The 72089-nt window shown below is 35.0% G+C and overlaps 2 protein-coding genes across 5 annotated transcripts; one reads left to right on the top strand and one right to left on the bottom strand.

The window, feature by feature from the left end:
• The first annotated feature begins 35933 nt into the window (after positions 1 to 35933).
• Positions 35934 to 44305, top strand: LOC131157094 (phosphatidylglycerophosphate phosphatase PTPMT2-like). 2 transcript variants are annotated; one of them, XM_058110977.1, is made up of 7 exons: positions 35934 to 36241; positions 36332 to 36595; positions 42279 to 42401; positions 43142 to 43235; positions 43354 to 43436; positions 43580 to 43669; positions 43834 to 44305. In XM_058110977.1, the coding sequence occupies exons 2-7, from the start codon at positions 36401 to 36403 to the stop codon at positions 44089 to 44091; spliced, it is 843 nt and encodes a 280-aa protein (XP_057966960.1). In that variant the 5' UTR covers positions 35934 to 36241; positions 36332 to 36400; the 3' UTR covers positions 44092 to 44305. The 2 variants fall into 2 exon arrangements, with proteins under 2 accessions (XP_057966960.1, XP_057966961.1); XM_058110978.1 differs by having other exon boundaries at positions 35934 to 36595.
• A 5889-nt stretch (positions 44306 to 50194) lies between these two features.
• On the bottom strand, positions 50195 to 56854 carry LOC131157619 (NAC domain-containing protein 75-like). Of its 3 annotated transcripts, XM_058111906.1 has the most exons (7): positions 56593 to 56854; positions 55407 to 55791; positions 54949 to 55126; positions 54094 to 54659; positions 53063 to 53368; positions 52537 to 52656; positions 50195 to 51070 (listed from the first exon to the last, which is right to left on the bottom strand). In XM_058111906.1, exons 2-7 carry the CDS (start codon positions 55527 to 55529, stop codon positions 50969 to 50971), a joined length of 1395 nt encoding a protein of 464 aa, XP_057967889.1. In that variant the 5' UTR covers positions 55530 to 55791; positions 56593 to 56854; the 3' UTR covers positions 50195 to 50968. The 3 variants fall into 3 exon arrangements, with proteins under 3 accessions (XP_057967889.1, XP_057967891.1, XP_057967890.1); XM_058111908.1 differs by having other exon boundaries at positions 52537 to 52653; positions 55407 to 56760; XM_058111907.1 differs by lacking the exon at positions 56593 to 56854 and having other exon boundaries at positions 55407 to 55822.
• Positions 56855 to 72089: the final 15235 nt, after the last annotated feature.

The raw sequence follows: 72089 nt of genomic DNA, 5'->3' as shown, positions 1-72089 counted from the left end.
AATCTTTCCTCAGGGATCTGATACTATATATATACATACATATATATATATATATATATATATATATATATATATATATATATTATTTTATTGTTTTCATCATTTTTCCAAAATTACCATAACGTTTTCTTTCTGTACCGTAAATACTGTAATCTCTATATACTGAATCTGTAGCATCTTGATGCTATTTCTGTATATCTATTTGTATTCTCTGTTTATATATTCTGTCTATATACTCTATATCTTATGGTAATAGGAAACATGACATACTATAAACACTATATATACTGTTCTGTATAAAGTTGTAACATATATACTGATCTGAGTAAAATTGTATAGATGTATATATGTGTGTGTGTGTGTGTGTATATATATATATATATATATCTATTTTATGAAACTATTCGTATAAAAGTTGTATATGCATGCATATCTTTCTGTATAATTTTTGTGAATATATAACTATATCTATATATTCTGCATAATTCCATATACTGGAAAAACTATATAAACTATATATACTGTCTATATCTGTGTATTCAGTATAGTATGATGCACTGTAAAAACTATGTAAGTTCTTCATCACATAAATATCCACTTAGGCCACACAAACAATTAAAACTCATATTCTGTAAAACTAAGTAATAAGCTGGTATATACATATATGTAAAATCTCTGTTAACATTATAATAATTCCTAGCATAGCATATTTTCCTTACCTTAACTCTGAAAAACCCCTACTAAATTTTGGCCCTATACCCATAGAGTTCTCAACTCAACACCCTGAAAATCAATTCCCCCATAACAAAACATCAGTATTTTCTTACCTACAACATTTCTTATCACTACGAGAAATGCATAATTTGAATAAAATGCCTTACCCTGAATTTGGGATGATTTTCAACCGACTTCCCCCATGATCAGCTCTGGCAGATTTGCAGAGAACTCGTCACGAGCGTCGTAGTGGCCTCAGATCTTCAATTTGGCGAGAAACAAAGCCGGAATCGAAGAGAGAAGGGGAGAGGGGCATAGAGAGAGAAAATGGAGGTTTCTTGCGCCAAAATTTTGCTAAAAATTAAGTTTTTGGCAATTTATAGCCTTGGGTTCGTCGACGAGACACGTCATCTTGTCAACGAGTCTTTAAGGAATTTCGTCAACGAACTTCTTCCCTCGTCGACGAATTTCAGGCTGCCCTAAAACCTCTCTTGGTATTTTCTCGTCGACGAGGCGTAGCTTCGTCAATGAGGTCCCCTTATGCTCTCGTCGATGAAGCCTGTTGCCTCCTTCCATTTCTGCTTCAATTTCCCTCTCTCTTAAATATTTAAATATCATTATTTTTCAGGTCATTACACGTGTACTCAAACTAAAAGACATATCATGATGGCGTGCGGTGATCAAGTAGAAGAACAGAGAAGTTTGTGTTGTATTTGTAATTATTATTCATTTTCTTAATTCTGGGATGTAATTTTATTATGGACTGTACACTCCTATGACTTGTAATAATTTGCATCATGCATGATAGGTAGGTATGCTCAGAAATGCCGTAGATTGACCATTGGGACCGAATGACTTTAGGGCACCCAAGTTTTTTGGCGTACTTGAAAAGACCTTAGGTCCCAAGACATATGCACTAATTAGTCCCCAACATCACTCTTCATATTAGGGGAATTAAAATTGGCTAAAAATAAACTTAGTTGAAAATATTGAGAGGGTTCGGTCAAGCCGTGTAAAATGGCTCGGGTGACCGAACAAGTCAATATGTCAACTTGGTGTTCGGGCACCCGAACCTCTTTTGACCTAATCTGCCTTAGGCACCCAAACTTGTGTCAGGTTCCTTTTCAACAACCCAGGCGCCCGAACGATTATGTTCAAAATGGGCTCGAGCGACCGAATTGATCAATTCGGTTAACCAAACTTTGAGTCGGGCACCTTAACTAACAGATAAATGCTACTGACTTTTGTTTGGCCGACCGACTCACTCTTCGGGCACCCGAACAGCTAAAAATTGGATTTTTGACTATGTCTATTCGGGCACCTGAACCTCAAACCGGGCACCCAAACTTTGAGGGTTAAAATATTTTTTACTAATTTTAAAATTGGGTAAACTGGGTTAATTTTATTAAGAGGTTTTAAAACAAAGTTAATTATACCCATTGTGTCCCCAACGGTCAAAAAATCTCCCTTGCCTATAAATACTTATTCATTTGTCATAATTAGTAAGGATTAGCATTTTGATTAAGACAAAATTTCTCTCGACTTCCAAAACCCTAGTTTAGCCTATACTACTCCCAAACACTCCATATTTCATGATCTTTCAAGTGTTGTGAGTATTTCTAAACTGATTGTGCTTAATCTTACTTGCTAATACTCTCATTTGGTATAGTGTTTGATTGATTTTATTTGAGAGTATAGCCTTAAGTTCTTCCACCGATTTTACTTGATAAATCTTGTGTGGGAAGACTTAGAAGGTTGTGGTTCTTGCATTGTCATTGCAAGACACCTAAACCTATATTTTTGTGTGCAAAAATCCTTTTCAAAAGCTAGTTACTCAAACAATTCCATTGTGCTTTATATATTGAAATATCTTATTGAGTTTGTTTGAATCAACTTGCTTAGCATATTTGAAACCATGATATGATTTTGTATCATTCACATATTGTGTTTCAAATCTTGCTTGGATATACACTCTAGATCTGGACTAATAATCTATACTTGATTGAGTGTTTAGCATACATTAGAGCACTGAGCATATTTACATGTCATTCGTGCTTGCAATATTGATTAAGCTGTATTGGTGCACATATCTACTTGTGTAGAAGCGTATTACTGTGTACAAACTTTATACACATTGGTTGTATTCCAGGCGCGGGCTTGAAAAGGGAGACTAGCCTCATGGAATAGTCCTGGACTGGCTTAGACCCGGTTAGGGAAGTTAGGTGCGCCATCCTATTAAGGCGTGTTGGTTGAGGTCAACCCCTTGAATTGACCTGATTGTAACTGGTGCTGCTCCACCCGTTAAGTGAGCTTTAGTGGAATCCTTGTGCTAGTGTTGCTAAGGCAGGGACATAGGCAATTTGGACGAACATGGTTAACATATCGCATGTACTGTTTATCTTTCCGCACTTTTCTATTACTGCATGTGTATTCTTATTTATTGATTGCATAGATTGACCCTAGCTCGTATAACACTGTTGATAAAACCAGTTAACCTATCCGATAAATTTTAAATACCAATTCACCCCCATTCTTGGGATTGCACCAAAGCTAACAGTTATACCAAACAAAAACTCAAACTCTTCACTAATGATCTCTTTGTTTGCATGCATGTATATAATTTTATTTAGTTTGTGTGTTCGATTTTGATAAACCATTAAAATAGTAGAGCTTTCATGAGGTTAAAGCCTTTGCATAAGTCCTAAAAAAGCCTTTTAAAAAGAGATAAGAGTGGGGCATTTTCTGTAATGAACAACACCAAAGAAATGTAAAAATGCAAATGGTGGTTGACCTTGCAGGCAGTTGGTCGCCTGGTGTTCAAATTTTGGTTCCTTCCTTTTCTATAATTCAAATGTAAGTTTTAGAAAAATCTTTCAAAATGAAATGTGCACATACACACATGGTAGGTACGGTAACCATTCCAAAGAATGATATTTTAACGTGCTAATACTTTGAATTCAAATTGGAATGAATTTAAAGTGTTACCTTCCCTACTTACTCCCTAACCTAATCACTTTAAAGCTTTTCCTTTATGTTTGACTTTTCAAAATTAAAATAATGTGACAACTTTATTTACGAAGACAAAAAGGGCAAATTAGATTTATCAATGGTTTGACAATTTACATTTGTTTGATTTCAAAAGGGTCACTCAATGTTAGCAACCTAAATGGGTACTCGAAACCGGTATCAACAACTTCGAACATCCAATTATCTTTATTTGCACTTGATTTTGAATACACCCCAACCTAGACTACCATCTTAATAGTTAAACTATGACATTTTTATGTTTAAAGTTGGTTTTTATTGTAAAAAAAGGTAAAATCGAAAACAAGCAACCTATTTGGTTAATATTTCGAAAATTAAAACTTGATTCAACAAATGTTCATTTTTGTCTTTGAATCAAATGAAAATTATAAAATATGATTAAAATAATAAAAGTACAAAATAATATAGATTAAAAACACTATAATAAAAATAAAAATTATTATTATTTTACTTAGTTACTATATTTCAAAATTCACCTTTCGAGAACAATCTTATTGTATATGACAATTTAAATATAGCAAAAACTTCTTCTTCTTTTTTTTTTTAAATTTTATGGGCATTTTTTATTTAGTTATATTTTAAATTCATTCTACCATTTTTATTGTATTTTAATTAAAAACTATGGATATAATGAATGATTTAATTCAAAAAAAAAAGTTAATTCTAGATGCTAAAATATTATGACAATAGGTTACCAAAACAACTGAAAAGTATACATCTAGTTTTCAATTTTTTTCAATCTGTTGAAAATTGTCAATAGAAACGAAAAACTAACAATGTAAACAAATGCGATTTCATTAAATATGCTTCTTCCTTGTACACAAACGGAAAGAGAAAACCAAAAGCATAATTGATACTTAATAGGCCCCCAGAAGTCAAATATCAAAATGATTTTTTGACAAAGTTGTGACTAAAATATTTCCATGCGGTAAAATGAAAATTGCATCTCACTGTTTTTATAACTAGTAAAGACATGTGTGATATGCATGCTTGTCACTTTTGGGTGGTAATTGTTTATAAAAAGACATTAGAAGAAATAAAATATTGAATTTTAAAAGTAAGAATTGAAAACCCACTTTGTAAAATTGTACTTCAATTAAATATTTTATTTGAACTTATAGAATGAAACAAATGCAACTATCAAATGAAGAGAATAAAAAATGACAATAGTAATAGTTTATCTAAGATTTACATATCAAAATTTCTATAAAAATAATATTTTTGATTGATAGCACATTAGTAATATTGTGGTAATGAATATTTTTCAACAAATGTATTTGTTCATTTTTAATGTTGGTACTTCTACGTATGAGTCATTTACATTTGTTATTGAAGGTTGAGAAAGAGTGAGTTAGTTACTGCGGGAGTTGTAGAACGGGTAAGGGTAGATTTAAAATAACTCGAGAGGAGATAGTGCGTATGAATTTAATATCCCTGAATCTGTCAAAAGAAATGATTCATGATTATATAAATTGGCAGAAAATGATTCATATAATCTATTCCATCTAGGTAATATATTGAAGATTGAAATCATAAAACAATTTCTTTAAAGTGCAGTTGAAATTTTTGCAAATATTTGGTGGTGTCGATGTTTTTCTTCTTTCACATATATATAGTTACTTGCATAGTAGAGAACAAATGAAGGTGGTTGAATTTCCAAATTGGATTCTTCAATGGGTCAAAGAATTCTTTCTTGACTCACCAGCAACACCTCCCCTTCGCCCATTATTCCTTCACATGAAAGTAGTTGGATTGTACTATTTAAATACCATAGGAAGATTAGATGGACAATGACACACACATGATGATGAAAGAAAATGTTGAAGGTGCACATGCATTGGCTTGACCTAATTTGATAACTTTGACCTTATACTTAAACCATTTGTCCTAGCTTATAAAGTCAAACATACTTCCAATATTTGCCATTATTTTAAGTTAAAAAAATGTTTACATTAAACTATTGCAAGAACTTTCATAATGTTTCTCGAGACAAAATATTGTTGACTTTCGTTTGCAATATTAATAATAGAAAGAATTTTGACCTTCTACATGATGCATGTGTTTACTTTTGTAATTTAATGGCCAAAATACAATAATTTTGTCCTTGAGGCTTTTGAATTTGCACTTAGCCTCCTAAATTTTTTGAATTTACAAAATTATCTCTTTAAGTTTAACTCTTTTATACTTTGCTCCCTTATTCTTATTTATTTATTCATAATGTTTACTTTTATCCTTAAAATGACAATTTTATACTCAATTAGATTTTTTCTAAAAAAAATTATAATTAATAATGCTTATTTCAATTTGAGAATTCCCAAAAACATCTCAAACGATAATTTTTCCCACTTTATTTAAATTGTAATTTTAAAATTTTTAAAACTTTTTAAAATGTTTTTCATATTAAAAGTATAAAAGTTTCTTAATATATAATGGAAAAATTATCAATTAAAAAATTTTAAAATTTTCAAAAATGTATTTTGTAAAGTTTGAACTAAAAATATTTATATGGACAAAAGTATATTCATTTTAATGATTGTAAATGTGAAAATAATCATCATGCATTAATTGTCAATTACTGTGATTGAAATTACTGCAAAAAATATTTTTTTTTTCTTTTTTTGGCTTGACTCTCATTAAAAGAATTTAACGTGAAAGAAGGATGTTACAATGTCAAAAACCATAAAAAGGTAAGGGAAAAATAAGACCCAAGAATTGACTGTGAAGGAAGGATGTCATAATGTCAAAACCCTTAAGAAGGAAGATAAAATCGTTAAAATGACTAAGTTTTGTTATTTTAAGAACATTATAAAAGGATTATAGAAATCATATGTTAAGTTGTGGCTCATTTTCAGAGGGTATACATTTGAAGGCTGTTACAAATGGTGTGCAGGGGGTGGGGTAGGGTGAAGCGATACAGTACAATATGTTTGAGTCAAGGTGCAATGTAATTGTGTATCGTATGAAGGTATTTTAGAGTTTTCATATAGGGCTATATACACATTATAGCCAAGAGTTGAAATCCTAAGGTAGTCTTTCATTTGATAATGAAAATTGCGTAAGAGCTCCATGGACGTAGGCACATTACTGAACCTCGTAAATTCGTATTCTTCTTTTCCCTTTTGATTTTCTCTAATTTTATATTCATTGTATCTGTGGTACATAATCTCAGAACATAATTTCACAACAATTTGTAACAAAGCACCAAGTTCGTGCAAGATTTTCTAGGGTTTGTGTCTGGATCACAGCAAGGATGAGTAGGCCAGTGAAGATCATATTTGAAAAGTTCGAGGGTAAAGGAAACTTCGACTTATGGCAGATATGGTTAACTGATATGTTGGCTCAACAAAAGGTTTACAAGGCTCTAACAGGAGAGAAATTGGAGAAGGTGGCTGAAGATGATTAGATGAAACTTGAACACATCGCCTTTAGTACTATCCGATCTTGTTTGGCAGAATCTATTGTATTCAATGTGATGGAGGAGAAAATTGCCAAAGGTTTGCAGACGAAACTGGAGAGTTTGTATATGTTGAAGAGCAATACTAACAAATTGCTCTTGAAGAAGTTATTGTTGTTTCTTCGTATGCCTGAGGGTGGAGATCTGAATTAGCATATAAATTAGTTCAATCAGATTCTCAGCGATTTGTTCAAAGTGGATGTGAGGATTGAAAATGAAAATAAAGCATTGATGTTGTTATCTTCTATTCCTTCTTAATTTGAACACTTGGTTACAATACTACTCTACGGAAATCCACTCTAAGTTATGAAGAGGTTTTTGGGGTTGTTAAGTCAAATAAGGCTAGAAGAAGACTCAACAAAGAGGACTATAAAACTTCACATCATTATTAGGTGCAAAAAAATTATTTTTGTATGTGCGTGTGTGTGTTGTGTATTTAGTTTCCTCAATTAGAAAAAAAGTAAAAAAGGTGGGATGCAGTTGTGGTAGGGATGGGGTTGGGGAAAGGGGTACTAATCAACATTTGTTAGATAGATAAGTTAAAACATTGCAACTCCTTTGTTGTGTATTTACTTACCTAACATGAAAATAAAGTAAATTCATATATATTATACATTAAGGGTGCATTTAGTATCATTGTGCCTATTCATTTTCTATCTTTGTTGTCTAATTGCGAGAAAATCATGCTCGAAAATAGTTGTTTGGGTTTTAACCCTACAAAAAGTGGAACAACTTTGTCTACATGCAAAAATGATAACCACAAAAATAATTTTCACTTATTGGTGCAACCTATTACGGTTGTAATTTTGTTTTCCTTTTTCTCCTACAAAAATAGTAAAGGATTAATTAGCGCATATTTTGAGAGTAGAAAAACCCTTATTTTTCTTTTTTAGTTATCATCTTCAAGCTATCATTGGGGTACTATCTCTCTCTCTCTCTCTCCCTCTCTCAAGTCAATATTTTTCAAGTTTAAGGCTTCTTCATTTTCCTTAAAGTCATTTTTATGTGCGATTCAAAATTAAGGTACCTAAGTTCACTTTTTAGGGGATTTATTGGCTCTAATTGAATTATTTATGAGGTTATCTTCATTTGAATTAAGTTTTCTTTCTTCTGATGAAAGAAAACTTGTTGTCAAATGCCTTTATAGGACAAGGAAAGATGTTCCTTATTTTAAAAAGACATTTTTAGAAAATAGGATATTAGGGCAATCCTTATTCTCTTATTTCTCTCTATAAAAGAATGCTAAAATCATAGAAGAGGGAGGGGGGGAGATACGTTTTATTGAAAGATACACAAATTAAATCTAGAACCCTTACGTTCACTTAAGGGAGAGATGTGCCCATTGAAGGGTAAAAAGAAGGAACCATACTCAAAATATTGTGGTAAACTCCATTAAATGAGTCAAGACCAAAAAGGAAGCTTGAAGAGCAAGACATGCTTCTAAACTCCCTCTCTCATGCATCTTGTATGTCTTTTACGAATCTTTGGTGGAAAATTTGAAATATGCACTTAAAGATGATCATATGAAACTTCTTGGATTTTAAATTAATGTTGAGATTTAACCTCGATGTTGTTTAAAACTTTGATTTTTTGTGACAAAATTTGAATCTTTATTGCGTTAGTGCGTGTAAATAGTGATCATTATGCTGTAATTGAGCTTTCTAGGACCACTGTAGAAGGGGAATTGAATTCGTGAGAGAAAATAGAAGGGAGGAGGATTTTAGGCTTGTTTGGCTTGTATAGCTAGCCTAGGTCGATTTGGCAAGCTTAGTTAAGGTCAAAGGAACTAAATGGTGAGTTAGAAGACTAGAATAGTCACTTGAAGGACATGCACAACCATCACTATTATTGTGGTGACAACAAACCTAGTTTGAGGAGAGTAACTTCACGAATTGTTAAGACAGGTCTAAGGAGTTAAATAGAGGCAAGAGGGGATTGTTACGACGTTAGAGATTGTAATACCCCAAACCCCGAAGGATTTGGGATATTTACCTTTTATCATTAATTTACAGCGGAAGTAAATAAACTCGATTATTATTAAACCAAAGTGCTAACTAACTGCATTACAATCATTTATTCCAAAAGAAGAAAAATTATACAAACATAATCATCTGGCATCATACTAATATTACTAATCAAGTTTTTTTTTTTTTTTTCTCATTCCCACCTGCATGCTTGCTATGCTTAATTTCCGATATGTCCTTCAGAGTTATCTGAAATGTAAAATATGATTGGGGTGAGACAACGTTTAGTAAGTAAATAAGATTATTATTAGTGTGTGGCCAAAATGAGCTTTTATAATTTTGTAGAACAATATTTAATACTATAACTTCAAAATTGCTTTTAAAACAAATGTAAATTTAAAAAGTTCTGCATAAAACTTTTACCATCAACTATAATAGTAAAATTTAATAACCATATACTGTGATTGTTAAATTAAATTTTTAACTTTAAAACTGTAACAAAAATATTTAATTATATACATATTTATACTTTTCCTTATACGTTTCCTTTAGATCATCATTCAAGCACAAGAATGATCATATTCATATAAACATATACTTTTCTTTCAAATCATCAATAACTTTGTACACGTAATTAAATATGTATAAACATATATTGTAAAAATCACACTTAATCTTGTTAGCCATGAGTCATGTTTACCCCCATGACTAGGTTGTGCAGTCCAAAAACTTAACTTAACTGGTTAGCTGGCCAAACTAAATCAACGTACATCATCATTAAGTGAAAATTTCCTTATTAAGTCGTGGTCCAGAACCAGGTGTGCATTCAAGAGAAATCCACTATCATACATAACCACTCTGTAAACAGTGTGGATGCACTCTGATCTATTTAAACTTTAAGCTACAGTACTGAGCAATCGTAATTTTTGTATCATTTGAGTCATAAGGGGTTTTGAAAAATATTTTATTATATAATTTATACAATTAAAATAATACCATGAAAATCTCATTTTTATTCATATTTTCATGAAATACACAACGTAAAAATAAACTCATGTCATCTTTACACATATTTTCATAAAATATGCAACATAAAAATAAACTCATGCCACACGATTTTCATGTTAAAAATATTTTTTTAATTAATGCTATAAAATACCCGAGAGGTTTAGAACATTTCTTAACTCAAAAATAAGTACAAGTATATTAAAGATAAATTTGGTATAATTAAATATGCGTCAAAATAAACTCAAGAGAATTTTATGAAACTAACATAATTGTTAGTTTTGGTGCAATCCCAAGAGAGGGGTGAATTAGGTATTTAACAGTTATCGCTTAGGTCAATCGATTTAACAGCAGTATTACACAACCTAGGGTCAGTTTATGCGATCAATAAATAAACATATATGTGCAGTAAAAGTAAAGTATGGAAAAGTAAACAATACACACAATATGTTATCGAGATTCAACCAAATTGCCTACATCCCCGACTTGGCCACATGAGCACAAGGATTCCACTACTGCTCACTTAATAGGTGGAGCAGCACTGATTATAACTAGGTCAATTTAATGGGCTGACCTTAACCAACATGCCTTACCAAGATGGCGTACCTAACTTTCCTAACCGGGTCTAAGCCAGTCCGGGACTATTCAACAGGACTAGTCTCCCTTTTCAGGCCCATGCCTGGAATACAACAATGTGTATAAATTTCGTACACGAAAATACGCTTCTTACATAAGCAAATATGTGCACCAATATAGCTCAATCAATATTGCAAGCACGAATGATATGTAAATATGCTCAGTGCTTTAATGTGTGCTAAACACTCAATCAAGTATAGATTATCGGTCCAAATCTAGAGTATATATCAAAGCAAGATTTGAAACACAATACGAGAATAATATAAAATCATATCAGGGTTTCAAATATGCTAAGCAAGTTTATTCAAACAATCTCAACAAGATATTTCAAAATACAAAGTACAATGGAGTGTTTGAAAAACTAGCTTTTGAAAAGGATTTTGTACACAAAAATATAGGTTTAGGTTTCTTGCAATGATAATGCAAGAACCACAACCTTCTAAGTCTTCCCACACAAGATTTATCCAGTAAAATCGGTGGAAGAACTTAAGGCTATACTTTCAAATAAAATTAATCAAACAATATACCAAATGAGAGTATTAGCTAGTAAGACTAAGCATAATCAGTTTAGAAATACTCACAACACTTGAAAGATCAAGAAATATAGAGTGTATGAGTGCTTTGGAGTAGTATAGGCTAAAATAGGGTTTTGAAAGTTAAGAGAATTTTGGCCTTAATCAAAATGTTAATTCTTGCTAATTCTAACAAATGAACAGGTATTTATAGGCAAGGAGGATTTTTTGACCGTTAGGGACTCAATGAGAATAATTAAATTTGTTTTAAAAGTCATTAAGAAAATTAACCCAGTTTACCCTATTAAAAAATCGATAAAAAATATTTTAATCCGCGAGGTTCGGGTGCCCGGCCTGAGGCTCGAGTGCCCGAATAAACTCACTTAGAAAATCTATTTTTAATGGTTCGAGTGCCCGAAAAAACGGTCGGTCGGCTAAACAAAAGTCAATAGCATTTTGTTCATAAATTCGGGTGCCCAGTTCCAAGTTCGGTTAACCGAACTATCCAATTCAGTCGCCCGAGTCCAATTTGAACGAAATCAATCGGTCACCTGAGTAGTTGAAAAGTGCTCTGACATAGGTTCGGGTGCTCGAGGAAGATACGCTCAAATCAGGTTCGGGTGCCCGAACACAAAGTCAATATTTTGACTTGTTTAGTCGCCCAAGCCGTTTTACATGGCTTAGGTTCGGTCGCCCGAACCCTTTTAACGTTTTCAATTAAGTTCATTTTTAGCCAATTTATTTCCCTTGATATGAAGAGTGATGTTGGGACTTTGTGTACTAAAAGTAGGTACCTAAGGTCTAACTGGGGTCTGTTATGAGCATATCTACCTACCATGCATGATGCAAATTATTACAAGTGGCAGGGTCTATAATCTATAATAAATATTATATCCCAGAATGAAGAAATGAAATAATAAATACAAATAGAACCCAAAATTCTTCACTCTTTGGCACGAACACTACATGCCATCATGGTATGTCTTTTAGTCCAAATATAAGTGGATAGTGAACCTGCATGCAAGACTTAGTACAACCATCAGTACCAAGAGTATTTGTCATGATCAAAACTAGGTGTGACCTATCATGTTAAAAATAATCGAAATTTACTTACAAATAAACTCAGGTATAAATTTTAAATAAAAATCTAACATAATCAAATTTACTTACAAATAAATTCGGGTATAAATTTTAAATAAAAATATAACATAATAAAATTTACTTACAAATAAACTCGGGTATGAATTTTAATAAAAGTCTAACATAATTAAATTTACTTACTTCTTCATTTACCTTGTGTTACAAACACAACGAATATCTTTAAAAAATGAAATCAGAAAGAGTGGGTGAGTGAGAATTAATTATAACAAAAATTCTCCCTCCACCACTAATTCTTTCTCTCACTAATTCTTCTTTTTCTTTGAAATTTTTTGTGAAAAATGAAGGTTGAGAGCTTCCTATTTATTGAAAAATTTAGGGAAGAAAATAAAATTTGTAAAAGTATGGGGAGAGGGGTGAAATTATAATTTTTTTTTTTAAAATTAAGGAATGGGCATGGGATGAGTTAGGTATAGGCTAAGTATGAGATAGAGATGGGGATCATGTGGGAGAAATGGGAGTGCTTGCCGACACTCTCATTTAATTAATTAATTAATTATTTTATTTTTTAAAAATTATTATTATTATCATTGTTATTATTTTTAAGCTATGTTTTAGTTTTTTTTTTTTTTTATAAAGAATTAAGTTTGAATTTCGAAAACTCAAATGAACCCCACATGATCTTGTGGGCCCTACATAACTTTGAGACCCATACGATTTTTTGAGTCCTATACAGTTTCGAAACTCATGTGGACCCCCACACGGTTTTGGGACTCATGTGGGCCCCACACGGTCTTGTGGGCCCTGTATAAGATATCTATATTATTATTATTTTATCATATATTTCTACAAATTATGTCAGTCAAAACATTATTTTATATATATGCACTTATTTACGTATATAAACAGTGTCTACCCTATTTATCTTTATGAAATTCCATTTTTACCAAGCCGACCTCCAGGGAGCGACTGAGCTACAATGGTCTCTGAGCACTTGCTTAGATAAGGTCTTTCTTAAGCATCAAATATGGAATCAAAGATCCTAATAGAGAAATACTTTCGTTTTGATACCAACTAAATGACCATTATCATTATTATATATATATATATATTTGGTTATTACATCCTCCCCTCTTTATTAAAATTTCATCCTCGAAATTTACTAAAATTAAAATGAGTACCTTGTATAATGTTGTGCTTTTATCCGATCCTACTATCATCGAAAAGATGTGGGTATTTTTGACATATTTCTACTTCTAGTTCCCATGATGCTTCCTCAATGTCATGGTTGTGCCAGAGCACTTTTACCAATGAAATCTTCTTTGTGCATAACTCTTGATCCTTCTTATCTAAAATTTGGATTGGTATTTCTTCATATGATAGAGTGTCAATAACTTTTAACGACTCATAACTTATTACATGAGAAGGGTCTGGAATATACTTCTTTAACATTGAGACATGTAATACATCATGAATTCTCGATAGTGCATAAGGTAGGGCAATTCTGTAAGCGATTGGACCAATCTTCTCCAATACCTCAAATGGTTCAATATACTTGGGGTTTAGTTTGCCTTTTTCCCCAAACCTCATGATTCTTTTCATTGGAGTGACTTTTAAAAATGTATTATCCCCCACTTCAAACTCCAACTCACGACGACGGGTATTCACATAGCTCTTTGCCTACTTTGAGCAGTTTTTATTTTGTCCCAGATGAGCTTAATTTTCTCATAGGTCCTTTGTATAATCTCCAGACCTAAAAGTCCTCGTTCGCCAACCTCATCCCAATATAATAGGGATCGACACTTTTGACTATATAACGCTTCATACGGTGCCATCTCTATGCTGGACTGATAACTGTTGTTATAAGCGAACTCAACTAACAGCAAATACTGAATCCAACTTCCTTTGAAATCTAATACACAATCTCTCAACATATCCTCCAACATCTGAATGATTCTCTCCGATTGTCCATCAGTTTGAGGATGAAATGTCGTGCTGAAAGTAAGTCGGGATCCTAAGGCTCTTTGTAAACTCTTCTAGAATTATGATGTGAATCGTGGATTTCGATCTGATACAATAGACACGAGCAAGCCATGTAGTCTAACTATCTCTTGAACATACAACTCTGCAAGCTTGGTCATAGAGTAGTTAACTTTGATCAGAATAAAGTGAGCGGTCTTCGTTAGACGATTAACAACCACCCAGATGACGTTCTGTCCATGGAGTGCTAGAGGTAGCCTAATTAAAAAAAATCCATGGAGATGTGCTCCCATTTCCACTTGGGAATGTGGAGTGGTTGTAGTGGTTCTGCTGGTCTCTGATGTTCAGTCTTTACTTGCTGACAAGTAAGACACTGTTCCACAAATTGTGTAATCTCCCTTTTCATGTTATTCCACCAAAAAGACTCTCTCAAGTCTTGATGCATCTTTGTGCTTCCCGGATGCACTGTATAAAGAGATCAATGAGTTTCTTCCAAGATTGTTCTTTTGATATGTTTGTCATTGGGCACACACAGTCTAGTTTGGAATCTCAAAACTCTATCATCAGAGATGTTAAAGTCTCCCTTCAGTCCACTCTATACCTTACCTATAATCTTCACTAGCTCTGTATCTTCCATCTGTGCAGCCTTAATCTTTTCCAGCAAGGTCTGTTGGATTACCAGATTAGCAATGAGAGCTTGATGATTTCCTTCCACTATTTCCACACCAAATATTTCTAGGTCCATTATAATTTGATGTTGGGTCACCATTGCTGAGACTAACGCATTCATTGACTTTTGACTTAATGCATCTGCTACCACGTTGGCTTTTCCCGGGTGATAGTTGATGGTGCAATCATAATCTTTGATTAATTCTAACCATCTTCTCTGTCTTATGTTTAATTCCTTTTGCATGAAGAAGTATTTAAGACTTTTATGGTCTGTGAAAATCTCACACCTTTCACCATACAGATAGTATCTCCAAATCTTTAGTGCGAATACCACAACTATCAGTTCCAAATCGTGTATTGGACAATTCTTCTCGTACTCCTTGAGTTGTCGAGAAGCATATGCAATGACCTTCCCTTGCTGCATTAATATACACCTGAGCCATTTCCGAGATGCATCATTGTAAATCACAAAACCATCTTCTCCTGATGGAATTGTCAGCACCGGGGTAATGATGAGTCGTTGCTTTAATTCTTGAAAGCTTTGCTTACATTCATCAGCCCACTCATACTTCACATTCTTTCTTGTCAACCTCGTTAGAGGACTAGATATTTTAGAAAACTCTTCCACAAATCGGTGATAATATCCTGCCAGACCTAAGAAACTCCTGATCTTATGAATATTCTTCGGTCTCGCCCAATCCACTACTGCCTCTATTTTACTTGGGTCCACAGAAATATCATCCTTATATATCACATGCCCTAAGAATGCAACTCTTTCTAACCAGAACTCACATTTCTTAAGTTTGGCATAGAGTTTTTTTTCTCTTAGTACTTAAGTACTAGCCTCAAATGGTTCTCATGCATGTTCGTGGGGGCTTTTTGAATAAATCAAAATATCATCAATGAAGACCACCACAAATTGATCTAGATATTCATGAAAGACCCTATTCATAAGGTCCATAAACACATCAGGAGCATTGGTTAGTTCGAATGGCATGACTAAGAATTCATAGTGACCATATCTCGTTCGGAATGCAGTCTTTGGAACATCTTCTGACTTGGATTTCACTTGATGGTACCCTAATCGAAGGTCAGTTTTAGAGTAGACTTGTGTTCCTTGGAGTTGATCAAACAAGTCATCTATGCGAGGTATTGGGTACTTGTTCTTAATTGTTACTTTATTTATTTCCCGATAATCAATATACATTCTCATCGATCCGTATTTTTTTTTAACGAATAGTACCAGTGCTCCCCATGGTGACACGCTGGGTTTGATGAATTTTTTTTTTCCAGCAACTCTTGTAATTGTTCCTTCAGTTCTTTCAATTCTGCAGGTGCCATTCTGTATGGAGTTTTGGATATCGGTGTCATCCCTCGTAGTAGGTAGATAACAAACTCAATTTCACGGTCAAGAGGTAGCCTAGGTAAATCCTCAGGGAATACATCTAACAATTCCCTTACTACTGGGATATCCTTAAACTTTAATTCTTCCCTTGGTGCCTCCACCTCGCAAGCTAGGTACCCTTGACATCCATTCAAGAGAAATCTCTTTTCCTGGATAGCTGACAATATTTATGGTGAATGGCATACACGAGTTCCATTGAACTTGTATTCTTGCTCTCCAGGAGGTCTAAACATCACCTCCTTATTATAACAATTTATATTAGCATAGCTAGAAGTTAGTCAGTCCATCCCAAGAATTATGTCAACCCGTGCATACTAAATACTACCAAGTTAGGCGGTAGTATTCTTTCCTCAACAGAAATTGGGTAACCTTTAAGTATTTTTCTACATACTATTGAGGTTCCCGTTGGTGTAACCATAGATAACTCAATTTCTAATGGTCGAGTCTTTACCCCACATATTTTAACATAAGTTGTAGATATAAAGGAGTGTGTGGCTCCAGAATAAAATAATACTACTATTTTCTTGGAGAATATGGGAATAATACCTGTCACCACATCATTAGTATTTTCTGCATCTCCTGGAGTGAGGGCATAGACACGCGTCTGAGTGGTGTTCTCAATTTTAATATTTCGAGGTGCTTGGTTGCCTCCTCTTTGTTGATTTGGGTTGTATGAGTTGTTTTGTGGGCATTCTCGTTGCAAGCGACCAGGTTTACCACATCGATAATAGACCCCTAATCCAGCCCGACACTCACTCCTATGTATTTTTTTGCATTTTGGACAAGGGTTGCTTTGTGCATTATTTGGATTTCTCGTTGTTTGCCCTTACCCCATTTTATTGTTTTTGTTGTTGTTGTTGTTGTTGCTCCTTTTCCAAGGTCCCTGATTTCTATCAAAGTGAAACCCTTGTAACATGGGCCTGTTTCTCTGGTCGGAAATTTCCGCACTCTTCTGTAGACTTTCTTCTACCTTCGTTACTTTGTTTACCAATTTGGAGAAATCTTCGACCTCGAATACTGCTACTAGTTCATAAATCCTTGAGTTCAAGCCTTCTTGAAATTGGCTTTCTTTGATTTGTCTAGAACCAAGTATGATGCAAATCAGGATAATTCAACGAATTTTGTTGCATATTGTTGTACGTTCATATTTGCCTGTTTTAGCTCTAAAAACTCCTTGGCCTTAGCATCTCTGGTGGTTTTGGGGAAAAATCGTTCAAAGAAGACTTCCTTAAAATGCTCCCATGTAAGGATTGTTGGATTTGGTCCTTCCTCCAGGAGTAACTTTTTTGAGTTCCACCAGCATTTGGCCTCACCTTTCATTTTATAGGCAGAATATAGCACATTTTGTTCGTCCGTGTAATGAAGGACTCGTAGTATTTCTTCCATTGCTTGCATCCAATCTTCTGCAGCAATTGGATAAGCTTTTCCCTCAAAATTCGGAGGGTCCATTCGATTGAACTGTTCAACCGTACAACCTTCATGGGTTGGTGGACCATTCCATTCCTTGGAGTTTCGTAGAAATTTTGCTATGACTTGTGCCATATCATGCAACACCGTAGTAGCATTAATGTCTTCTCCATTGCAAGTCCTCATATTATTCTCGTTTCCTTCAACACTCACGTTGTTGTTCCTCGGTTCCATTCTGAGGGAAAGGACTAGAGTTATTTTAAAATCATAACCTTATCTTTAAAATTTTATCAAAGTTATAGGCAAAAGAAAAACATCCTAGGTTACTTGATCTTACCCACATCATGGTTTATGCCTATGTTCGGGTAAAATTATTTCCTAAAGTCTACAGAACCTATAATCTATTGTTCTGATGCCAAATGTAATACCCCAAACCCTGAAGGATCTGGGATGTTTACTTTTTACCATTAATTTACAGTAGAAGTAAATAAACTCGATTATTATTAAACCAGAGTGCTAATTAACCGCGTTATAATCGTTTATTCCAAAAGAAGAAAAAATACACAAATATAATCATCTGGCATCATACTAATATTACTAATCAAGCGCTTTTCTTTTTCCCTATTCCCACCCGCATGTTTGCTATGCCTGATTTTCGATATGTCGTTTAGAGTTATTTGAAATGTAAAATATGATTGGGCTGAGACAACGCTGGGTAAGTAAATAAGATTATTATTAATGTGTGGCCAAAATAAGCTTTTATAATTTCGTAGAACAATATTTAATACTATAACTTCAAAATTGCTTTTAAAATAAATGTAAATTTAAAAATTTATGCATAAAACTTTTATCATCGACTATAATAGTAAACTTTAATAATCATATACTGTAACAATTAAATTAAACGTTTAACTTTAAAATTGTAACAGAAATATTTAATTATATACATATATATACTTTTTCTTATACGTTTCCTTTATATCATCATTTAGGCATAAGAATGACCCTATTCATATAAACATATACTTTTCCTTCAAATCATCAATAATTTTGCATACGTAATTAAATATGTATAAATATATATTGTAAAAATCACCCTTAGGCCTTTAGCCGCAAGTCATGTTTACCCCCATGACTAGGTTGTGCGGTCCGAATATTGAACTTAACTGGTTGGCCGGTCAAAGTAAATCAACGTACATCATCATTAAGTGAGATTTTTCTTATTAAGTATAGTCCAGAATCAGGTGTACACTCAAGAGAAATCCACTATCATATATAACCACTCTGTAAATAGTGTAGGTGCACTTTGATCCGTTTAAACTTTAAGCTATGATACCGAGAATTTGTAATTTCTGTATCGCCTGAGTCATAAGGGGTTTTGAAAAACATCTTATTATGTAATTTATACAATTAAAATAATATCGTGAAAATTTCATTTTTATTCATATTTTCGTGAAATACGCAATGTAAAAATAAACTTATGTCATCTTTACTCATATTTTCATAAAATATGTAACGTAAAAATAAACTCATGACACACGATTTTCGTGTTAAAAATATTTTCTTAAATAGAAATTAATGCTATAAAATGCTCGAGGGGTTTAGAATATTTCTTAACTCAAAAATAAGTGCAAGTATATTAAAGATAAAATTGGTATAATTAAATATGTGTAAAAATAAACTCAAGAGAATTTTATGAAACTAACTAACATAATTGAAATTTACTTATAAATAAACTTGGGTATAAATTTTAAATAAAAATCAAACATAATCATATTTACTTACAAATAAATTCAGGTATAAATTTTAAATAAAAGTATAACATAATCAAATTTATTTACAAATAAATTCAGGTATGAATTTTAATAAAAGTCTAACATAATTAAATTTACTTACCACTTTCTTTAACTTGTGCTACAAATACAACGAATATCTCTAAAAAATGATATCAGAAAGAGTGGGTGAGTGAGAATTTAATTATAATAAAAATTCTCACTCCACCACTAATTCTTTCACTCACTAATTCTTCTCTTTTTTGAAATTTTTTTTTTTTTTTTTTTGTGAAAAAAGAACATTGAAAGCTTCCTATTTACAAGAAAATTTTGAGAAAGAAAATAGAATTTATAAAAGTGTGGGGATATGGGTGAAATTATAATTTTTTAAAAAAATTAAGGAATAAGTATGGGATGGGCTACGAATGGGCTAAGTATGGGATGAGAATGGGGATCATGTGGGGGAAATGAAAGTGCTTGCCGATACTCCTATTTAATTAATTTTTAATTTAATTAATTAGTTATTTATTTATTTTATTTTTTATTTTTTTAAATCATTATTATTATTATCATTGTTATTATTTTTTGAACTATATTTTAGTATTTTTTTTTTTAAAAGAATTAAGTTCGAATTTTGAAACTCATGTGAGTCCCACACGATCTTGTGGGGCCCACACAACTTTGAGACCTAAGTAGATTTTACGTAACTCCAATAGTTCTCATATGGTTTTATGAACTTTACACAGTTTCAAAACTTATGTGGACCCCTACAAGACTTCGAGACTCATGTGGGCCCCACACGGTCTTGTAGGTCCCGCATAGAATACCTATATTATTATTATTTTATCAGATAATTATTTTATGTATATGTATTTATTTACGTATACAAATAATGTCTACCCTGTTTGTCCTATGAAATTCAATTTTGACCAAATCGACCTCTAGGGAGCGACTAAGCTTCAATGGTTTCTGAGCACTTACTTAGACAAGATCTTTCTTAGACATCAAATATGGAATCAAAGATTCTAACAAAGAAACACTTTCATTTTGATACTAACTAAATGACCATTATTATTATTCTATATTTTTTTGGGGGGGTTATTACAGAGATGGTTGAATAGTGACCTGAGTAGTCTAATGTTTTGGTTTCTTCTTTGACAAGATATCGGAGAAGACAACTAGAGTTAGTTTTTTAAATGGCATCCGAGAATGTGCAAGGCATGTGTTTCACTTAAAGTGGTTTAGTAGACTAATTTACTCATCTACATAGACCAGTCAATTAGTCCTCCTTTTTTTTATTTAATTTTTTAAATTTTATTTTCTCTAATCTATTTTATTGTTAAAAAAGAAGAAGAAGAAGGTTTCCATTGCCAAAAATTCTGAAAAATAGGGAAAAATAGAAAAAAATTATTTTTATTTTAGGAGGAGCTTGGTTTTTTCATATTTATTTGCTATTTATTTTATATTTTCTTTAATTTAGGCTTCTTTGATTAGGAAGTTATTATTTTATATGATTTTTAATTTGATTGCCTTAAAAAACTTTTATTAGTGTCCCTTCTATGGTTTGGAGTTAAGTATAGTTTTCTGGTTAATTTTTAGTTGATTTAATTTATTTATTTGCCTTTTATTATATTTTAGTGATTGTTAATTGGTTAAAAAATCTTTAAAAAATTGCCATAATTTATATAAAAATACCAAAAAATTTCAATATGTTTTTCGCAAAAATTCAAATTCAAGCCCTAAAATCCATAATTTCAAATACCACCATATAAAATTTTTGAAGAATTGAAAACAAGTTGTCTTTTTTTTTTTTATTTGTTTTAAAATATAGAAATAAAAACATAAAAAAATATTTCTCTTATTAAATAAATTCTTTATTTTCTACCTAATAAGGATCCTTAACAATAATTGTTCTTATAGTGAAAATTCTTTTGGTGGAAATGTTAGCATGAGAGTGCACATATATGTTATTGACCATTTAGTTATTAATCGTGTATTTATTTTATAGGTAAAATTAGTAAACACCCCTTGAGTTTTTAAAAAATGACACTCGATCTATCTTATGTTTTCAAAAACTATCAAAGAATCTTTTAAAAAAAAAAGAGGGTGGCACCTCCATTTATTTATTAATATACCCTCACTTTTAGCAGATGAATACCGTGGTTACAAGATAAAACCAAAGGGAGAGTACAGAAAAACCTTCCCAAAACTAGCAATCAACCAAACTAGGACATCAAAACTAAACATAACTAACATAGAAGATAAATACATAGACACAACTAAAATCAAAACAAAATACACCAAACGAAACTCTAGAGTTGAATTAACGATTAGGGGTGGCAAAACGGGTCATAACCCGTTGGGTCACCCGGACCCGTCCATTTTAAAAGGGCTCGGTTTTAAGAAAGTCAACCCGTTTAATAAACGGGCGGGTCACGGGTTGACCCGTTTATAAACAGGTCAACCGGGTTTGGGTGATGGGTGACCCATTTATTTTGCTCATATTCCTATATATATTACACATTAACTTTACTCCATGAAACCCTAAATTTCCTTGTGGCCGCAGCCACCTCCCGTTGGCTTTCACTACCTTCATTCCTTCTGCTTCGTAGCGTGGGAGATTGGCGGCCATCTTCATCAATCATCCCGGTTGCAGAGTTGCAGTATCCTTCCCTCTCCCACAAAATCCCAACCTTGACTCCACGGCTCCGCCTCTCTCTCGCAGATAACCTCCTCTCCTGCGGCATATCCTCTCGCCTCTTAAGCCCTCGACTCTTGCTCTTTACTCTCGCAATCGCAACCTCGCAAGTCAGTTTGAACTTTGACTTCGCAGTTCTCCACTCATGTTTGGTCTGATCTGCCAGAACAAATCTGGTCATTCTTAGGGCTCGCCGCCGTCTTCGTCCCAGTTTCCGTCTCCGTCTCCAGCTGACTCGTGGTCATTCAGGCTTACTGGCTTGATGGTATACTGATTTTGTTTGAATCTAATAAGTGAGGAAGCCGAGAGAGAGAGAGAGAGAGAGAGAGAGAGAGAGAGAGAGAGAGAGATGCGACAAGTGAGGAAGCTTAATTCCCCTTCAACCGTGAGAGAGAGAGAGAGAGAGAGATGTGCTATAATTTGGGGTTTTAAAATTTTAAAACGATATATTTTTTTAAATGGGTAACCCGTGACCCGCCCGTTTATTAAATGAGCGGGTTAGGGTTTATATGATTGGCACCCGTTTAACCTCGACCCGTTAAAGATCCGATCCGTTTACAACCTGGCCCCTTGGCGACCCGCCCAAACCCGGCCCGCCCGCCCGTTTTGCCACCCCTATTAACGACGAACGGAAAGGAGACCCCACCTATCCATCCGAAGAATACCTTTCAAATAATATGGTAAAATGTGTTATTTTTCATAGATTACATAGTTTCTCATTTCTCTTTTTTTAACAAAAAAATCAGCCGCACTATTGCCTTCCATATATTGATGCATCACCATGACGTTCACTCTTTCAAGCTCCACCACGAGCTCTTCCCAAAATTCTCAAAGATACCACAAAGTACATTTACCTTTCCGAAGCCAATCAACTACAATTCGCGAGTTACTTTCAATAATCACATTAAAATAATGCAAACGTTTGCAAACAAGAATTCTTTCCCTAATTGCTTTTAATTCCGCACTATTATTCGTACCATTGCCCAAATAACTTGAAAAAACCACTTTTACCATGACATGGAAATCTCGAATAATTCCTCTACCTCCTAAAGTACCCAAATTGTCTCTACAACTCCCATCACAATTAAGTTTTATCTACCCTACTGGAAGTTTAATCCACGAAATAATTTTTTTAGGTCTGTCGCAAACTCCCTAATACTCAAAGAACCCCTTGAGTTTTAATTACATTGACAAAATAACTCTTCCATTAGTTGACCATTAGTCATCCATTATGTGTACATGAAAAAAAAATTAAATTGAAAAAAATTGATCAACATAATGTATTGAAAACTAATTAAGCGGTTCAAAAACCTAATTGATTCTAAAATTAATTAGTTTATCCAGTCTAATAACTTTAGATAAGCCAATTATCATTAGCACAACCAAAAAAAATCTATTATTATTTTAAAATTTTAAAAAAATATATGAAAAATATAAATTAATAATAAATTGTAAAAAAAAAAAAGATAGTAATAATAAAACTTCAAAATATTTGTTAGATGTAATTTTCGTAGAAATTTAATGACTAAACACATCATAAGAAAATAAAACATAATTCAATATTTTTAAATTCAAATAACTTATAAAACATAGTGTTAAAAAAAAGATAAACCAAAATTTTAAAATTCATTCTTTATAAATTATCAGGATAAAATTTAATTTTTTCCCCAAACTTAATGGTTGACTAATAATTAACTAAAAGAAGGTTCACTTTGTGTATAAAATCAAACTTCAGGGGATTTTGTTGTAGTTTTCGAAAACTTCGTGGGTAGAGTGATATTTTAAAAAGTGAGGGGCGTTGTTGGATTTTACCATTATTTTATTTGCTAGAATGTTTTTTTTTTTTTTGGTTATAAATGGTTAGTTATTATTCAAGAATTGGATCTAGATGTATTCTTTGATGTTGCAAAACAAGATGTCAACATATTTTTTTCTTGGATTATGATAGAATCCCATTTGTGCAAAGTAGGGAGATGGATTGTATCTAGAATTTCTTTTATATCACATGATAAAGATGAATTTGGAGTATACATACAAAATGTTGAGCATGCTGTATAACAATTAAAATTTTTTTGAGCTAAACATCACTTGTATTTTCAAAAAGTATCTTACCTTCTTCTGGAAAAAGGAAAATAAAAAATAGAACATTTGCATGTGAGATGCATGTCTATGTTGAAATTAAGAACGGACATAAATAAGTGTTTTAATTTAAATTTTATTTTTTGTTTTTATAAATGCACTAGTTATTATACAAGGATGGAGATGAATGCATTCTTTGATATTGCAAAACAAAATGTCATTATGTAACGACCCGAAGAATAATGGTATTTAAATAATAAAGAGGGAGAGAAATGAAAACAGAAACAGAAGGAGGCAACAGACTTCGTCGACGACGTTACACTTTAGGTATAATAACCCAGAAATTTAATCAAGGACTCATCGACGAATATAGGGGATTCGTCAACGAGGATAACATAGGGTATTGTTGATGAGGGTATGTTTCGTCAACGAAAAAATACTGAGAGGATATTTGGGCGACTCCAAATTTCGACAACAAAGGGTAGGGTTCGTCGACGAATTGTCTCTTGACCTCGTCGACGAGGTGACATGACTCGTTGATGAGAGATAGTGTATAAAAAGGCCAAATTTCATTTTTTTAGCAAAATTTTGACGCTCAAACCCTCTCTCTCTCCTCCCTACGGTTCCTTCCTTTTCTCTCTTTGATTTCGGCCCCGTTAGTTGTCAGATAGACGATCTGAGGCCACCACGACGCTCCTAGGGAAGTTCTCTCCAAGTCTGCCAGAGCGGATCGTCGGTGGGACGGAGTTGGATTTCATCCCAGATTCAGGGAAAGGTCTTTTAAGCAATATTTGGCCTACCAGCAGTTGTAGAAAATATAATAGACGTAGAAATAATGATATTTTATTCTAGGATATATGGTTTTCAGGGTGTTGAGTAGAGAACCCTGCGGGTGTAAGACTCGTCACAGTAGGGGATTTTAGCAGGAGTCAAGTAAGGAAAATATGCTATGTTAGGCAGTTTTAGAATGATTTTTAGTATGAAATGTATATTTTTACCAGGTTATTGTTCACAGCAGAACTTTATACAGTTTATCTATTATAAATAATATGTTTTAAATTACTATGTGACTTAAGAATATATATATAGTATAGAAACATGTTTTACAGTATTTTTCAGAGTTATGTTTTGCGTAATATACAGATAGTGGATATGTTTTATAGCAATTACATAATACTATGATTATATAGTTTACAGTACCATGACATACAAATTTACAGTTAATTTCAGAAACACAGTTGATATAGAAACAATTTACTACAGAGTCATGGTTAATACAGTTATTACAGAATCATGGTAAAACAGATAGTTATATATAGAGATGTATTATATAGTATCAGATCCTGATGGACCATTACAGATACAGTTTACAAAGTATGGTACCATTGTTATATACAAAATAGAGTGCAACCACCTAGTTAAATACTAAGTGGTAGGTAGGTCGATCGGGCCCACGTGTAGACAGGCTCCCCATTAGATATGGGTTGAGGAGGGCTGATCAGACTGACAGAGTATAATGGTTTATCCTGGTAGGCCAACCAGTGATAGATTCCGCTTACGGGCCGCATAACCCTGTTATGAGGGGTTAAATCATGACATATAATTATCCATCCAGGGTAGTTTTCAATTATTATTATTATGTATGTACAGTTTCACAGAAATAGGGAATATATATATATATATATATATATATATATATATATTAAAAGTATTATGTATAGAAACCTAAAACACAGATATGTTAAGCAACATGGTAAAAGGTGGTGGTTTATATTACTTGTATTGTATTTACATATTCAGTTATACATGACTATATAGAAACATATTTTCATAGTATTATAACTCATTTATCACACATTAGCAATAGCATATTTCGTCTTACTGAGCATCGTCTCATCCCATTAAATTAATATTTTTCAGGTGATCTAGCCAGGTGAGCAGAACAGGCTCACAGGTAGAGGGGCTTCAGTATTGCCCTGTCAGTAGAGTGAGTATTTTTGGGAGTATTTTTGTATAGCCCTAACCCAATTGAGGGTATTTTAGGAAATAGTCATATATGTATAGCTTGGGAACATTGTAGCTCTCTGGTATTGTACATATTTATATATGGTGGTGGTTATGTGATTTTAGCTTCTTACTGCTTAGGTGGATGGTTAGGTTTATATATGAAGGTATCAGAGCAATGAAATTTCACAGTAATTATTATTATAGAGAGAAAAAAAAAACCCCCAGTTAATTTAGCAGGTCGTTGCACATCATGTTTTGGACTATGTCGATAGTCAAATTTTATCTAATAAAATAAAGAATCTAGACTGAAATATGAAAGATTAGGTCAAAAACATAAAGAAATATGAGACAACATAGGGAGATCAACCAGTCACTTTTAAGTGGATGATCGACCCCTTTTCTCCTTCTACCATTTGGCGCCACCTACAAACGGTCAATTGGCTCTTGCATGTGGTTGATTGACCTAGAGAAAATTAGAAATTTTGACTTATTTGCTTGTGATTACTGATGGATCTAGGTATGTCACGTGTTTTAGAATTGTCACGTGTCAAAAAATAACTTTGGTAGTTAGAATAGTTTGTTTTAAATAAAGAACCTTGGATTCATAGTAGTAGCTATAATAGGCAATCTTCGACCTACAATTTTTGTTGTTTTTAAAATCTATTTAACTATTTTATTCAAATTCAGTTCACCAAGAAGTTTGCACATTGATTTTCATATGAATTGCATGCTTAGTTTATATAGAATTCTTATCCATTACCTAATCCATACATTATTTGAAATAATCGTTTGTAGATGTTTGGATGTAAGGAAAAACTTATATGTTATATGTAGGATCTTTAATTATCATGAAACTTCACATAAACATGGTATCTTTGAACAATAAACAATAAAGATAACTATAATATAAATATACCAGGATCATTCATGTTGTATACAAATAGAGAAGAACACTGCTAGGATCATTTCTCCCGCTTAACCTCGATCTCTTTTCTATCCTTCACCAGATTAATGTGAGTGTGCTGATGAATAGAGAGTAGAGGTAGAGAGAGGACAATTCCTATATGTCTTTTCCTTCCTTCCTTTCAGCAAACATCACTATTCAGCTATCCCTCTCAACTTTTCTCTACTTTTCAGCTTTAGAGCTTTTCTTTCCTTAGTTTAGCTTAATGTTTTCTTGTCCCTTTGGCTACTCCCCGTAACAGTAGCTAATGAATATAGGAATACCCTTTAAACTTCCAGCCATCAAAACCTCATTTATTTCTAAGCTAATTTTTCAGTTAACCCATTAATAACCATTCAATATCCTTTATCATATGGGACATGTACCTTTATGTGGGACCCATATCATTCATGTAGGACATATTCTTTGGGATATATATCCTACATTCTCCCACTTGACCCATATGAATGATATTAATACAGATTAATAAATAACCATAATGTGCAAAAAAATATTAGCTTATTTATACTTTTAATGAGAAAACCATAATATCATAATTAAGCAACCTATTAACATAAGTCATAGCGGTAAATATCATTAAAGCGATATTTTCCCTTCCATGTACCACAATTGCAAATAAACCACTTAACTATGATCCATAATAGGAAGTTACTGTCCCTGTAATGCCTTCGTCAAAGATCATTCCTATTTAATAGTAATCTATTTCCAAAATCACATGATTAATAGTAAATAGGAATAATGTTCAGAAACACCATTATCGATATCGTTATACATGTTATAGAACAAAACATAAAGATCCACTATCACACATTGGGGATTACAACAAAGACCCATGTGATCAGCATGTTCCTTAATTGTCTTTGGTACCAATCCCTTCGTTAAAGGATCTGCTATCGTGAGCTCAGTCCTTATATGTTCTATAAGCACTGTCTTTTTCCAAACTTCCTCCTTAACAGCCAAATATTTGAGCTCCATATGCTTAGCGCCATTAGAATATTTGTCGTTTTGGGAGAAAAAGACTGCTGTGGAATTATCACAATAAATTCTCAGCAGCCTGACTATACTGTCGACAATCCCAATTCCTAAGATAAAGTTCCACAACCACAAACCATGAATTGTGGCCTCAAAGCATGCCATAAATTCAACTTCTGTAGTACATGTTGCAATGATAGTCTATTTGGCACTCTTCCATGATATTGTTCCTCCAACTAATAGGAACAAATAACTATAAGTTGACTTTCGACTATCAATGCATCCAGCAAAATCTGAGTCGGAGTAGCTAATCACCTCCAACTGATCTGATCTCCTATACATGAGCATACAATGTATGGTTCCTTTCAAATATCTCAAAGCTTTCTTAGCAGTTTTCCAAAGCTCCATTCCGGGATTACTTTGGTACCTCCCGAGCATCCCAACTGCAAAACTAATATTTGGTCTCATACTACATCAAACTTCCAACAATAGATGCAAAAGGAATATTTTCCTTACTTTTCTTTTCTAATTCATTACGTGGACAATCCTTTACACTGAACTTGTCTCCTTTACAAATAGGAGCAGGAGTAACCTTATATTCAGCCATATGAAATCTTCCTAGAACTTTATTGATATATCCCTTCTAAGACAACCCTAACAATCCTCATATCTCAGAATATTTCAATTGCTATCACATACGTTGCCTCAACCATATCTTTCATTTCAAAGTTCATAGAAAGAAATCTCTTGGTATCATTTAATAAACCAAGATCACTACTGGCAAGCAAAATATCATCAACATATAGAATTAGAAAGATAAACTTGCTCCCACTGGCCTTTAGATATACAAACCGATTAACGGTATTTTACTTAAATCCAAAGGTCGTGATGGTATCATGGAACTTAAAATATCATTATTTGGAAACTTGTTTAAGTCCATATATTGATTTCTTTAATTTTCAAACCATATGCTCCTTTCATTCAATCATTAAACCTACAGGAAGATCCATATACACCTCTTCGTCTAAATTCCCATTCAGAAAAGCAGTTTTCACATCCATTTGGTGCAACTCTAAATCAAAATGAGCCACCAAAGCCATTATGATTCTAAGGGAGTCCTTTGTGGACATTGGAGAAAATGTTTCTTTATAATCAACACGTTCCATTTGAGTGAAACTCTTTGCTATTAGTCTAACTTTATATCGTTCAATATTGTCATTACAGTCGTGTTTGGTCTTAAAGACCCATTTACACCCAAATGTTTTAAAACCTTCAGGAAAATCAACGATGTCCCACACTTTATTCTGTTCCATAGATTTCAATTCATCATTTATGCCATTGATCCACTTTTCAGAATCATTACTTCCAATGGCTTGTGAAAACATAACCGGATCATTACTAGTCCCTAAATCATAATTTGCCTCTTGTAGATATACCAAATAATCATCAGAAATAGCTAATTTCCTTACTCTTTGAGATCTCTTTAATGCTATTTCTTGTGATTGTTATGCAATTGGTTCAATGGTAACATTTTTATTATGAAGTGATTCATCACTACGTTGTTATTCAATGTTATCATACCTTTCAATAACTGAAGGAATAGCAATATTTGTTAAAGGTCTAGATATCGGGATAGGAACCCAAATTTCTTTAATGACCACATTACGTGATACATCACTCCAAATGACTTCATCATTTTCAAGGAACTTTGCATTATCGGTTTCAATTATTTTCATACTATGGTTAGGGCAATAAAACCTATACCCTTTAGACTTTTCTGGGTATCCAATCAAGTACCTACTCACAGTCCTTGAATCCAATTTCCTTTCATTTGGATTATATACTCTAATCTCTGCTAGACAACCCTAAATATGAAAGTGTCTTAAACTCGGTTTCCTTCCGTCCACAATTCAAAAGGAGTTTTCTAAACTGCCTTACTAGGAACTTGATTGAGCACATAAACAATTGTCTTAAGGGCCTCTATCCATAATGAAATAGGTACTAAGGAATTACTCAACATACTCCTAACCATTTCCATAAGAGTACAATTCTCTTTTCAGCCACACCATTCTGCTGAGGCATACCAGACATTGTGTACTGAGCACAAATACCAAACTCTTATAGGAATTTAGAAAATGGTTCTGGACATTGTTTTATTCCATCATACCTACCATAATACTCATCACCTCTATCAAATCTAATGATTTTTTATCTTTCTATCTAGTTGTCGCTCCACTTCAGCAATATATGCCTTTAAAGCATCTATTGCTTGAGACTTTGCATGCAACAAATAGATATAACCATAACGTGAAAAATCATCAATAAAGGTGATAAAATATTTTTCTCCACCTAAAGATAGTGAGTCAAAAGGTCCACATACATCAGAATAAACAATTTCTAGAAGATTTCCACTTCTTGTGGCTCCTTTTTTTGTATGTTTAGTTTGCTTTCCTTTAATGCAATTAACACATACATCGAAATTAATAAAATCAAGGTTTGTAAGAACCTCATCCTTTACTAATCTCTCCATTCTCTCCCTGGATATATGACCCAGTTTTTTGTGCCACAAGAAAGAGGAATTTTCATTGATTCTACTACGTTTAGTTCCAACATTACGATACAGGGTGAGGAGTGTTTCAACAAACTTTTCATTTAAGATTAAATTTATACAACTCCTCATACAGAATACCAGAACTAACACACTAACACACAAGTCACCTTTCATTAGACGAAAACCTTTATGTTTAAAGTACAAACAATCATTATCTAATCAAGACATGAAAATTAAGTTCCTAAAAATATTTGGAACATAAAAAGTATCAAATAGGTCTAAACAATAACCCGATTCTAGATACAACCGTAAAGTTCCAACACCCATAACAGGTACTTGATTTCCATTCTCCAAGACTATAAAGTGTTTATTTTCCCTTACGCTTTGGATCGTAAGGTATCCCTACATCGAATTTGAAACATGAATAATATAACCAGAGTCAATCCACCATGTGTTAGAAGGAACTTGTGTCATATTTGATTCAAAACATACATAAGTTAAAAACTTACCTTTCATTTTGAACCAGACTTTACGTTTTGGGCAACTTTTCTTTAAATGCTCATAGCCACGACAAAAGTAACACTTTGGTCCATAATGTTCCTTCTTGCAAGCCTCATTACCAGAAGAAGAACCCGCTACCTTCAATGGATCTTTCTTTAAACCTTTCTTTGATTTCTTTCCTTTACTTCTAACTACACAACTCATGACATTAATTGAATGTTGTCATTGTTTTTTAAGTCTTGCCTCTTCTTGAATCAACATGCTTGCCAATTCATTCACATTCCACTTTTCTTTAATTGTGTTATAGTGAATCTAAAAATGTCAGTAGTGAGGAGGGAAAGAATTCAAAATAAACTAAACAGGGAAGCTTTCATCAACATTCATTCCCAAAGTTTTAAGTCTAGCAGCAATATTAGTCATATCAAGGACATGTTCATTCATTCCTCTACTACCATCAAACTTCATTATGGTTAGTTCAGCCATTAACCTCCCTACAAAGGATTTATCTGCTGAACGAAATCTATCCTCTATAGCCTTAAGATATTCCTTTGCATTTTCTAGTTGAGGAAGTGTTGATTTAATATTGTTTGCTATACACATCTGCATGAACATCATACTTAATCTGTTCGACCTTTCCCATGACCTATACAAAGCTCGTTGCTTCAAACTATTGGTTTCAGTAATAACAGTCGGTTTATCCATTCATAGAGCTAAGTCCAGATCCAGAATACCAAGGTGAAATTGAATCTTTTCATTCCAATCATAGAAATTTGTCCCATTGAAGATCAAAAAAGAAGAAGCCAGTGAATGAAGGGAAACAGGAACAGACACTGCAATACCACAAAATGCTCACTACATTAATGCTTTGAGTAAAACATTTCATTAGTAAATTGCGTTCAATCTTTGGATGAACTTATCTAATATACTAACATTTACATTTACTAGTAATTTTCACCCACCCAGGCATAATTCATAACCTTTATAAAGTTCGATTGGTTTGTCACCTTTGGGAATCCATCCCAATCTCACTACCATTCTTTCAATTATCTTGACTTATTCAATGATTACTTCAAAGCTGGTGCACCTTTGGGTCAACCATAATATTCAAATAACCATTCCGTTTTAATTTTTGCAAGATTATATTTCAATTTAATGTTTACAACCTTTTTTAGTAAGATCACTTTGGTGATAACTTGCTAATCATAATAGAAACATTGATTGATTCCTTACTCAGCAAAAATTTTGTCCAAAATTATGGTAGATAACCAATTCCCCACTATCATAATTTTACTTGCTTACTTTCATGTAAAATTTTATAGCTTTTGCATGCATAACATGTGAGTGTTCCATAATTAATCAAGTAATAAAATAATTTGCATGAATATCATTCAGCAGCCCTGCTTTAGTATCACCGTACAGAGGAAAATCGTCGACGGTTTCAGGCTATTTCAGACAAACTGTCGACAGTTTTCTGAAGCTCAGAAAATCCGCTCTCGGTATCTTAATCCGTCGATGGTTTTTGAGAGTCCAACAAAACCGTCGATGGTTTTGTTCGAATAGCAAACTCAAAGTTCAAAACCATAATTTTCAAACCAACAAAAAACCCCATAAATCTATCAAATATCACATATATTTTTAGGAATCATTTACCATACGAATTTTCAATTCGATTCCAGAAAATATCATGAACACAAACTTTCATACGAATCCATAACAAGATCGTAAGGGGTTAAAAGAAACGATCTTTATCATGAAAGGAAGATCATGATAATTTCAACCACAACTCTGATACCACATGTAAGGGAAAACTTATATGTTGTATGTAAGATATTTAATTATCATGAAACTTCACATAAACATGATATCTTTGAACAATAAAAAATAAGGATAACTATAATATAACCATACTAGGATCATTCATGTTGTATACAAATCAAGAAGAATGTTGTTAGGATCGTTTCTCCCTTTTAACCTCGATCTCTTTTCTATCCTTCACCAGATTTATGGGAGTGTGCTGATGAACAGAGAGTAGAGGCAGAGAGAGGACTGTTAGCCCTAGTGGCTAAGGGTTCTCATTCCAATTTGTTTTGATGATAAGAACCTATTAGTAGTTCTTAAAGTATGCTAACATTTTTCCTTAAGTTCAGTTCAGATATACAGGAAAACTCCAAGGCAAGAATAAGGGTCAAACATGTATCGAACAAGCAAAGAGCAAATGATTATCAACAAAGTCCAACAAATGACACATCCAGAGCTCAACCATTCAAGCAAAGCACTTATGATTTTTACATTGCATATATGTGTTGGGTTGTGTGTGTAAGATTGATATTGTAATTCCTGTGCATATGGTATGTTCAAGAATATCTTGCTGAGACAAGCCAATCACACATGCATATAGTTCATAACATGATTTCGAGTTCACACATGCATGTCAAGTCACTTAAACTGCATAAGATGTAAAAATGGCTTTCAAATGAATTTTATCAAACCAAGACATCTTGAAATTGGTAAAAATTAATTCTGGACAAGATGAAACTTTTACTTGAACGAAAACCAACTTTGAACTTGTCCACATTCATGTAGGTTCTTATATATGTAAAATGGCTCATCGACGAATACAAGGGATTCGTCGATGAACGAATGAAGTGATTTGTCGACGTACACAGGGGAATCGTCGATGAAAAGATACCAAGACCACCTAAAATCTTAGAGCGGGTTTGTCAACGAATACAAGGGATTCGACAACGAAGGCATAGTGGTGGCTAGTCGACGTACATAGGGGACTCGTCGACGAAAAGAAACCGAGACTTATCTGAATTCAGTAGATAAGGATTGTTGATGAACATAGGGTTTCATCGACAAAGGCATGCGTAAGAATCATTGATGAAGGCATGAAATTGTCGACGAACGTTAGGCTGTTGGCAGCATTTAATGCGTACTAACGGATAGTGTTCAAATTGTCTTATCTCCATTAATTCCCAACGATTCTCTAGTGCGTTGTTCATCCCTTTGCCCTTTAATATGAGTCTTGTGCATTCATTTCTATCTAGTTGAGTACTTTGTGGTTAAGCACATTGAATGAGCATTCATTTCTAGGGTTTTCATTCTTACTCATACTCTTTTGCTCTTTACTCTTGTCATACATACCATTCACAAAGAGTGTAGTGTGAGGTTTTGACTTGTAATATTAGCTAAAAAAGGAGCAATTGAAGTTGTATCTTATTATTTTGATTCATTGTGTTGAAGGGTTCTTTGTGAGCCTTTGTAAGGTGACTCTTGGTGAGCACCTTGTTGTAGTTCTTGGTGAGCAGTTGGATTGTAAATGCTTCTTTGCCGGTGAAGGAGGATTGCTTAGTGGATTTGGGGAATCCTTGAGTTGGTCTCAAGGCGTGGACGTAGGCTTGGTGCCGAATCACGTTAATATCGCCGTGTTAAATTTTTCTTCTCCTTCCTCTTTCATATTGTTTGCTTGTTATTATTTACCTTAAATATAAATTGTGATATAATACTTTTGCATCTTGCCAAGTTATTTTTGTGATTTTAGAAAAAGTTTTATATCCGCAAAAGACATCTATTCACCCCCCTCTAGACGCACACCCGAGCCAACAAGGACAATTTCTATATGCCTTTTCCTTCCTTCCTTTCAGCAAACATCACTATTCAACTACCCCTCTTAGCTTTTCTCTACTTTTTAGCTTAAAAGCTTTTCTTTCCTTAGTTTAGTTTGATGTTTTCTTACCCCTTTAGCTACTTCCCATAATAGTAGCTAATGTATATAGGAATACCCTTCAAACTTCTAGCCATTAAAACCTCATTTATTTCTAAGCTAATTTTTCAGTTAACTCATTAATAACCATTAAATATCCTTTATCATATGGGATATGCACCCTTCATGTGGGACCCATATCATTCATGTGGGATATAACCTTTGAGATATATATCCTACATTGGATTGTATCAATAGGGTTGAACATTCAAAATCCTTATTCCAAGGTAGTTATGAAGGTCGAATAATGGAATAACTTTAACGGAGAAAATCTTAAGAGTTATTACTCATTATTGTTTATACACTCATTGCTCCAATATTTACCTTTTAAATACTTCTCAATTTTTAAATTTAGGATTGATAGAAGAGAAAATAATGAATTGACTCATTTTAGGTCAAGTACTGTATAAGAACAAATGCGAAGGGAGAAACCATCTAACTTCAATTCACACAAGTATAAATTATTACTTATTTTTTTGACTTAAACCGATGAACAAATCAATAAATATCTTTTTAAAAAATATAGACAGTGTTTTTGGGGGGGTCACTCGGGGAATGGTACCGCACCAAGGCATTCGAAGGACTCATTGGTAGCCAAAGTCCCCATGTCACCCAAAAAAAATTAAAAACATAGTCAATGAAAAATAATTGACTGTATTACGGGCCCGTGATGGAGGACACAATTCCCGGAAAACCACATTGATAATCATATCCTTTCTCCTGTAGGTAATTTTGTAAATAGATCACATTCAAAGGGCACATGCAACAATCCATCCTCCTTTACATGCATTGACTCGGGAACTCCGCTCCCTTTCTGTTCTCTCTGCCTCTCTCTCTCTCTCTCTCTCTCTCTCTCTCTCTCTCTCATGTCCGATTCAATTCCATATTCGATGCATGAATTGAATTCGGGTCTCAGACATGGCGAATCTCATCTAGACTTTCCCATTTTCAAAGTATATTGCAGAAGACGCCAAATATAGTGTTCAGGCACGCGAGAATCCTGCTTTCACCCACTCGATCGATCCAATTTTTGCCTCTTCAGGTAAAAAATTTCGAATCTACAGAAGCTCCACTGTTCTAGGGTTTCTCTTGCAGTGAATGCGTCCATCTTTATATGCCATCGGAATTGTAGTTGATTTTAGGGTTTACAAATCGGTGTGGTTTTTACCCCTCGGGATTTGGGCAAAGCTTGATTTTTGACATGAAGATCGAAGAAGTGGTGGATGTTGAGAGAGACAGTGCGGTATGCGAGCATGGAAAACAAATGGTCCGAGTCGATGCGAAGAGGGCGTTAGTTGGAGCGGGAGCTCGGATCCTGTTCTATCCGACCCTTTTGTATAATGTGTTTCGGAACAAGATTCAAGCTGAGTTCAGATGGTGGGACGAGATCGACCAGGTTTTTATTCATTTTCCTGTGTTAACTTAGCATGTTTTTCGTGAACTGTGTATGAAGTAGGAATGGGTGATTTGTTTTCCTGTGTTCTTGGTTCTTGGGGGGGGGGGGGGTGTTAAATAATTAAACTGTATTATTCCGGAATTGGTAAAAGAAGATTAGTTTACAATGCTATTTATACAAGTATTTAGACTAGTATATAAAATGAAAAATACAACTGAATCAACAACTAACAAATTAACAACAAAACTAACAATTAACAAACTAACAACTCTAATACACCCCCTCAAGATGGAGATGGGGAATAAAGATTTAACATCTCCATCTTGCGGTAAAAAAAAAAAAACAAACATAACGCATCAAAATCTGATTGCAATGCCAAATACAACCACAAAAATCAGCAAATTTACAGATTTTTATTTTTATTTTTAGATTTCACACTCTTGGGCTTCGCACTCATTGAAGAAGTTGCCTTAGCCGGTGCTATCTTTGCAGCAGGCTTCGGAGCTGCAACTTTCTTTCCCCGGCGAAGTCCTGGTTGATATTTTTAATGCTTTAATCGGCTTGTCCTTCAGCTTCGTCTTTGGCTTTGCCACAACCTTTGGCTTTGCTACAGGTTTTGGTTTTCAGCAGCTTTGGCCTTCTTTGTTTTGGTTGGAGCCTTCACCTTTGTCTCATTCGATGCCTTTTGCAGACTTTGATTTTGTTGCTAGTGTCGGCTTCTTCTTTGCCACATCAGTAACTACTGGCTTCATTGCCGGTGACTGAGACCAGATCGGTGGTGGCTTCACTGCCACGAGCAGCTCCTTTGTGTCATTCTTTCGAACACTTGTAGCACAATTCGAAATTGCCATAGAAGCAAAATGTCATAGAAAACTCAGGTTCCATTGTGAATCACCAACTCCTTTGTGTCATTTTTTCGAACACTTGGAGCACAATTAGCAAATTTCCAAAATTAGCGGAGAATGCTCTAATACCATGTTAAATAAATAAACTGTATTATTCCAGAATTGGTAAAAGAAGATTAGTTTACAATGCTATTTATACTAGTATTTAGACTAGTATATAAAATGAAAAATACAACTGAATCAACAACTAACAAATTAACAACAAAACTAACAATTAACAAACTAACAACTCTAATAGGGGGGGGGGGGAGGGGAGGGGGAACTCATCTTTTGTTTTTGGATACATGAATTCTGGTAAAATTTCCCTCGAGAAAATAAAAATAAAGGTTTTACAAGGAGAAAGTTTTTGAACATAATTGAATGCTTATTGAAAAATCTTGAAGGTGCAAGCAATTAATTTACAGATGAGACAGGCTCTATGGTTTATTTGGCATTTCAAAACGCACTTCATTTGAGGAAGCGTTACGTACTAAAAGAGCGGAAATTGCTAATGCTTTTGAAAATCATTCCTTATCTGTTAATTAGCCTTTTCAGGGTAGAATTATAAATGTGTTCATACTTCTTCGTTTTTTGCCTCTTTTTGTTTGCAAACACAAAGTGTCTTTCATTTTCCCGGGGGATGTTTGGTACCATTTTCAAAAAATACAGAAAAGGGAAACTAGAAACAAAAATAGAAAACAAAAGTAGAACTTAAATTGAACTTCAAACATTGAAATCATCATCATCATCATCATTATTATTATTATTATCCCCTTAATCCAGGAGTCTATCTCTCTGTTTGTGTTTACAGGCAGATACTGGTTAAAGAAGAGTAATGAAAACTCGAGTTTGGCAATACTAAAGCTAGATCACCATTCTATTGCTCTTTTTTTTTGCAAGACATGATTGTATTACATGAGTGATGATTTGATTTAATAATTGACCAGAAACACATCCACATTAATATGGGTTCTAGCCTTTGCAGGGCTTCAGGATGTTAGGTACAGGAAATTGTGGCTGGGAGAGGTGAAGGGGGGCCATGGCGGACAGGAATTCGCCCCTAGCCTTATTAATTTTTTTCTATAATTATATTAAGACATTAATTTTGGTTTTATCCTTAATTTAGCTCCCTTTTTTTAACAAAATAAAATAAAACTTGCCCCCTCCCCCCTGATTTCACTTTTTAATTTATAGAGCAAATAACGAGTTAGTCATTTTACGATTAGCTGAAATATATATATATTGATACTTCTACTAGCTGAAATCTATTTTAATCCCTATATTTTTGTTTCGTACAATTAAAGACTTAATACTAATAAATTTTATTCAGTTAAAGTTGACATCTAAAATAATGTGGATTAGTCAGGCCACCAGAGGGACCCTTATACCCTATATTATGAAAAGGGTATATATAAATTTTGAAATTATTTTATGATAATTATGTCTCGCTTTAAAACTTGAAACCACAATGAGAACCCATGACCGCTTCATGGCTAAAACTTGTGGGTTTCTTCTTCTTCTTAAAGCTAGAATCATATCCACTAATAATGATATGTGTAATGCCTCAGCGAGATTCACTAAAATTGCGATACTTAAGTACAAATTATTATATGTATTAATAAAAAGTATAGGGGCCAAAATAGATGTAACCTACTAGTACATGGACTACCTTAAGATTTAACATAAATTTATCTTTGTAAACATGATATATACTTTGTCCTTGTAAAGCATAAATCTTGTGTCCGCCATTCATGGGGCTGTGGGATTGGCGTGTTGGTGATGGTGGAGGGACTGGGCTGGTGGCAGGTAGAAGAGACTAAAGAGGTGTTTGCGGTGGTGGCTAATGATTGGGGAACATGCTGTGGTGGATGGATCTGCATCTATTAGCACCAAGTCACCAACAATTCTACAAGGGTGCATGTCTATATTGGGCACCAACGAAGTGACACTCCTTGGATATTCTTCAAACATTTATCTGATACTTTAACAACATGTTCACTATCTTGAAATGCATGTTTTCATGCATTGGCACATTGTAAGATAATTTGTTAGCAACAAGTGCTGGGGTTTTGAAAATAATAATAAACTTGTTGACATGAATTAGGGCTGCAATTGAGTCGAGCGGAGCCGATCTTTAACTTGTTTTAATAAACGAGCTTTAAGATTGACCTCTAGCTCAACTTGTTAAACCATGGGCTTTGGGTGAGCCAAGCTCAGCCTTGTTCATATTCGGATCATTTATAAGTGATCTTAAACAAGCCGAGTCTAAACTTGTTAAAAAATCTTCATTGTTTATTAATAAGCTTTAGTTAAACCTAAAATTGATCATTAATGTAAACAAGCAAATGATTTCGTTCATTTACAGTAATATTTTATATTTATGTAATAACTATCGTGAAATTAAACTTATGAGTCTTACGATGAAACTATGAGAAAGAGTAGTTGAACAAAGATTAAGGTTAGAAACGAAGATCTCAGAAAATCAATTTGGTTTTATGCCTGGGAGATCTACCACAGAAGCTATTTATCTTTTAAGAAGATTAATGGAAAAGTTTAGGGAAAAGAAGAGGGACTTGCATATGATATTTGTTGACCTTGAGAAAGCATATGATAGGATATCTAGGGAAGTTCTGTGGTGGGTTTAGAAAAAAAAAGTGTATGTTGTAGGTATACTGATATCATTAAGGATATGTACGATGGAGTAATGACTAGTGTAAGGACTATAGATGGAGAAACTAGAGAATTTCCAATTACCATAGGTGCACATCAAGGATCTGCTTCGAGTCCTTATCTTTTTGCTTTAGTGATGGACCAGTTGACTAAGAGTATTCAAAAGGAGGTTCCATGGTGTATGTTATTTGCAGATGATATTGTATTAATTGACGAAACTAGGGATTAAGTAAAGGTTGAGTTAGAATTATGGAGAGAAACTTTGGAATCTAGAGGCGTTAAGATAAGTAGAAATAAAACAGAATATATGAAATGTAATTTTAGTAATGATAGGAGGAATATTGGAGACAAAGTTAAACTTGATGATGAAGAAATAAATAGCACTTGCAGATTTAGATACCTTGGATCTATTATGCAAGTTGAAGGAAAAATTGAATATGATGTAATGCATAGAGTTAAAGCAGGTTGGGTAAAATGGAGAAGTGCTTCAAGTGTGCTATGTGATTGTAGAATACCCTTAAAATTGAAAGAGAAGTTTTATAAGACAGCTATAAGACCAACTATGTTATATGGATCGGAATGTTGGGTGACGAAGAAATATAATATTCAAAAAGTAAAAATTGCCAAGATGAGGATGCTTAGATGGATGAGTGGTATAACATTGAAAGATAAATTAAGGAATGAACATATTCATGGTAAGTTAGGTGTAGCTCCTATAGAAGATAAGATAAAGGAGGGACAACTCAGATGGTATGGACACTTGCAACGTAGGCCTTATAGTGTACCTGTGAGGAAGAGTAACTTAGTTACTGTGGGGGGCAGTAGAAGGGGTAGGGGTAGACCAAAATAATTTGGGAAGAGATAGTGAGTAAGGATTTAATATCCTTGAATCTATCAAAAGAAATGGTCCATGATCGCATAAATTGACGGAAAATGATTCATATAGCCGATCCCACTTTGTGGGAATAAGGCTTGGTTTTGTTGTTGTTGTGTTGTTTTCCTCTCTTATGTTATGAAATAAAAAATAAATTAAAAGATAAATAAGAAAATGTGATTAATAATGACTAAAGATAAAAAATAAATTAAAAGATAAATAAGAATATGTGATTAATAATGACTAAAGAAAAGATCGTTTTAAAAATATGTTTTTGTAAAATAGTGTCAATTTAAAATTTGCTCTAATCCTAATATATAAGTTATTGAGTCTCTTATTGAGCCAATAAACAAGTCAATGTTTGATTCTATGTACAAAAAAATTAGCTAACTCATAAGCCTATTAAACAGGTCTATTAATTTTCAAACAATCCAACTTGCAAGCTAGTTAACCAAGCTAGCTTGCAAGCTTGGCGAGAGTATCATCAAACTCAAGCTTTTGCTTGTTTATTTTTAAGATTGGAATCTAAGCTCGAGTTGACTCATCTATATTAATGAACAGGCCATTGTTGAGCTGCACACCAAATAATAGCTCGTGCATGGCTGGGCTTGTCTGCAGCCTTAATATGTACAATGAAAAAAATGATATATTGAGAATTTCTATAAAATAAGTAGAAGGTGCATGAGTTTCGAATTGGATTATTGGATGAGAGTGTTCCATAAACTTAATATTTGCAGTGCACAATATATTTAATTTTATTAATATATAATTATTAATTTGTGCTATCATCTAGCCACGCTCCTGTGGCAACTTGTTGCTGCAATTTTCGGAAATCACTTTTTCTTTCTTTCTAATTTTAATAAGTTGCTCTTTCTTTCTTTTTGATGCAATGCATTGCTGCATTTTCACCCTTTTGGAAATGGGAAACACAAACAAATGCATTTCTCGAATTTTGTCTTGGTTTGGCAATGAAAGCGAAAAACTGAAAATAAAGCCAGGACCAAAATCCCCCTTAAATTTTGATGTGTTCGTGCTGTTTTGATTTTGATGAAATGGTGACGTAGAAGAGTTGTGTTTGACTAGTCGAATGTGGAGGCTTAGAGATTTTTGGATATCAAACATTGAAAATTTTAAATATATAAATTTCAATTTCCTCTGTTTCCCTACAATATTCCATTTCCAGCAAAGCACTTTTTTATTGTAATATTTCCTTTCTGAAGTTCTTGATTTATTTCTGTTTTTCTATACTTTCCAGTTTCTTCTGCTGGGTGCAGTTCCATTCCCTAAAGACGTTCCACGGTTGAAGCAGCTTGGTGTTGGTGGCGTCATCACTCTAAATGAGCCATATGAAACTTTGGTTCCAACATCTCTGTACCTAGTGAGTGCTTTTTATATCATGCTCGTTTCGTAATTTTTTACTGTTATTTATAAAACATTTTCATTTTTGAGCTTTAGTTATTGATATACATATATTTTGAATTAGGACTGTTTGGCAGGGTAAATTACGATATATGCACACATGACATAAGTTTGCTGTCCTAAACAGTCAAAGTTCTTTTGAATTTTCTTAGCAGTGATATGACTGTTTTGTGATTGTAAGGCCATTGATACAATTGTAATGGATTGTTTTTTCAAATGCAGATATTATTCAAACCCTTGATTGTAACCCTTTGTAATGACTGACTATGCATGAATAAAACCTAGCGTTATCCCTTTCTTGCTAAGACGTCATATATGTCTACTTTGCAAGGATTGTTAGGGGAGTGTGTGGGGCGCTAGGGCTTTAGCCATGGGGATTTTTCTTGTTAGAGTGTTATCAATTGGGGCCATAGAGCAAAAGGAAGAAGGGAACAAAAAAAGAAAATATCTAATTTTGATATTTCTTGAGGTGTTCAAATATCTATAGTAAACTTTTGGGGACTAAAAATATTGTATTCTAATTGAGTCCCTCTCTCTAAATGTTTCCCGAGTCTGTTGTGGTGGCCATATAAATGAAGAGATAGTCGTTGAGTCACTATGTCCTGAGATTTTATTAAAGGGATACTGAATGTGCACATCTAATCCTCTTTTTTAGATTCAAATAATTTGTTTTTTTGAATTTCTTTTAATGGTTTTCAGGCTAATGGGATAGACCACCTTGTCATTCCCACAAGAGATTACCTTTTTGCACCATCATTTGTGGATATTAGTCAAGCTGTAGACTTCATCCACAGTGAGAAAAACTTCTTTGACATTATTTCTGCTAGTATATTGTGATTCTTTGATAATATGTTGCGTTTTTGACTTACGGTTTCCTTTATCGTTTTTATTTCCTTTTTTTGTGTCCACAGAAAATGCATCCTGTGGTAGAACTACTTATGTTCACTGTAAAGCAGGGCGGGGCAGGAGCACAACAATTGTGCTTTGCTATTTGGTAATGTTCTAAGCCTTGGATAGGAAGCTTATTATTGTTGCAAAATATTCGCCTATCCATGTAGTTGAAGATTTAGATTTTGAGCCTGTTTTGCTAATTGGAATGTTATTGAAAGTGGCTAATAAAATTTTCATGTTCTGCAGGTGCAGTATAAGCAGATGACACCTGCTGCTGCCCTGGAATATGTGCGGTCCAGAAGGCCTCGGGTGCTCTTGGCCCCTTCCCAGTGGAAGGTAACTCAGTGATAGGTCCTTCAATTTTTTAAATATAGTCAATGTGTTTTTTTTTTTTTCAAAATGATTATCATAATTATGCTTTCATACAGTCAAAAGAGTCCTTGCAGAATTTTTTTTTTCTCATCATTCTATGCATGCACAATTATGATTACAATAAGCAGGCAGTTCAAGAATTCAACAGGCGACAGCCAACTAGTACTGCATGCTCACCCTCAGGGGATGCAGTCCTGATAACCAAAGCCGACCTTGAAGGGTATCATGGCACTAGCGATGATTATGTAGGTCAGCTGGCGATTGTACCCCGTACAGCTAGGGCTCGACCAATGATGGCTAGGTTGTCCTGCCTCTTTGCATCTTTGAAAGTTACTGGTGGTTGTGGACCCATTGCTAGGCTGCTTCCGGAGGCACGTGCTTGCTAAGCACCCTCATTTGCAGTTATGTGGCAGTTGCTTGTGCAGAAAATAACATCAGGAAATAAGGGTCAATGGGTATTAATTTTTTGTTTGCTTTCGGAAACATTGTTTTTAAGAGAGGGAAAATGGATGAACTGGTAAAGATTGAAAAAAGAAAATGTAGAGCTTTTCAGTGTTTGTATAAACACTTGATGGGTCAGAATGATATACGGTTCTACTTGTACATTATTTTTGCATCTGATTTTGTAGTTAGCTACTGATAAAGCATGTATTGTTCACTTTTTGCACCTTTGAAGAATTTTGAGTCATTGTGATGGGAAGGTGTTCTCATTTTTTTTATGGAGCGTGGGTCAAAGCACCGGAGAAGATGGGTAAAGCAGAACCAAGCAGATTCACAATTCAACAGAAGCTTCACTATGCCTCTGCGCAGGGCCAGTTTTTAGGACTGATTTATGTGGCCATTATATTCTCAGTTATCATCAGATGTTAAGAGGTTGAATGTTATGGTTCATCTGCTTGATTGAATTGGGTGGTTAGAACTTTGGTCGTGTGCCTTTCTCTTGCTCTTTGGGTTTTGTTTTACGTGTAGTCTACTTTCAAATTGTTTCACAAGCCTCATCCCTTCAGCAATTGCTTGAGCAAGATGTAAAAGGTCAAGCCTGCTATTTTTCTTGCATTCATTCCAGATTTGCTATGCCTGCTCAAGTGTGTTTGTAGCAAGGCAGAGCTTGTTCCATGCGATTGATTATTTGGACAACTTCAGATCCCTCCCTACCTTCCACCCTTCTTTGCAGGGTCAGTTCTCTCGATGCTATAATAGGTGCGTTTTGAGTTGAGGGCTTGATGTGGCACCATTCTTATTGTAGGAAACAGTAACCAGGTGCATGATTCAGAAAATCACATGCCTGCAAATGGGATGCCATTGCCATTCTTGCAGGATGGAAATTTTTTGTGGGCTTGAACGCTCATCATACAGTATTCCAAAGTGAATCATAAATAGGTATCAAAGGTTTGTTTTGAAAATGTGTGCACTTTTATGATGGGATATTTATGCCCATAAACTTTTTATTTTTTAAAACTATAAAATATATTCTATTTTCAAATAAACCACAAAATATTTTATGCTATTTCTCTTACAATACACATTCACACACGTGCTTGCACATATTTATCTTGCTATTAATTTCATGTGCCTCTTTAACTTCATATCTGAATCTTTGTACTCCTATGAAAAAAATTCTTTTCATGTTGGTAACTAACCGGACTGAGCCAAATCAATTACATTTTTCTTTGTTTCATCTTAATTTTTCATTAAAGCAACATCCTTTTTGAAAATTGATATCACTATCATACCAACAAGGACAATAAGAAAAATAAAATCCATCAACACATTTAGGAATATGAATTTAGATTGTAAATTTTAAATTATATGAATTTTAAAGAATTACACCTCCTACAATCTTATATGATTACTCCTTTTTATTTTAAGAAAATTTTTTTTCTATTTTCAGCTGTAGATTTGTGTGCCTATAAATGTCATGAATTTTATTAAATCAATGGTAAGGTTGTTCTTTTGTGATTGGTTAGTCACTAACTTCTTTGCATGGAAAGTAAATGTTAGGTTAGGTTAGGTTATGATACGGTAATGAGTAGGGAGCCTTGTGATCGACCTAGGAGTATTGTCCTTCATATTGACCTTTGCGTTTTGATCATCGTACACTTGTACAGCAAAGAAATATCCGAGGGTTGAAAACCCAACAAATTTCCAAAACAAGAAAAAAAATTGTGGCGACTCACAGGACCCCCAGGTCCCAAATCAGTGGATCCTCTCTGCAGCTGTCCTAAAAGGAGAGAAGCTTTAACTTTCTTTGCCAAAATGACACAAATACTGCTTCACATTAACTGGGCCATTCCCACATACTGTAGCAGAGAAATTGGAAGTATATTGCCCAAATTAATTTCTCAGGCTGGTGATGGTACCAAGAAGTCATGAGGCGCGCAGCCCTAAAGAAAAAGTAAGCGAGTACAAAGAAACTAACTGAGATTTCTGCCAATATGAGAATGTACATGAATTGAATTGAAGGAGCTTCAAAAACTCTGGCAGTACTACAGTAGTACAGTGGCATCTGATTTAAGAGGTCGGGGCTGGCTTCCACCCATTTGGCTGAAAAGCAGCTTAATAACCCAATAAGCGGTACTACAGTGTGGCATGCATTTTAGAGAAGAGGAAGGGTTTCTAATATACTTGTAGGGTGGGTTTGTAGCAAGGTGAAAAAGCAGCTTAATTAACTAATGAGCTTTTAGCATAGCAGGTTGGTTAATTAGGGAGAGGGGGAGGTGAGGGGTACTGTGAGAGAGAATCCAGAAAAGGTGAGATATATATAGGTAGCCATGTTGTGATATTCCCGTTTGCACTACACCATTCCTCCTGCAACTTCTTTATGGGACCAAATCTGCTTACCCACAAATCTAACAATTGCTTTCTCTCTCTCTCTCTCTCTCTCTCTCTCTCTCTACATTCATATATATGCATTGGAAGATTTTAGATGATGATGCTTTTGAATGTAGAGAGAGAGAGAGAGAGAATTGAATATCACCTTTATAGGGTGAACAAGACATGTCATACTTTTATCTCTCCCACTGCATGTGGAAAGTGACACTTCCCCCACACATCAAATTTTATTTATATATAATATCCTTCCAGTACCCTCCACGTCTTTTTACATTTATATTTTCCCTTTTTTGTTTGTTTATATATAAATTAAAAGGACAATCCGGTGCACAAAACTTCTGTATATGCAAGGCCTGGAAAAGGGGCGGACCACAATGAATTTATAATATGTAGCCTTACCTTATATTTTTGTAAGAGACTGTTTACACGTCTCGAACCCATGACCTTCACGTCACACGATGACAACTTTATCGTTGTGCCTAAACAAATACATACATTGGTATGTGACAAAAGCCAAAACATTTCCCCCTACACACACACACACACATCTTGGTGTCTTATGGATTCTCCTACCTACTCCTACTATATATATATACCACCTTGTACAATGACCCTACCAATACCGACTACTTAATTCAATATATATATGTATGTAGTTCTTAGGTAACTTAAACCCTTCAAGCTAGCTTCTTGCGACTTTTATGTTAATGGCTATACAATTAGGGTCATCCATGTACATTTATGTATAAATATTCAATTAGTATAGAAGCATTGAGACAATATACACATGTATACACATGTATATTTATACACAAAGAAGCCTTATAAATAATTATTGTCTAACTTGTATTAAGCAACTTAGTCCTTTTTTTTTTTTTTCTAATATATGATTGGGAATTTGGGTGATCAGAACCTTTCTGGACCTTGTCTTTTTGTCAAATTCTAGACACATTGATCGCGCCCTCCACAATCAATACCAAATAATTCAGAAGTGATCCCATGGATTCATGGTATTTTTCCGCCATAAGTGAAAAGTTTTCTAATAAAGAAAACAGGTGCCGTCATCATTTACCAAAAAAAAAAAAGGAAAAAAAAAGAAGATCCTGTGGAAAGTTGAACTCAAGATCTCTCAGTCCCTTGTCCGTTCTTAACACTGAAACTAATCATATGATTAGAGCATGCCATGGGGGGTAAGACACAATGTCTGAAAATATATATTAATTGGGGCGTTGATACTGAATCCACATTGGCCATATGCATATATACATACATACAAAAAAGAAGTTGGAGTAAGAATTCAATGTGTAATAAATAAGGTATAAAGGGGTTATCTCTATATATCTATATGCATCTGAGGAGAATAAGGAGAAAATGAATGATATGATGATGATGATTTCAAATTAAAGGTTATTCTTGTCCTCTTATATTCCTTCTTCTATATATATCTTTATTCCCTTAGATCAGAAACTACCATGAAGCTCCTAGCTGCCTCATCAGAGCCCTCAACTTGTTTGCTGCTTTATTTTAATTTCATGCACGTCCCCCCCCTCCCCATGAACCAAAAGCTAGCTAGATGCCATGCACGTTTCCTCTCTCTCTCTCTCTCTCTCTCTCTCTCTCTCTCTCTGTGTATGGGCATCTCTACTCTACTCTTCATCTGCTGCTGAGGAAAAAAAAAAAAAAAATGGAATCTGGAATAAAGCAATAAAGAACTACCCTCATGAAAAAAGCACAGACCAGAGAGCGGGAGCTACTGAAAAATTAAAATGTGGTTTCAGATGTTACTGCCATTCCAATTCAATCTATCTCATTACTTGACATGTCAATTCTTGAAAAAGTTAGCCAGGTATGATCAAATTTCTAACAATATATATATATATATATATCTATATATATATATATATATATATATATATATATATTAACATGAACATCTATTTTTTATTATCATCATATATACAAAAATACTCTTTCATTCAACTTTGTTTTTTCCAAAAAAATGTGCTGTGATAGATGTCCATAGTCATGTTAAAGTTAATTTTTTGGCTATTAACGTGTATATTTCCCACATAAAAAATGATAATTTTGTACGAAATGCTAAAAATTCCTTAATTTTGATTTAACAAAAAATACCCCTATTTAGAAATCACTAAATCAATTATTGATTTATATAGAAGTAATATTGTATGACATCAGTACAATATTAATACACATAATTTTTTTCCCCTCAAGTTATCAATGTTTGGAAATTTTAGCCATCAATTAAATGAGTAACTAAATTTGTTCTTCTTTGGCAAGATGAAGTTCTTTTCATTTTCAAATTTGAAAATCTATGTGAACTCTTAAATATCCATGTATAAGCAATAATTAGTAATAAAAAATAATTAGATCCCATTTAGAATTCAGAATATATTAGGGAAAGGAAATGAAAATATTAAGGAATCCATATTCTTATGTTTAATTATAAGAAAAGTGCAAAAGAAAATTTTAAAAATACTACCAAATCTATGATCACAATTTTAATTTTTCACATCAATAATAAATAGATTTTCTTAATTTCTAATCTTATCAAAATAAAATTTCTTTTTTGATAATATTTAATAGAGAAGGAAAATATAAAGAAAAATGATTTTCTTCCTTATTTTCCTTTTCTTTCTTTTTTTCAAATAGAATCCTTGATTTAAGCCGACCTTACCTTGACAAATCGCATCACATATCCTGTCTATGCACATGGGTATGTAGGACTATAATATGATTGTATCCAACTATCAACACATAAATATATATTATCAATTAATTATAGCCATAAATAAGCTAAGTTTAAAAGTTGATATATATATATATAGGTTCTTTTGTGTTTGGTTTTTCAAAATATTTTGGTTCTTGTTCAAATAATGAAGCTGAATTGAGAGCTGTGTTGAAGAGAATAAAAATTTGCAAACATTTGGGTCATACTAGTATTGATATTGAATGTGATTCGAAGATTGTTGTAAATTAGATAAGATCAAGTAGGTGCTCCTTGTGGTATTTATGGGATTTTTGGGAGCAGCTGATTGGTTTATTGGAGGGAGTAGACTTTTCGATAAAACATTGGTATAGAGAAGGAAATAAAGTGGCAGATGCCTTTGCTCGTCAAGGTGCTAGGGGGAGAGTTATCAATGAATTATATAAATTGGAGAAAATGTGTACGACTTATATGAGGTATGTTTAACTGATTTCCTATTAGTTTTGGTCTATGCTTTATATTGTTTATCTTTTATTTGTTTTGTTGCGTGATATTTGTTTTGTAAGTCATTGTTTTGTTTTGATTTGATTGGACTTGTAATCCTATTTTGGCTCAATGTTGGTGTTGTTATTTGGGAGACCTTCATAGTTTTGTCTTTTGTTTCTCCCTTTGATTATTTTGTAACCACGGTATTACTCCGCCAAAAGTGAGGGTTTATCAATAAATAAACGGTAGTGTCGCCCTCCTTTAAAAAAAAAAAAAAGTATATTATATTATACATACATACATACATATGAATGAATCAAGGAAGTAGTAGATAAATTTATAAGCAATGCAGGTCAACCACAACAATAAATTAAAACTAAAAAATTTAACAAAAAAATTGGTGACATGTTTTCATTTCTATATATAAATAGGAAGGAAGACCCCAATTCACAATAAAGAGCAACTTAATTAACAACAATATTACAATTAACAAAGTTACAGTTAACAAATAGTACTTAATTTCTGTTTGCAATTTGCACAAAACCTGTGGTATATTCCCTTTTAATTGAATAAAAAGAAATACAATTAAGAGAAAAAAGAAGCTATACGTACAAAGGATTAAAAATAAACAAATTAATAACAATTAATTAAGCAAGGCTAGAACATAAAGAGGGAAAATACTGTGTAATTTAATGAAAATGGTGATGATTTTGATGCATGCATGATATAGGCAGGCGGATTTGCTTTGGGTCTTTGGTTCTCCTTCTATTGTCAGTAGAGCTAGATCAGCCTTTCCTGCTGCTTTCTTTTCTTTTCTTTCTTTTTCCTTTTGTTCTCTCTCTCTCTCTCTCTCTCTCTCTCTCTCTCTCTCTCTCTTCGACATGGGTTTCTGGTACGGTTAGTTCTGCTGGGCACCCCCCCCCCCGGCCCCGGGAGATGAGAAAAAAAAAAAAAACAAAGGAAGAAGAAAGAAAAGTAGGGAGAACAAGCTAACAGATATGCATGTTTAATTTCTTGGGCTCCAGCTAGCTAGCTTCAATTTCTGAAAAGAAGAACATGGGGGCATGGGCATGCATGGGTGAGTGATGATCGGATCAGGAAGGGCTTCAAGTAGAAATGTTGATGATAATAATGATGTTTAATTTGTTGTGTGTCTGTCGTCTGTAAGGGTTTTGGGTTCATTATTATTACTAATTGATGTCTTCTAATATTTTTCGCTTCTACCCATGATGATCCGAGTTGTCAGCTGCAGGGTCTGGCCAGAAGGAGTACTTCAACCATTCTGCCTCCTGTACTGGGTTTGTCATATTTGTCGCTGTCTCCTGCATGCATTCATTCATTCCCAAACTTCTATATTAATACATCTTTATATATATTATTATCAAAACAACATGCAATAACAATACTGATTTAAATTAATATTAACAATGCCCTTTTATATTTTCCCACAATTAATCTATTTCTATGCTAAATGGTTTTAGGGTTACAACTAAAATACTTTTCCATCGGAATGTATATTATTTAAAATTTTGACATATACTCATTTTTTTTACCTTAAAAGTGCATTGAGCGAATTATAGGCCAACTTTTAATTAGCTTGATTAATTATAGATAAAAATCCAACAATAGAAGTACGATCTGGCTATCAAAATAAAATAAAATAAAAAATGACACACAAGAGACAACCTTTTGGCATTGTGTTTCCTTTTCTTTTTGAAATAATACTATAATTATGTATCCATCAATAACTAGTGTTTATTATTATTAATATTAATGATATAGTGGTGCTAATGCTATATAAGGTTGGAGTGCACGATGACACATGGGCAGAGGAAAAGCATTCCTGTTTGCTGCCCTTTAGTTCATCATTTTTTCTTTTGTTCGAAGCCCATGCAGTTGGGATTGATACTGCTCTTTCCAGTTTTGGAATTTGGAACAGCCTAATTAAGAAAAAGACTCATTAGGCTTCAGTTTGAGTTTACACTGCTAGCTATATATATAGCTCTCTATCCTCTTTTCTTGTTCAAAGAAAAAAAAGAAAAGAAAAAAGGAAGGGGAGATCTTCCAACTTCCACAAATGGCGGCTTCTGATTTTCTCATACATTTCCTGCTTTAAATATTTCTCCATATCTTCAAGCATCCTAATTAATTTTGTCAATCTATATATATATATTCTTTTGAAAAAGAATTATTGAAAGGTAATCAAGAGTAAGCTTTGACAATTAATCTATCACGTATATACCCAATTCTTACTTCATAATTACCAGTTTCAGTAATATTCTAGCATTATTTATTCCTGAAATTAACATGTGCATGTTCTCCATCTTCATGTGACTAATTTAAATTAAATTTTTTTTCTAATTTCTGTTTAAGCAAGCTAGATTTTTGTTTTCCTAGATATTCCTCTTCCTTTTTTAAAAAAAAAAAAAAATCTTAATAATTAACAGAAGCAGTATTCTGTGTGTGTTAAAAAAAAATCTTAATAATTAGCAGAAGCAGTATTCTGTGTGTGTGTGTGTGTGTGTGTTACATATAAATCAGAACCAACAAAACAAGAAAAAAGAAACGAAAGGGATAAAGAGAAAAAGAAAAGGGGTTCTATGGGTTTCTGTCTTTAACTTAAATAATAAGAATAAAGAAATAGATATGAAGTGTTCCTTTTGATCCTCTTGCTCACCACCTTTTTCTTTCTTTCTTTCTTTTTTTCTTTATTTTGTTTTTAATATTTGGGGTTAGAATTATGATGCACAATGCTCGTGGATTTCAGGGTCAAAAAGCTCACACTTACTTCTTTGATATCCGATGGAGTACTACTGCAACTCATTATGAGCTCTTCCAGACCAGATGCAGACCTTCCACCCACTGGTTTATGATGCTGCTGCTGCTGCTGCTGTTGCTGTTGCTGCTGCTACAATTATTCATTTTTTTTTTTTTTAAAAACAAAAGCATGATCATCTAAATCATCATGTCTAAAACAAGGACAACAAAGCACAAGAAAATAATTTAATTTTAATTTGTTCTCAAATCAGCCGACACCGTGTAGAACCTTCCCTCCCCCTCCCCCCAAAAGAACAAAAAAGCAAAAAAACAACAAAAAAAAATCTTGCCCAACAAACTTGTTATAAAAATTTTAGAAAGGGGCTTAACTGCGGAATTTTGATGGGATTCAGTGCATTAGTGCTGGTACCCAGCAAACTTGTTCACAGATAATGTGGAAGTGCAACTTAGTATCGAGTTACATATGGATCGATATTTTAGTTGGTATTGATATGTTATCAGGGAAAAAATAAAATGAGGTTTGGTTGAATGATTACCTGAAAATTTTCATTTTGGAGCATTATTCTGGAGACATGGTAAGAGTCCTCATCAAGAATGATGGATGTGTGGTGAAGGGGAGGTGGAGAGATGATGGTGGAGATGGGGAGTGAAGGCCTGCTGATGTGGAAGGCTGTCGTCGCGATCTGCTGGTGGTGATGATGGTGGCTGCCACCGTGGTGGTGGTGGTGGTGGTGATGCTGGTCTTGTGTCATATGATGTGCTCTCTGCTCACGCATTTCGTGCTCTTCGCCCATCACCGGTGCCGGGGGCTCCCTTCCTGTTGAAGCCTCTCCTATGCCCACCTGCACCAACAAACACCCAACACCCCATGATCGATCATTCACAGTTTGCTAGCTTGTCCATGTCCTGCTAACAGCACCCCCTTCGATGAATTCTCCTTTTTCTTTCTATTGTTCCTCTCTTTTTAGTTTGGGTATTGTTTTCATTGCAATTATTTTTTTCTCTTTTGGCCTTTGGTGGGTAAAAATGTATTAGTTAGCTGACGGTGATAATCAAGTGAGTTCTGTGTTGTTGTCATGCTGTCTATGCAAGCAATTAACTAGAATTTCCAAAAGCAACCCTTAAACTTTTTTTGTGTTCTTCCCCCTTTACTGTCATTTATTTTATTTGAAATCTGAAAAAAAAATGCAACTAAATCTACAAAATGAACTAAATATTCCGCACAGAACATAAATTTTTGCATGTGGTCTAAAAGGATGAAAGTTTATTATCTCAGGATTTAAAAGCTGGAGGACACATTGGAAGTAAAGCTATATTTGTTGTGGTTATTTTATGGTGTCAATTGTTGAATGCATGTCTAAGAAATATAAAAATTTAGTTAGATATACATAGAAAAGACTAATGATACGTTTGAGAACATGAATTTCAGACCTTAATTTTGGATTTAAGTGTGGATAAATTTTAATATAATTTTATATTTTATTTTATTCAAATTCAATACAAATCCAAAATTCAAGATCTTTCCAAATATAGCAAAGGAATGAATTTATAAGCTAAATGTGCGTACCTCATCAAAGCTTTTCCTAAACGGGGTGAAGCTGAAATGATCAGATTTCAATTGTTGAATATCCATGGCACTGTAAGTACTTGACAATGCAGCACCAACCCCAGCTCCAGACAATTCATCCCGCTGTGTGATTATTTCTCTGGAAGAACAACTCCCACTCCCACTATCTCTTCGGCTTATCAGTTCACTGTTTCCTTCGCCAGTTGTTGCGCTTCGATCGGACCAGTTGCACTGCCTCGGCTGTGTCTGGTAGAATATCTTCGAAACCACGAGTTCTCCCTCTTTCTCTTCCTCAAGCATACCCAGATGGTACTGGTGCATCACCCAGTTGGTTTTTTCAGGCTTTCGATTTTTCCCAAAATTTGTGTAGAGGACTAGGATTTTCTTGCACCCCTTTTGCTTGCCATTCACCATGACCGGCCTCGTCTTTCCTGTCTTGTGCCACCGTGTCTCCCCTCCTTGCAGATCACATTCGGTTTGAATTTTCCTTCGCTTTCTTGTTCCAGTGGTATAGGCCTTGGATGGTCTGTGGAAGAAGTGCTTGCTTAAGCCATCTCTTGTTACCCCTGCAAGAAGAAGAAGGAAAAAAAAAAAGTGAACATTGCTAAAATCAAAGTTAGGTTGGCTTAGGTGCAACAAACTACATGACAATGTGGGATACGTATATAGTAAAACAAACCCTAGAATTCATGAAGTTTTAGTTGTTGTAATTGCTTTGATTTCATATACAGTGAGAATATGGTAAAACCTAACATTGAATAATGTGTGTGTGTGTGTGTGTGAGAGAGAGAGAGAGAGAGAGAGAGAGAGAGAGAGGATGAGGATAATGATGATGTGAATGTATAAATGTCAGACCTGGAAGTTTCTCAGGATGGGTATAACAAATCCCATCTTCTCCTTCAATTGTAGGTATGAACTCATCAATCAAAGGGTGGGGTTTAGAGTCTTTGGCTTCTACCTTTGCTTCAAGGTGTTCTATCAGTTCTTGGTCAGTTGGATCAAATTTCACACCTGCTGGCAGACCTAACCAGTCCTGCAAAATTAACGCACATTCAAATTCAAGAAAAATTCAAATCTGAAAAAAAAAGGAAATTAAGAAAAGAAATTCACCCCCACAAAGGAAATCTAAAAAGAGAAACTCTTTTGACAAAAAAGAAAGATTTAACATATAATTAGTATCGAATATTAGTTTCAATTAACTAGGCACATATTTAATGACGACAAGAAACAAATATTTTTGTCATGTTTGATTCTTATTTTGGATTCTTAATTTCTCTTGAAGCTGATTTGAATTTTATCCAATTTTTACATACCGGCTTTCCTTCGAGCTTGTGTCCGCAACCAGGGCACTGCTTGGATCCACACATCTGATGCTCTTCAAGCTTTGCATCAATGAGTTCAGAGCTGCTGATGGAACCCAACTGATTCTTGTTCATGGCTCTATATAGATATCTATAGCTCTCTCGCTCTTTCAATTCAACCAAAGTACTAAAGAGACCTTATATGTCTTCTTTCCTTTAGTTAAAATCTGCTATAGTAATCTCATCTTTAGAGTTTTTCCCGTAGAACTCTTCTGCAAGCAGCTGATGATCCAATTGATGAACCCTCTCGATCGATCTCAAGCTGAAAGCTTTGATTTAAGGCAATACCCTTTTGCAGAATGAAGCAAAATCAGTTTGATTAAGACTGCCCGATCTTCTGTTGACCAGAAAAAAAAAAAAATGAAAATAAGTTGATGGGTATGTTAGGATGGGCCTCCATAACCCTCAAAATCCAAGTAAAGAAAAAAAAAAACACACACACACACATCAACGCACTCATGAATATATATGTATTCTTGATCAGAGAAGCATCAAGAAGAATCAGCCTCGAAGTAATGAAAGATTCATTAAGGATCATAAAATTTGAAACAAAACTTAACTAGATTATAGCTTCTTCAACACGCACAAATTAACCCGCCCACATACACATACACTTATACATATAATTTCCAATTCAAATTCAATATAAAAGGTAGCTAGATAGCTAAAATAATGAAATAATGCATTTAAAATAGTTAAACTCAGATGGGAAATATACCCAAAAGAGGAAATATTCCCCAAGCTAGCTAGCTAGCTTGGAGAAGAAGAGGAGGAAGAAGAAAGAAACAGAAGAATTCATGTATACATATTTATATATATATATATACACACATATGTATGTAAGTATGTGAAGGTGGATGGAAAGGTGGGTATGTAGAGAAGGGGGCAGGGAAATGAAAAGAAAGAAAGAAAGAAAGAAACGGTGGGAAGGGAAGAGATAGGTGCAAAACCAGGTAGCTTTAAGCAAGTAAAACACCCAGGAAATCCTCTCTACCTCCTCACTTTAACCGAAATCAGCCCAGCCCAGCCCAGCAGCAAAGACTAGTACTGCTACTGCTAACAAAACAACAAAAGCTAAAAAGAAATCCAGGAACCCCTCATATCCATCGTAGCCTCATATAAATACCCAACTGCATACCTTACCATACCATACCATACCATATACTCCATCTCGCCATGAACTTTTAAGCCTTATCGCTTTGCTAATTCAAGTAGCGCCATGTTGATGATGTCTGTATGTGTATGCTGGCAGGCAGCTAGCTCTGTAGAGAGAGAGAGAGAGAGAGAGAAACCTGCAGTTGGGTTTTTTGTAAAGGCTTTGAGGCTTGACCGGCTAGTACTAAAGCAAAAGTATGAAACGGCCTTCACAGCTGTTGCTATGGGCACACACTCAAAAGCACCCCCCCCCCCCCCCATCTCCCTCTCTCTCTACATATATATTATTATATTAAAAAATTATACGAAATACATATAACTAATGTTAGTTTTTTGGATAGCGAAATCAACAAAGTGAAATTAGGGAAGGGAGGGAGAAAAACTCAAAAACAAAACAAAACCCACTTTGAGTTTCTTAATTAACAGACTATATATAATCAACTGAAAATATTTTATATATATATATATATTTGCAGGGGTTGCAGTCAAGGAAAGATCTTCTTTCTGGTATACTAATATAAGTTAAAGGAGAGTTTTTATTTTTATATATAATTGTATATACTTTTCCGAACTGCACATAACCGAGAGAAGAAGGGGTAGTGGTAGCTAGATTTTGCTTGCATATATATATATATATATATATATATATATATAATAAAAAAATAAAAGGCAGAAATTGAAGGCAGAGAGAGAATTAAATGAAGCGAAGGTAGAAAAAGATGAAAAGAACTAGTGACTCACATGGGTTTTGAGCTGGGGAGTGGTGATCATGATTCTTTTGCCATGAATGTTGCAGGAACAGGGAGGGGGAGAGAGAGAGGGAGAGATGAATTAGGAAGAGGGGTTGCTTGATATGCAAGGCAAATGAGCAGTACACATGATGGACCACCACCACCCCTCTTCCTAGCTAATTCATTCTACCTTGTACTGAATTTCATAAATTAATTAAAAAAAATATTAGGTGCCTTCCACAAGAAGCATCATATATATAAATACGGCAAGTCATTTTTTTGGATGTATTTGTTTATTTCCCTTTAAAAAAAAAAATAAACAATGCTCTCTCTCTTTTAGCTTAATATATTTATAAATTTATTTATGCCCTCACTTTTGGCTTAATTCCTTGTGTGCTTCATGCTCATACAATGGATTCCCTAGGAGTGAGCTAGGACCCCACCATATTTGGACCCACCTTGGAAAACAATCTTATATCTAAGTCTAAGATTATGACAATAATTCACGTTTATAGCAATTCTCTTAGCAGTCCAAAAATAAAATGATGGATAGACACTATAGAAGATGCTTTTCAAACAAAGGCCATGATTACTCTTATTTTCAGCCTCATATTTTCAGTGTTAGTCCTTCAAGGAATACTTTTCGCAAGATTTGTAGCTTATCAACCGCAAGACATCATGATAATATACCTTTTGGACCAAATAAAAACCGTGTATTGACACCATTTAAACCCAACAAATGTTAAGATTTTTGAGGGTTGTATCTTAATTAGGAGGCAACTTGGCAAGATAAAAGTTGGATATGGGGTTCAGTGCTTCTCGAGACACAACACCCAAGGAGGGTAATACTTCCTTTTGAAACCTAGCCATATTAGAATATATCTCTCACTTGAATGTATTCAAATACATACATTGTACTCTAGGATTAGTGGATTGAATATTTTTTTTTCTTTCTAGTGAAGGCTCACATTGAGATGAGTTAAGGCATTTCCCATTCCATACTCCTTTGCCCTCTCTCACAAATTCGGAATTAAGACTTCTAATGTAGAGTTTTTAACTAGTGAAATGTTCTTTAAAAAACAATTGATTTGAATTCTTACGAGACAAGACAATCTTTCTTCACTAGTCTTTATCCGATTTAAAGGTAAAAGAGTAGTCTTTAATTTTATTATCATTATTGTTGAAGGGAGGTGGTCTAATCTAATAGGAAAATAGAAGAATATATACCCTCAAGTAAATATCTCCAAAGAAATGAATAAATCATGCGGCCAAAACCATTCAACTTGCAAACATACTTTACTAATAAGATTTCCCATTGCCTTTTTGTCCAAAGGAATGAGAGAATCGGATTGCTAAGATTATCAACAATTTGACTATTGACCAATCCAGCTAGCTAGGAATGTTATGACATAATATTGTATATATTATGGTCTTGGACTCTTGATTCTCCACATGTGCCATAAATTTTTTAATTTAATTTTGAACATATAAATGTATATTCACTTTACAAGATTAAAATTCCGATGTACCGAAGAATAACGTATATATGGTTGATAAATAATCCTAATAAAATAAGTGTATTAGTATTCTGCATGCATAATATTGCAGATGAAATATCCCCATTAAGACATCATTTGGGTTCATGCATTTGCGGGCATTTATATGCACAAGATAGAATATCTTATGGGAAAACTATCACTTCTAGCTATCTTGTACCAAATTTGATAAATTTTATTTTTTAATTTGTACAAGAAAATTAAAAAGATATTAAGGGGAAGGGATACATTAGAATTGTTTAAAAATAAATAAATAAATAAGTTGAATGCGAGTATAGTGAGAATCGTTAAAGGAGGTTTGCATAATGGTATTATCGATGTCATTTACCAATGAAAATGAAAAGAAAAAAAAAAACCTTTTAGACGCTCTCGACTATCTATCTATCATAAACTTTTAAAAATGACGCTAAAATTCCTTAATAAACACCATCTTTTTAGTTCTAAAGCATACTTTTATTAACAAGTTATATACTATTAAATTGAATGGATTAGCATCATCTAGTCTTATTTTTATATGTTCACACATGAATAATTTATTCAAAAATATTTTAGACAAAATTGTCCTTACAAGCCGGTGAATAAACCAACATCCTCCAAATTAATTGATTTATTGTAGGATATAAAGAGTTTCATCAGAGTTTGTGATATTAATTTAGTCCTATCTTTATATGTTTTATACATTTTGATGTAGTTTTAATTTTTTAATTTATAACTTTATGTAGTAGGAAATTAAGCGCTAAAAAAGAATGTTTGAGTAAGTAGGTAAACAAAAAAATTTCTTCTCTTTTTGATTTTGTCCCGATTTGTTAATTAATAAATATGGAAGAATTCATTAGTTATTTGCATTTATCATATCTGTCATAACAATGGTCTTGATTCATCTTGCCTGGGACAAACCTACAAGATGTTCACACAATTCATTACAACTTTACATTTGTACAAATCTTGGCTTTGTACACAATACACACTTGGTGGGACCTATAACATTGCATGGAATAGTGAGGAGCGAGATCCATGCGTTTGGTGCAACTAAAATGAATACAAACACAGACTATGCACGTGCGCGCGCACGCACGCGCATGCACACACATATCGTAACTTCCATGTACAAAATGCAAGGGCACAAGATATGATTATAATACAATTCCACAATATGTACAAAGTATCATGAGTAACGATACTATTGGAACTAGAGAAATACCTTTTATTGGTTGGAAATTATTTGGAGACTCGACTAAAGTTGCAAGAATTGTCAGTAAACTTTTCCAATCTTCCTCCATCAAAACTCACTTCCATAATCCTTAATACAAATGATTTGCTAAACACTTTTTAAATGTTTTTTTTTGTGTTTTTTGTTTGTAAATGAATAGGATGTTAAAGCTTGAATATGGTTTAAAACAATATTGATTGTGTTTTAGAATGCTCTTACTACCTCTCATGAAATAAGACAAGTAATTAAATACAAAAAATTAACTTCTAAAAATGAGAACTTTTCCTTCAAAATTGCCCTTGTGTATCCCACTCAACGAGTCTTTTATCTGCAAGTAATCAATCTAAATCTTAACTCATCTTTGAACCATTAATTTCAAAATAATTATTGACAGGATTTGATATCTCACTTAAAATCCCAATCTGTGTGACTTTTGAATTGAACTTATCATTTTCTTGATAGGTTGCTTACACACTCACATTAGGGGATCAAGTCTAATTGCAGTTTGAAAAAAAACACCGGAATGACAATTTGGGAGAACTTCTCTCTCCGTCTCTCTTGAAAAGACAACCTCCCATGAATAATATCAAAGCCATAGATTGTAACACAAAGTAGACAATGATCTCAAAAGAAGCACGTACTTTATTATTTATTAATGCATGAATATTACATCACTTTGGAATTCAAGAACTCAAAATATAATACAAACTTTGTTGTGGTAATTGAATTGAACAGCGGAATATCGGATCAAACAAACGCAGCACCCAATAGTAAAATACAGAACAACACAACCATACAAATTATATGAAGCAATAACAAAATACACAAAGGAATTACGTGGTTCGGCAATGCCTACATCCATGGGAGCAATCGACAATCTTTCTTACTACCTTGTGTCAAAGACACGAACAACCATTACAAATACATCATAATTGACATATAAATAAAGTTCTTGGACGCTCTCCCTCCAAACCCCAACCAACTTAACGCCCCTCATTCAAAATTTAAAAATATGCGCTGGATTCCCGAGCCAAATCATCGACGGTTTAAGGACATATCGTTGACGATTTCAAACATAATGTAAATTATTTATGAAACTGGGCCAAACCTTTGACAGTTACAGGGCTACTGTCGATGGTTTCCCTTGGCTGACTTCACCATCTTCATTACCATCGTTCTTTCTCTTTGTGCATGTCTTCCACTCAATATGTGAGCCACATATCACAACAATTTCCACCTTGGCGAATATATGCCCCTTAGGAGAAATTGAAAACATAAACCCATTGCTCCACCTTGACGTTGGGATATTAAGTTGGGACCGTCTCCCTTCTAGCAACTGGAGACATGAAGCAAGTCCAAGCAATGCTTGAACTTGTCTGTGGTAACCGGCTTCGTCAAGAAATCCACTGCTTTCTCAGAAGTGTGAACTTTATCAAGCACAAGTTCACCAGAAGATATCAATTCTTGGATCCTGTGGAACCTTATATCTATATGTTTGGTTCTAGCATGATATATACACTTGATTCTTCGCCAAAAAGATGACACTTTGACTACCACAATGCAGCTCAACTCCACTTTGTTGTATGCTCAGCTCCTTGACTAAACTAGTAAGCCACAATGCTTCCTTTGCAGTTTCAGCGACTACCATATATTTCGACTTAGTTGTTGATAATGCCACCAGAGACTGTACCATGGATCTCCAACAAATAGGTCCTCCCACAAAGGTAAATAAAAACCTTATTGTAGATCTTCTATCATTCAAATTTCCTGCATAATCTGCATCAACATACCCTACAACTGATATATTACTCTGTTGCTTGTCGTACATGATACTCTAAAAATTGATTTTACAACATTCCAATATTGTCTATATCTAGATTTAAAAGAAACTTACTCATCTCATTGACTACATATGCTAGGTCCGGTCTTGTACATACCATAGCATACATTAAACACCCCAAAACACTAGCATATGGGGCCTTTGACATGTCCCAGATATCATGATTCGTCCTTAGGCATTCAGCGGTAGACAATTCAAAGTGATTTGCTAAAGGTGTACATACCAATTTTTTATTAGTCACGCTAAACCTATTCGACAACTTCTCCCTATAACTGCCCTGAGATAATCACAATCTCCCTGCAGTTCTGTCCCGACGAATCTCCATCCCAAGTATCTTATTGGTTACAACAAGATCTTTCATGTCAAACTCTTTATTCAACAGAGTCTTCAACTGATTTACCTTAGTTATGTCCTTCACAGCAATTAGCATGTCATCAACATATAGTAATAAGAAAATGAGAGAACCATCATAAAGATTCTTCACGTACACGTAACAATCATACTCACACCTTCTATAGGCTATTTGGATCATATAGGAATCAAAATGTTTGTACCATTGCCTCGGGGAGTGTTTCAACCCATAAAAAGACTTCTTCGGTTTGCAAACTAAATGCTTTTTCCTGGGTTGACCGAATCCTTTAGGTTGTACCGTATAGATCTGCTCCTCCAAATCACCATGGAGAAATGTTATCTTCATGTCCATTTGTTCCAGATGCATATCATAGTGTGCTACTAACCCCAACACTACCCTAATGAAAGTGTGTTTGACCACATGTGTCACGCCCCAAACCCGCAGATGGGTCCCAGGTGTGAATATAGTAACCTAACCTGTCTCTGTATCAATTCAAACATACATGATACAATACAATAAGAGGGTCCGACCCTGTGAGGTACACGGATACCCTATACACATACACATATACATCCATACTCATCAGTTACGCAGCGAAAAATGCTTCATCTATCTATATAACATACTATACCAGAGTTTGTACAAAACTAGGATACACAAACCCATACAATACTAAGGTATACAATCCCATAAATACTGTATATACTTTGGGTGTCTACAAAAAACCATCATGACAACTCAGTTACAAAATCCCGTACCAAATCAGGTACTAACAGCAGCTAAAGACACTCCCGCTTCTGATTGCTAGGATGCTAAATACGGCTACCTGATGGACCTCAAAACATTGTACGTACATTCAGGGTGAGACACCTCTTAGTAAGGAAGAAAGCAGGTTATATCAGTGTGTGACATACCAGTGTTATTTTACGCAAAACATAACACTATACAATACGATACAATTCAAAAACATTTCCATACAATTCCATACAGTTCCATACAGTTCTAGTATTTTCACAAATTCATTCTAGTAAATACGATACCCAAAACATACGGTCAGTGTCGTCACACAAATACGCAACTATGCTATGAAACCTGAAGCTTTACAGCAATTATATTGCCAATACAATGTAGCTCACACTAGTATGCAACTACTCCATGAATCCGAAGCCTCACAATGATTACATTGCCAGTACGCAACTACTTCGTGAAACCCGAAACTTCACAGTGATTACATTGCCAATACAGTATATCTCACACCCCTCAGTGACTAACCGGGATACGTAGTGATATTTCACACCCTCGGATATAGAGCCGGACACTCTCGCCTATGATTTTCACACCAGTACATGGCGCAGCGTACGGTAATTAGCCGCCACATAACTGTTTCGGTGTAGGGTAATTAGCCGCCACTAACCGATTTCACAAAATCTGGAATCATTTTGGAGCTCACACTCCTATACATATCAACGTACGGTAATTAGCCGCCACATAGTTGTTTTACAAAATATCTAGAATAATTACATACAACCATACATACCACACTTATTTGGATTACAGAAAATCATATCGTTTCGAATTCAAGTATACAGTTTTATATAAATATGGATAACAGTCATCTCAATAATACAATTTAAACAAAATGAACTGTTTTCCAAACAAAGTAGAGATGATACGCGAAAGCCCCAAATTTTCCCGAAAACTGTAACTCGAAAATCCCGTATTTTCACCTGATAGATTTTTCCAAATAAGTTACTAAAACATACATACGATTGTAGCCTGCAAGCTTACTGATCTCGATTTGGAAAATAAACTGATATAAACTGAATCCCCTTACCTTAACCCGAATTTCAATTACGAGCTCTACGGTCTCCAAAACTATGAATCAAGGCTCCAAAACCTGCAGACCATAGTACAATACATGCTTATAATCCATACTACTATACATATTCTAAAACATAAACGAAAACTAAGCCTTACCTCAATTTAGCTCGAAACCCGAAAATCCTGAACGAGATTCCAATCCATTAGAAACGTAGAGAATCCTTCCCTTATCCTCGCAGTAACATTGGATTTACGAATCAAATGACGAACGACGAAGAAAACTAGAGAGATAGAGAGTTTTTCAAGTTCTAGAGAGAAAGGGAGAAGATATTTTAAGATTACTTAGCTTAGAAGCAATGCCGCCCTCGTCGACGAATTGGCGTCCTCGTCGACGAGTCTACAATTACCTTCATCGACGAAGCAGTGGCCTCGTCAATGAGCCTGAGATCCCTAGTTTCCCGAAATCTCTTGGCTTCTCCTTGTTGACGAGTCAATGAATTTCGTCGACGAGAACAGAAGGGACTTCGTTGACGAACTCTGGCCTCATCGACGAATTTTGCTCAATTTACCAATTTACCCTTCTTTTACATAATTGATCCATATATCACGGTTCGGGTTCTTACAACCTCCCCTCCTTACAAAAATTTCGTCCTCGAAATTTGCAATCTCTTATTACGAATACATTTATACTACTACATACATATACACTCTGAGGTGAACCGGAGGCCATTTACATGCAGCCCCTCTACGATACATACATACTCTAAAGAAAATGACGGCCATTAATATGCAGCTCCGTCATGATACATACATACTCTAGAGAAAACTGTGACCATTTATACGCAGCCCCGATACAATACATTCATATATACTCTAGAGAAAATGGTGACCATTTATACGCAGTCCCGATACAATACATACATACATTCCCTCACTTATGGCGGAGGAATACCGTGGGTACATACATACGTGGCCTCGGGAGCTTACAATACAACAGGACTCTCCCAGAGAATAACCACCAAATACTAATACGATAACAGAGTATTACATACATACATACATACTCATACCACCCTACTATCTAACTACTACTCAGAACAATTGCAGATACTTCCGACGTATTTTCGTCTCCAATTCCCAAGAAGTTTCCTCAACTACGTGATTCTGCCACAATACCTTTATTAACGGTATTTCCTTGGTATACAACTTCTGAACCTTCCAGTCCAGAATTTGAACAGGTACTTCCTCATATGCCAAAGTATCCCCAAGTCCCAAAGACTCGTAACTGATAACATGCAACGGATCCGAAACGTACCTCCTCAACATGGATATGTGAAACACATCATGGATCTTCGAGAGCGCAGGGGGAAGTGCAATCTAGTAGGCTACTGGACCCACTCATTCGAGAATATCAAATGGTCCGATATATCTTGGGCTCAACTTGCCCTTCTTCCTAAATCTCATCACTCCTTTCATTGGAGTGATTCTAAGGAATACCTTACCCCCACCTCGAACTCCAACTCACGGCGGTGAACATCGCGCAACTTTTCTATCGACTCTGAGCCAATCTAATCCTCTTCAGGATCAAACCTACCTTCTCAGATGCCTGCTGCATGAGTTCAGGTCCTAAAACCTGAAGTTCACCAACCTCATTCCAATACAAAGGAGATCGACACCTCCGACCATACAAAGCCTCAAACGGTGCCATACCTATCCTAGTTTGGAAGCTATTGTTATAGGCAAACTCCACTAGTGGCGAAAATTGAACCCAACTACCACCGAAGTCTAATACACAAGCCCGTAACATATCCTCCAAGATCTGTATCGTCCTCTCTGACTGTCCATCAGTCTGGGGGTGGAACGCTGTACTGAAAGTAAGCTTCATCCCCAATGCTTCCTACAAGCTCTTCCAAAAATCGAGAAGTAAACCTTGGATCTTGATCAAAAACAATGGACACCGGTACTCTGTGCATTCTCACTATCTCATGCATATACAGGTCTGCTAGCCTACTCAAAGGGTAGCTAACCTTCGTCGATACAAAGTGAGCAGATTTCATCAACCTGTCCACGATTACCTAAATAGCATTCTACCCGTGTAGCGTTGGCGGCAATCTGGTAACAAAGTCTATAGAAATGTGCTCCCATTTCCACACCGGAATAGGCAAAGGCTGCAACGGCCTTACTGGCCTCTGATGTTCAGCTTTCACCTGCTGACATGTCAGACACTGCTCCATGAACCGGGCAATATACCTCTTCATACCACTCCACCAGAAGGACTCACGCAAATCCCGATACATCTTTGTACTACTCGGATGTACCGTATACAAAGAACGATGCGCTTTCTCCAGAAACGTCCTTTTAATCTCATCGTCATTTGGAACACATAGCCTGGTCCGAAAACTCAACACACCTCTATCAGAGATGTTAAAATCCGCAGCCAAACCCTGCTGCACTTTTTCCATAATCTCAGCTAACTCCGCATCACTAGCCTGCACGGCTTTAATACGCTCAAACAAGGTCAGCTGGATCACCAAGCTAGCAATGAAAGTCTGATGATCATTAGACACCAACTCCATGCCAAGGCTTTCCAGATCCCATTTGACATGATGCTGAGCTACAACTACAGTTACTGCTGCATGCTCCGACTTCTGACTCAACGCATCTGCTACCACATTAGCCTTCCCCGGGTGATAACTGATCGTGCAATCGTAGTCCTTAATCAACTCTAGCCACCGCCTCTGCCTCATATTCAACTCCTTTTGCTTGAAAAAGTACCTGAAGCTTTTGTGGTTAGTGAAAATCTCACACTGAACACCATATAGGTAGTGTCGCCAGATCTTTAGGGCATAAACTACAACAGCCAATTCCAGATCATGCGTAGGGTAATTCTTCTCATACTCCTTAAGTTGTCGAGAAACATAAGCTATCGCCTTACTCTGTTGCATAAGCACACATCCCAAATCCTTCAGGGACGCGTTGCTATAGATCACAAAACCCCATCTCCTAAAAGAATGGTCAATACTGGAGCAGTAACTAGTCGGTGCTTCAACTCGAGAAAGCACTGCCCAAAATCACTAGTCCAGTCAAACTTCACCCCCTTCTTGGTCAATCGTGTCAGAGGTCTAGACAGCTTAGAGAAACCCTCTATGAACCGACGATAGTAACCCGCCAGTCCTAGAAAACTTTGAACCTCTTGCACACTCTTTGGTCTTACCCAGTCGACTATAGCTTCAACCTGGCTAGGATCAACTGAGATACCGGCCTTAGACACCACATGGCCTAAGAATGCGACCTGATTCAACCATAACTCACACTTCTTCAACTTAGCATATAGCTTCTTCTCTTGCAAAATCTGTAACACCAACCTCAAATGGTTTTCATGCTCTTTCGGACTCCTCGAGTATACCAGAATGTCATCAATGAACACCACTACGAAATGATCCAGGTACTCATGGAAAACCCTGTTCATCAGATCCATGAACACTGTCGGCACATTGGTCAAACCAAATGGCATAACCAGGAACTCACAGTGGCCGTATCTAGTTTGAAAAGCAGTCTTCGCTACATCCTCAGATCTAACCCTCACTTAATGATGCCCTGACTGTAGGTCGATCTTCGAAAAGACCTGTGTTCCCTGCAACTAGTCAAAAAGATCATCTATATGAGGCAAAGGGTAACGGTTCTTTACCGTCACTTTGTTGATCTCACGGCAATCAATGCACATGTGCATCGACTCGTCCTTCTTCTTCACAAAAAAAACTGGAGCTCCCCAGGATGAAACATTCGGTAGGATAAAACCCTGGTCTAGTAGTTCCTGCAACTACTCCTTCAACTCTTGAAGTTCTGCTGGAGCCATCCGGTATGGAGCTTTAGAGATCGGTGCCTTACCAGGCAGCAACTCTATCGCAAAATCCAAATTACAATCCAGAGGTAAACTAGGTAAATCATCATGAAACACATCCGAAAACTCGTTGACTACCTGAATATCCTTGAGTCCCAACTCATCCCGCGACGATTCCTTCACACAAGTTAGGTACCCCTGACACCTGTCCAAGAGTAGCATCCTTACCTGTAGCGCTGATAGAACATGTGGCGTTGAATGCACACATGATCCTACAAACTAGTACTTTTGCTCTCCAGGAGGTCTGAACACTACTACCTTCCTACGACAATCAATCACTGCAAAACTGGAGAATAGCCAATCCATCTCCAGTATGACGTCAAAACTATACACGTCGTATACTACAAGGTTCGCTGGTAGTAGTCTCCCTTGGATTTCCACTGGGCAGTCCCTAACATCTTACCACAGATTGTTACACTCCTAGTCGGCGTAGTCATAGACAACATCTCATTCATCACATAGGTTTCAGCCCTACACAACTTCACAAAACTAGCAGATATGAACGAATGGGTTGCCCTCAAATCGAGGAAAACAATAGCTCTATTCAAAAGCAATAACATGGTACTTGTCACCATGTTCCCAACATTTTCCGCTTCTACTGGAGTCAGTGAATATACCCTTGCCGGAGCCGTGGTTGCTTGGTAGTTCCCCCGAGGCATCTAATTACTCCCACGGTTTTGGCTCTATGCAGGCGTATCCCTCCTCGGTGCTTGACAGCTCCATGACATGTGGCCCGGTTTGCCATAATTGTAGCAATTTCCCCAGAACGGCTAACATTCTCCATCGTGCCTTTTACGGCACTTGGCACACGGTGCGGGGAATGGATCCCCTTGATAACTCTGCCGCTCGGTGTTCTACCAATAGCCGAAATCGTAGCTCTTCTTCTTCTTCCACTATCCTTGCCGAGGACCACTCTGAGAACCAGAAGATACTGGCCTCTTCCCCTGATCCTACACTACCTCATCTTCCCGAAGGGCAGTCTCAACTATGGTGGCTTTATCCACCAGGATAGAGAACTCACGGATCTACAGCATCCCCACAAGATGGCGGATGTCTTTCCTCATACCCCTCTCAAACCTCCGAGCCTTCTTGTGCTCATTCGGAACCAAGTACGGAGCAAATTGAGACAACTCGATAAACCAGGTGGCATACCTCTACACCGTCAAAGTTCCCTGCGTAAGGCTTGAAAACTCATCAGCCTTCGTATCTTGAGTGGAGATTGGGAAGTATCTCTTGAAAAATACCTTCTTGAAGTGGCCCCATATCATACTAGATGGACCATCTCTCTGCCTCTCAAGCAGACTCACCACCGTCCACCAACGCCTTGCCTCCCCAGTCAGCTGAAAGGTAGCGTACAAGACCTTTTGCTTCTTAGTGCAGTGAAGGACTTCCAAAATCCTCTCTGTCTTCTTGACCCAATCCTCCACCACTATCGGATTGGGTCCATCCATAAAATGTCAGAGGGTGCATACATGTGAACCTCTCGATGGTACACCCCACATCAGTAGGAGAGCTCTCGCGTCTCCTAACACTCCGCCCAATTTCTTAGATCACTTGTCTCGCCAAACCACGAGACACAAAAGGAGACTTATCACTTGCCGTGTCCTTGGAGCTATTCTCCAAGTTATTATCCTTGGGCTCCATTCTGAAAACAGAATAGAAATCGGTTAAAATTCCTATATCGTACACAGTTAACACAATCATAGACCTAATCATGTCAACTATTACTCTCACAGGTCTAAGCCTATTGCGTCACATCAACACGAATCCATCAATGGTTTGCCCTGCCTTTATTGGAATCGTCATCCCAGGAAAAACATGAAATACCGCCAAAAAATCCCTGTCTAGCAACAGAACAACCCTCGACCAACACTACCCATTTCCTACATCCTATACTCTGGTATGTGCACATCAATACTCCTAACCAAGTCTACAAGACCTAATAACTTGGTTAGCTCTGATACCAAGTTGTCACGCCCTGAACCCGCAGATGGGTCTCAGGTGTGAATATAGTAACCTAACCTGTCTCTATATCAATTCAAACATACATGATACAATACAATAAGAGGGTCCAACCCCGTGAGGTACACAGATACCCTATACACATACACATATACATCCATACTCATCAATTATGCAGCGAAAAATGCTTCATCTATCTATATAACATACCATACCAGAGTTTGTACAAAACTAGGATAGACAAACCCATACAATACTAAGGTATACAATCCCATAAATACTGTACATACTCCGGGTGCCTACAAAAATCCATCACGACAACCCGGTTACAAAATCCCGTACCTAATCAGGTACTAACAGCAGCTAAAGACACTCTCGCTTCTGATTGCTAGGATGTTAAATACGACTACCTGATGGACCTGAAAACATTGTACGTACATTCGAGGTAAGACACCTCTCAGTAAGGAAGAAAGCAGGTTATATCAGTGTGTGGCATACCCGTGTTATTTTACGCAAAACATAACATTATACAATACGATACAATTCAAAAACATTTCCATACAATTCCATACAGTTCCATACAATTCTAGTATTTTCACAAATTCATTCTAGTAAATACGATACCCAAAACATACGATTGGTGTTGTCATACTAATACACAACTACGCTATGAAACCCGAAACTTCACAGTGATTACATTGCCAATACGATATAGCTCACACGAGTACGCAACTACTCCATGAATCCGAAGCCTCACAGCTATTACATTTCCAATACATACCTACTCCGTGAAACCCGAAACTTCACAGTGACTACATTGCCAATATAGCATAACTCACACCCCTCGGTGACCAACTGGGATGTGTAGTGATATTTCACACCCTAGGATATAGAGCTGGACACTCTCGCCCACGGTTTTCACACCAGTACATGGCGCAGTGTACGGTAATTAGCCACCACATAATTGTTTCGGCGTAGGGTAGTTAGCCACCACTAGCCGATTTCACAAAACCTGGAATCATTTTGGAGCTCACACTCCTATACATATCAGCGTACGGTAATTAGCTGCCGCATAGATGTTTTACAAAATACCTGGAACAATTACATACAATCATACATACCACACTTATTTGGTTTACAACAAATCTTATCGTTTCCAATTCAAGTATACAGTTTTATAAAAATATGGATAATAGTCATCACAATAATACAGTTTACACAAAATGAACGGTTTTCCAAACAAAGTAGAGATGATACCCAAAATTCCTAAATTTTCTCGAAAACTGTAACCTGAAAATCCCGTATTTTTACCCTATAGATTTCCCCAAATAAGTTACTAAAACATACATACGATTGTAGCCTACAAACTTACTAATCTCGATTTCTAAAATAAACTGATATAAACTGAATCCCCTTACCTTAACCCGAATTTCAATTACGAGCTCTACGGTCCCCAAAACTATGAACCGAGACTCCAAAACCTACAGATCACAGTACAACACATGCTTACAATCCGTACTACTATACATATTCTGAAAGAGAAACAAAAACCGAGCCTTACCTTGATTTAGCTCGAAACTAAAAAATCCTGAACGAGATTCCGATCCACTAGAAACGTAGAAAATCCTTCCTTGATCCTCACAGTAATGTTGGATTTACGAATCAAATGACGAACGACGAAGAAAACTAGAGAGATAGAGAGTTCTTCAAGTTCTAGAGAGAGAGGGAGAGGATATTTTAAGATTACTTAACTTAGAAGCAATGGAAACTGATATTTATAGCCCTTGACTTGGCCGCCCTCGTTGACAAGTCTGCTATTGCCTTCGTCGACGAAGCGGTGGCCTTGTCGACGAGCCTGAAACCCCTAGTTTCTCGAAGTCTCTCGGCTTCTCCTCGTCGAAGAGTCTCTGAATTTCGTCGACGAGAACAAAAGGGACTTAGTTGATGAACTCTGGCCTCGTCGACAAATTCTGCTGAATTTACCAATTTACCCTTCTTTTACATAATTGATCCATATATCACAGTTCGGGTTTTTACAACATATGATAAGATTTCATCATAATCTACTCTTTTCTCCTGTAAGTACCCCCTTTGCTACTAACCGTGC

Source organism: Malania oleifera, chromosome 6 (genome assembly GCF_029873635.1).
Source record: "Malania oleifera isolate guangnan ecotype guangnan chromosome 6, ASM2987363v1, whole genome shotgun sequence".
NCBI classification, from domain to species: domain Eukaryota; kingdom Viridiplantae; phylum Streptophyta; class Magnoliopsida; order Santalales; family Ximeniaceae; genus Malania; species Malania oleifera.
This window is presented reverse-complemented; position numbering and strand designations above follow the sequence as displayed.

Excerpts from the sequence above, each read along its gene's own strand:
- LOC131157094 (XM_058110977.1), top strand. The coding sequence starts at position 36,401 with ATGAAGATCGAAGAAGTGGTGGATGTTGAGAGAGACAGTGCGGTATGC. Across the intron at positions 36,596-42,278 it reads GGTGGGACGAGATCGACCAG|TTTCTTCTGCTGGGTGCAGT; the intron begins GTTTTTATTCAT and ends TATACTTTCCAG. Across the intron at positions 43,437-43,579 it reads CAATTGTGCTTTGCTATTTG|GTGCAGTATAAGCAGATGAC; the intron begins GTAATGTTCTAA and ends CATGTTCTGCAG.
- LOC131157619 (XM_058111906.1), bottom strand. The coding sequence starts at position 55,529 with ATGAACAAGAATCAGTTGGGTTCCATCAGCAGCTCTGAACTCATTGAT. Across the intron at positions 53,369-54,093 it reads TTAGGAAAAGCTTTGATGAG|GTGGGCATAGGAGAGGCTTC; the intron begins GTACGCACATTT and ends TTGTTGGTGCAG. Across the intron at positions 52,657-53,062 it reads TCCAAAATGAAAATTTTCAG|CAGCAGCAACAGCAACAGCA; the intron begins GTAATCATTCAA and ends GAATAATTGTAG.